This window comes from Periophthalmus magnuspinnatus, chromosome 6 (genome assembly GCF_009829125.3).
Source record: "Periophthalmus magnuspinnatus isolate fPerMag1 chromosome 6, fPerMag1.2.pri, whole genome shotgun sequence".
In the NCBI taxonomy this organism is placed as follows: Eukaryota; Metazoa; Chordata; class Actinopteri; order Gobiiformes; family Gobiidae; genus Periophthalmus; species Periophthalmus magnuspinnatus.
This window is the reverse complement of record NC_047131.1, coordinates 13,790,256-13,844,611: the sequence shown is the minus strand read 5'-3', so window position 1 is coordinate 13,844,611 and position 54,356 is coordinate 13,790,256. Positions and strand designations below refer to the sequence as shown.

At 39.6% G+C, this 54,356-nt stretch overlaps 1 protein-coding gene across 1 annotated transcript; it reads right to left on the bottom strand.

Annotated features, from left to right (window-relative positions):
- Positions 1–11,904: 11,904 nt before the first annotated feature.
- Positions 11,905–39,748, bottom strand: elapor2a (endosome-lysosome associated apoptosis and autophagy regulator family member 2a). The gene is made up of 22 exons (XM_033967766.2): positions 39,493–39,748; positions 31,333–31,453; positions 29,535–29,724; positions 28,628–28,775; positions 27,707–27,796; positions 27,214–27,319; positions 26,979–27,131; positions 25,262–25,350; positions 25,002–25,182; positions 24,339–24,467; positions 23,470–23,560; positions 22,228–22,330; positions 21,536–21,673; positions 19,329–19,607; positions 17,938–18,111; positions 17,524–17,704; positions 15,539–15,635; positions 15,300–15,401; positions 14,712–14,838; positions 14,021–14,199; positions 13,370–13,538; positions 11,905–12,855 (listed from the first exon to the last, which is right to left on the bottom strand). The coding sequence occupies exons 1-22, from the start codon at positions 39,565–39,567 to the stop codon at positions 12,787–12,789; spliced, it is 2,991 nt and encodes a 996-aa protein (XP_033823657.1). The 5' UTR covers positions 39,568–39,748; the 3' UTR covers positions 11,905–12,786.
- Positions 39,749–54,356: the final 14,608 nt, after the last annotated feature.

Sequence of the window (54,356 nt, the reverse complement as noted above, 5' to 3'; positions counted from 1 at the left end):
GAATATTTCTAATGCATGTTTTTGTAAAGTGTGACCATTTTACAGCAACTTCACTTTTTATATCTTATGAACTTCAACAGGGAAAAAAGGGCTTTGTACAGTATCGTGCACACAGCAATATACTGTTTGTGCCAATGCTAATCATTCATTCATTGTAGACAGCGCTAGCATTAGATTAGGGATAAAACGCATTGTTGCTAAAAGAAAATGAGTAAAATAGTTAAACTTTTTTTTTTTACGCCTGAGCAAAAAATGTAAATACTTTGGTTAGCTGGTCTTAGTCTTTGCTTATCTTATCAATAGAATGTTTTATGAACATGATATCACATAAAAACATACATCATACATGATCCGTGTATATCCGTTAGGACAACAGTTTAGTAGCTTGTACAAAAAATGCACCTCTTTTGCAGCAGTTGGCATCAGGTATCAACTATTAATGATGCAAAAAACATGTAATGGTATGGGGATTAAAAACACTGTACCATGCACCAGTTTGGACTAGTTATTTGAAATAGTTACAAGATAAACACTCCAAAAAAAAACTGAAAGTTGACCTTAAATAACTGTAAATTTAAAATGTTAAAACATTCTTGGCCATGTGATAATCGGACCGGTAACATTCCAGGAAAAGCACTAGCAGTGGCACCAGACATTTTTGGTTGGAGGTGCTAAGGGTTTGCTAAAGTCTTCAATGTAGGTGCTCACTTAAAATGTTAACGTAGACCATTTTAACAATGGAGCGTCCCCCCCAGCTACCATGTTTTCTTCACTGGTCTCATTTCGAAGGCTCTGAATATTGGATGTGCTATGAACAAGGGGCAAAAGTGTTTGGGGGGAACTATGGGAGTGCATTGGCCATTCTTGGAGAATCTAGTGCCCCTCAAGCCCCAACAACAACAAAAAAAACATATAAATCTCATATTACATTTATTTAAGGCCCACTTTTACATTTTTAGAGTGTATGTAGTTTTCTAACTTTACAGATAGATGATTCAGCTTGAATTACAATTCTTAATAATACCATGTCACATAATGGCAAACACATCAAAATTAGCCTGATCTCTGAAATCAAAATTGATATTGTGATTTCCAGTCTGAATGACTTAAGAGCTATATTCTATCTATCTAAAGGAGGCAGTAGAGTGCTTTATGAAACACATGGGGCGTCCCTCTGTGCCCGCTGTAACAGTAGTTCTGAATATGGCTATGTGCCTTATGTGTGAATGGGCAGAGGTAGTGGGTTATTGTACAGACCTGTGTCCAGTCATGTCCAGACAGGAGCTGTGCTTAAAGTTTGGGTACCTGACTTTTTTTTCATAGAATATACTCAAAAAAAAATGACTAAATGAGACAACTGTGTGCTGTCGACATCTAACATTTTATTTTATTTTTTTTATCTTCCGTGAACCTAGAAATAAGCGCATAAAGCAGCATTTTGATTGGCTGTACTTTGGAAGTCCACCTCGTACAGTTTTATGTAGAAAAAAGCTGTCATGCATGCACCCAAAAATTAAAGGAGCTGTGCCTGATTCTTTATTTTAAACGGTTTACAGTTGTCCAAAGTTCTTCCTCACTTACCTTAGGAGTTCTGAGCGTCCTATTTATTCACCGTGATGATGTTTTTCACAACTTTCAGGGGCTAGAGTTTTGCCGTTATGATAAAGCTAACAACAACTAGCATGCTAACAGCACATTTCATAATTCTCAACAAGACAGTGCTTCATAATTAGATGCAGACAGCACGCGGCGGACTTATTTTGATGTCAAGAGCTGCTTATACACTATATATGTGTACTGGGGCAAGACGTTTTACTCAAATACATGGAAAAAATCTACTAAAGATATTTTAAACCATGCGTATATTGATGATGTGCCAACACTTTCTCCATTTGTGGTTTTAAAATGAGGTACCCCAGCTTTAAGTATTAAACTATGGTGGTTCTGAAGGGCAAGTCAACATGATATACCACTACATACATATTTGGGTCGACGTCTTGTACATTTGATTTAGGACTTATGGTCTATAGTCTATTGGAATGGTTTTGCGGCAAATTCTACCCATTGGAACAAATTTTGCAAATCTCGCCTGTTTTGCCAGTGCCACTCAGCTATTTATGTTTGGTTCAAATACAGCCTTAGTAATTGTTAGTGAGCTATCATGGTTGCCTGCCCTTCTGCACCACTGTTAGTCATTTTTTTCTTATTTAACTGTTCAAAAAATGTCCTCCCTAAAGGTCCAATACTCTGCATTTTCACAGTTTTAAAGCTATCACTGTAATGCAAAAAGAAATTAAGCACTTTGAATGAGGTTAAAATCAATATCTGTTCGCTTTTAAATTATGTAGGCAATATGAGTGCAGTGAAAAAACATTTTACTGTATTTCCTGGATTGACACTTAATGATGTCACAATGTGGAACAGTGTATTTTTAAACATGTATGAATAAAATGAAGCACTCCAGATTATTTTAAGGGATATATATTGTTGCTTCTTCCTCAAAAACATAAGGTTCTAACTGTGTTCTGAGTAGTTCTGAGATATTAAAGTACATATGACTGGTTTTTATGTCTCTCTAATAATAACTTGGTTTTGTGGGATAGTACCTGCAAATATTTATCATAGTTTTACATCAGTTAAATTTGCGAAAAAGTTGAAAAGAAAAGTACAAACATACAGGAAGTAGCACTGAGTTTTAAAACAGAATAACTCTGTTTCATCAAAATGGAAAATTCCATCCAAAATACAAAGAGGGTTTATGAGCCAGGAACACATTTTTCAAACACTAAACATTGATTTCACAATCATCTGTGCCATTTATTTTTATGAGTCTAATCATAACTATTGTGCAATTTCGACAAGTTTCGGCCATTGTTAATATTATGGTTGCTAGGTAACAGTTAAGGAATTACCTCTATGTATGTCACATCTGTTGCCCACATTTATTTTATGAAATCAATATTTAAAGTGTTAAAAAGTGTTGTTGATGTTTTAACTCACTGCTGCTTCCTGTACTTTGCAACTTTTTGTTTTCTACTTTTCTTCACAAATGGCCACTTGACTGATGCAAAATTATGATAAATATTTACCACAGACATTATCCCAGAAGACCAAATCAGAATTACAAAAACATGGAAACCTGCCATGCACTTTAAACCACTCACATCTCATGGAGTAGCTACAATCAAACGGGTAAATGGGTTTTTGTCTCATGTGAAAAAGTGCTCCAAAACACTCAAAATCTTCATAAAATGTACAGAAGGTATTCAGGAACAAAAATATATGAATAACTCAATTCCAGCAAACATCAGATAGGACCTTGTAACACAAAGGGCACGGCATGCATTCTACTAGCAGAGTATTGTCCCTTTAAGCAACCTTGTGGGGCCCTGGGTGTGTGTTCACATGTGTGCTGAGGAGAGATATCTGGCCCCGTGGCCCACTGCTGCTCAAAGTCAGCTGTGGCCCCCACCAAGGCAGTGCAGGAGGGGCCAAACACATCACCTGCACAATGTTCCCGTAAGGGCCGACTCCGAGCACACACATGCACACACACACACATAGATCTACCATACCAAATGTGTCCTGACTCTCCTGCCATGTTCTCCGCTGTGCTCTATTACCGAAGCAGACACTCATCTAGAGTTTTAATAAATGATTTCTCACTGAGACCAGTTCATTCTGTCTTCTCTTCATTGATAATATATATAGGAATGTTGTTTTGTCATGTTCAAGACCAACAGGGTCACATTAAAGGGCCCATGTTGTGAGCGGATATGAGCCTGTAATTCAGTGGCAAGGTTATTACTTGGGACGTGTGTGTGTTGAAGGTTTGAAGATGTGTTGAAACGATACACTGCTAGCCACTGTGTTCCAAACGGGAAGTGAGCATGGGCGAGCTTTCGGATCCATCGACTCTGGCTCCAGTTCACTTTACATTGGGAAACTGTTGTCCCTCTTTGGATAACTGCTGCAGTGAGCCTCATCATTTTGGTCTTAAAATGTTCATATTGACCCGCTCTACGTGATCTTTGTTTCTCTATTGTGTAATTAAATCCCGATATTAACATTAATAACAGACGAATCAGGCGCCTTCTTTCCCAGAGGTCGTTCCCGCTAGTGTTAGCAACAGGTTTAATTGACAGCGTTGCTAAGCACTTCTTGCAAAATTAATGGTGCAAGCGGGAATGGGTGTTACTTTCAAATAGCCTCTGGATTGGCTCGTGGCCGGACTTCCAAATATGGCCCCAAATTCGCTCCTATAACTGCTAGCCTTGATGAGCTTCATTTGACTGGAGCCAAATGCTATGGGTGAGTCCACTTCTTTATATAGTTTATTGTTGAAACAGGTATAAGGGTGGTCAGGTTCTGTCAGTGCAGAGGCAAGGCAGAAATACAGCTTTTAACAGAGCACCTGATACCACAGTCACTATCTGAAAGACAGTAAGCTTGCGGCTTCAATATCGTTTGAGAGGGATTTGTATAACTGCACAAATCAGCTCACCTTTTCTCATTCCAAGTAAGGCTGTGCTCGAGCCACGCACAACCACAGATGTCCCTCAAGTTTGTCCAGAGTGCAACCGCCTGTGTCCATCTCCACAAGTTTTAGACCATGGCGCAGTTGGAGGAGGTGGGCCAAAGCATAGACAACTTATCAGCCCACTAATGTTACTCCTACCAAAAAGCTCCAGAACAATACAATTTAAATTGAATAAGGACTGTGGACAGAGGCCGAGGTTTTGCAGTCTCACGTCCTGCTGCTCCAAACTGTTGTTTAAGGAGTGTATCACAGCAGGACTCACTGCATTAGAGAGATTTCATGCTACTGGGCTTATTATCTCCTCTACAGAGTTAGCACTTTTCAAAGTAAATCCATAACCCCTACCTTCACCCTGGACATAACCTTAACCATTACCCTACAACAATAACAACAGCAACAACAAATGTGTCAATATAGAACTACAACTATGGGAACAGAACATTTAATCAAGCTCTAGCACAGCCCGGAACAAAAAACTCTGATGTGAGTCTGCCCTAATTCATTTCTTTATAGTCAGGTAACTAAACTCAGGTTAAAGTCCAACTAGAGTAACAAAGCTTCAGACAGAGCAGTGCTTCCAATTAGCTTTCACCACCTCAAGGAATGCTGTTGATCAGTCATGTTACAATGGTTCATGAATACCACAAATATTTTAAGTTATTTTACAGACTGAAGGGTTTAGACTGAAGTTTAACTCTTGTTTTGCTTAATCTTCTTAACATACTGAACACAAGAAGGGAGAAAATGTATTTACAGACAAAAACAAAACTCATCTATCATGAATATAGGAAAGAAGACCTATTTATGAGTATATTTTAGTATACACATGCGAACACATACAATTCATTCTGTTTCTCTGTTGTTTCCTATAATACTGGACTTGTGTAAATGTGTAAATTATTTTGACTTTTAACATTTCGTCCAGTTTGTTCTATAAATGAAGACACATGGAGTTTTTAGGCTGGTCCTCACATGCTTTCTGAAACACACCCATGGAGGTATGTAAGGTACCCACACAGAGACTATACTTTGCATGTGGTCTGAGATTGAAAAGCAGGACCTTCACCACTGTGCTGCTGAGAGACAGGCATGTATATTATTCTTGTTCTACACATACTCAGAACATACTTATTATGATGTCCATACACAGTTGTGCGTGTGGCCTCAGAGGACTTCATGTGTACTCTCTGGAGCCTTGGTTATGTCTGCAGCAGCTGTGAGCTCTTATCATGTACATGTGTTTGCTTTGTTCTTATGTAATACAGGTTGAAGGTCCTATGTTACACAAAATGTACCCTTGTGAGCTTTAAGCCATGTTATAATGCTGTAACCTCATCAAAAACATACCCGGAGATGTGTTTTGTTTCATTCACACATGTTTGAGTAATACTTTATTATTAGTCTGTAACATCTCCAAAGCTCAAAATGCTTTGTTCCACCTTGTGATGTCCTGAAGTAGTAGTTTTGAAGTTAACAGCTAACTTTTGCCTTTTGTTCAGTAGAAAATGGCAATTTGTGGGCTGAAATCATTCAAATGATGGAGGTTTAAAAACACACTGGAGCTCTTCCTGTATTACCACATGACATCACAAGGTGGAACAGAGAAGAACTTAGCCTAAACATGCAGGGTTTATGTGTTAAATGCTGTGAATGAAACAAAACACAACTCTAGGTATGTTTTTGATGAGGAAACATGAAAACGTAGATCAGAAAATAGTGTGATATGGGCTCTTTAAGGCTTTACTCTACCATCCTTCACCACTGGGGCGACCACAGAGCAGAACCAGGATAATGCAGGATCGTGGTCAAAGGGAGTATCTCGCTGGAGGAGAAGTTAATGGGATGGTTGTGTTAGAAGTGATACCACTAATTAAACATATGCAACAATAATATCTCCATGGACGTTAAAAGCATATTTACGGAACATTCTTCACAGAGATGGAAATGGTTTTATACCATACTGTCGAATATTATGGCCAAAGGAACAACATTTCCATGGAAACAAGAAGGATGGGGCTCTCCTCCAGGCCAAATAGGAATCAGGTTTGTGGAGATGCAAGCCTGTGCAATAAACATATCATCACTCATCGTTGTTCTGGTCTGTGTAGAGTTGGATGCTACTTGCTAGTTGTAGTTCTCTATATTGTAGCGTTCTGGTGTAAGGAAAGACACTGAATTTCTTCTGGTTGTTTATTTTCTGAACACAAGGGCGTAGGACGTAACCCACAACAAAACAAGAGCCAAACAACAGCAGTCTCAACTCACTAGAGCCAGTCTGCAAAACAGACCAGTAACTAATAAACGGAAACTTCACATCAACTTGTTGGCATAGCAACCAAGTGTCACATACAAAGGCATTACATTACATTAACAACAACACAGAGACAGATACAAGACAACAAAAGGTGTCAACTCTGAGATGAACACAAAATATGAGATCATTACAATATTCTTAATGAGATCTTCTTCAAGGCCTTTGTCTTTTATTTTCCTCAATGCATGTAATCTTAAGCATGTTTCTGAGTCCACATCTCAAACACTCTCAAACAATCCATCATTTGTTTTGAAATAGCCCAGTTTTTAGATCCATACAGTAATGTGGACCCATAGACTGTGTATATAAATAGACTTCCAGCTCCTTAACTTTACATTGAAAAAATGTCACGTGTCTCTCTCTGTAACTGTTGCTGTCAGCCTGATCTTAAAATGTTCGTAACTTGTGTTTTTATTTCGCTATTTTGTCCGTGAATCAAGATATGAACATTAATAACAGACAAATCAGGTCACCTCTTTGTCCCCCGAGGTCACTCCTACTATTGTTCAAAATGGGGTCCAGCTCCATATTCACTCCTTTAACCGCTAGCCTTGACGAGCTTCATTTGACTGGACCTGAACGCTATGGGAGAACGCTTACACTCTTAGTCCACTTCTTTATACAGTCTATATGTGGACCATACGTAACAGTGTGAGGGGGTAGGGGGGGTTCTATGGAAGATAATTAGTTTGATTAGATTTTGAATTTTAAATATTGCTGAATTTGTCACTTTGAATTTTTTAACTATGAAAAAACATGTTTGAATTGTTTTCATTCAGAATTTCCAGCGATGACATTTTAAGTACTGTATACATGTTTCAAAATTCAAAAAAAAAAAAAAAAAAAACCTTTACAAATATTTTCAAACGCTCAAACTCAACAGTTAAAATTCATAGTATGAAATTTGCAGTGAAAAAAAATTACAAGATGCCAAGGCTTCAAAAATTCAAAATCTGATGACAAAAAGGTTGAATGAAAATGACAAAAAGTATATATTTATATGCTTTTATTTCAGGCTAAAAGTGTCATACTGTGGCTTTAATTTCGAGCAGGACTTTATTGGTAAAAATTCATAATGCAGATAACATGAAACTATTAACCTAAAATGCATGTATAATCATTGAAATAAATTGCATGAACTGCGGTATGTTTTCATTTACTCCTCACAGTAGGATAACAAACTCAAAACTATGTCGTGTCTCTTTCCTCTCTCCTGGGTTACATAAAACCTTTTGGTCCAATATGGCTTCCTCTACCATCTCCAACTAGCAGATTCTTTCTTTGTTAGCGTGCGGCTTACCCATTGATACTCAGCACGGTCTGTTGCTACAGACGACAGGCCCTATCTCAGCCGGAATCTGTTGGAATGTCCGCTTTTTTTTGTCCAAAGAGACGGGGTGGCTGGGCTCATTCCAGTTGGCATCAGAGGATTTGGACTTGAAGACTTGGACAGACTTGGGCAGACTTGGACAGACTTTTTCACCAGGTTTAATTGCAGTGCAAATACAACACTTAACCTTACCTCTGCTCTCATGTAGGCCCAGAGTAGATCTGCTTCACCCTGAGCCACAGCTAAAAAAGGACGGTGGGCTCTGTTTCCACTCAGTTTAAAACTACTACTTTAAATACCTCAGCTACTGATACTACTGCTGTTACTGCTACTGCTATTTCTGGTACTTCTTCAGATACTCTGATGCCTAGTCTAGCCCTGCTTAACCCTAGGACGCTCCAAAGATGTGAACCAAATAAGTAGAAATGACTTGAGTGGTTTTGAATACATATTTGATTGGCTGAGATTATTTGAAAAACAAAAGTAGTTCATTTTGAGGCACTCCATAGTTATCCTTCACTTACCTTATGCATTCTGAGCATCCTAATTATTCCCCACAATGAGTTTATAAGAGCTTTTCAAAACTCTTAGTTTTGCCATCACGGTAAAGATAACAATATCTAGTGGTTGTTAGCATTAAAGTAAGTTCAGTTAAAATCAGGTGCAGCACCTTTAATGAATTATTTCTCTCATTCACCTGCATTGCCTCACCTCAATCCATTTCCGTTTTGCAGTGCAGTGGCCATGTGAAAGGTGCTTGTCTCGGTTAAAGACTGGGATGGACACTTGAAACAAAGTGCTCTGATCGGTTGGATGCCAAAAGCAAGGGAGCGGATTGGATAAAGACACTCTGGAGAGGTGTTATGGGGGCATTTGGAGAGGGATGTGGGAAAGAAGGATGGAGAGGAGGAGGAGGAGGAGCAGGTCAGAAGAATCTTGGTTCATTAAACGCTGAACATGCTGGACTCTGCTCTGTCTGATACAATGGGCTCATATGGCCTTGGCTGTGCTGCGCTAAAAGAACAGAAATTACTGAGGAGAGAGGTTTGAAAATGCAGGTTAGGAAGTACAGAGATATATTCATTTAAACAAAGATTTGATTAGATTATTATTTTAGTGTCTTGCAAATATGTATAAGGATAGAGCCAGGATTGAAACAGGACCGAATCATGACTACATTCTGTCTGAATCCTGATAGGTCTGGAATCGGACCATAGAACATGAGAAACCTCTGTCCTCACGTGGGATGGTCCAATCACAGCCACTAATTTGTACCACATGTTTCTCAAATGCAGAAGACATCTCCTTTAGAACATTCTCATAACAATCAGAAGAAAATATCTAACTTATTTTACCTGAGATAGATTGTTGAATCTGTGGTGTTTTTTACCTCTTTACTTGTAAGCTGCCATGTTTGTTCTTACCCAAACAGAGCATGTGTCTCTCTGATTGGTTAATCCACCTGTTAGTCATGCTGTCTGGAATCGAGGAGACAGGATACATTTCCAGACCAAGTCGTCTTTGTAAAGTTTTGTGTGTGGTTCTGACTGGGTGAGCCAGGACTGAATCAGAACTGAACCAAAGCTTAAAGCAACACTGTAACTTTCTGGAGGTGGAGCGTCACCTGCATGATTCCATAGAAAGAGAAAATTAAACCCATACTTAACATTTTCCATTGAGATAGATACGTTTATGCCATACTGTGGAATATTATTTATTTTATTTATTCATTTATTTGATAGGGACAGCGCATATTAATGAACATCTGTAAACACAGTGTAAATATGCCAGATTATAGCAAAAAATACTAATTTCCATCTGTTGTCCCTAGGCAGGTACAGACAACAAATACAACATAGACATTACAAAAATACAATAAAAGCAGCTAAAGGTGCTCACAGACCTGGTTTTCCTTCAGCCACAGTTTAAGGTGCAGTTTGAATATGGAGATGAGAGATGAACATTCGCTTATTGTCAGAGGAAGACTATTCCAAATATGAGTCCCTTTAACAGAGAGCACGGTTTGTCCAAATTTAGTGCGTCTGTGTGGTACATCACAATCTCCTGAAGATGTGGCCCTGGTTCCCATCCCAGTCACAGTCTTTAATTTGATAAAGTCTTTCATTATAGCTAAAGGAACAACATTTGGCCCTCCTCCAGGCCAAGAATCAGGTTTGTGGAAATGCAAGCCCCCTCACAGTAAGGGCATTTCTAAGTTTTCCAGAGCAATAAAAAGATCTATTAATGGAAAATGCTTTTATTTTTCCCTATTTCAGTCTTTTCTGACTGAATAATCTGAAGCAGGAATTAAATAATATTTTTTTTAATTTAAAAGTATTTTTTTCTTTATTGAAATATGAAAAAGTTTATATAAATCATAGATATGTTATTTGGATTACTTTTGAGATAATATTACTCTTACTTGAGTAAAATTGTCTTCTCCTACAGGTTGGGTTTCACATGTGTTTCCCCCTGTCACAGAGCACCCTCTGCTGGCCATCTAATATACCAACTGTTAGTAAATGTCCTTGAAGGCAAAAAAATTAAAAAAAGTTATCTATTCACATGAACACAAAATAATACATTAGATATACATTCATTATTGGTGGAATGACTAGTTTTTACTTCTACTTTCGAGAAATATGACTTTAACGTTAAGGACCTAATCATATCACATATTCACCATATCTGTCAGCTGTGCCCATTATATTTGCCTTACCACTACAAATCTACTCAGGAATATCTTCAGTCTCTTAAATGGGTTTGTAAAGTCCAAAAAGAGGCAGAGAGATGATGACCAAACGTCTTTTAAACTGAATACAAATGTTAGAAGACTGAGGCACAGCTGCAGTCATTAGGTTCCTCCCTGTGGCGATGCAGTAATGTAGTCAGGTTTTTGTTACAGCCGCACTTCAAATTCAACTATACATTCTGTTTTTCCAGCATAGTCTCTCCATATCAATAGGACTTGGAAAAACGAATTTAAAATAGCTTGAATATAGAATTCATCATTATTTTCCTTGTTAAAGGAACTGTACGGAAAATGATTTTAAACGTCATGAACTTGACATGATCTGTGTTCCCAAATACCAGATAAACATGCACAATTCAAAGCTTTTATTGACAACAATTATAATGATGATTTGTTCTTAATCACAAAAACATTGGACATGATGTCCCATTTATTTATATTTGGTGTTTGATTAAGGTGATTATTCAATTAGAGCAGAATGAACCTCACATGAGTCTCTCATTTGGCAGTTTCAATGCTGAAATGCAGTTGGTTTAAACCTAACAGGACTTTCTCTGATATGAATTACCACATCATCTGCAGCCAATCATGAATCAGTGCTAGTGCAGCATCTGCAGCTCAGTGAGTGAATTCTGGAGGTTTGGGGCTTCCACATGAGGCCTGTCCATAACCTGAGAATGAGAAAAACATGTATGTGTCCTCTATCTGCAGGTTAACGCACTGGCAACCCAGGTTCAGATGTGACTGCATTACCTTTTTAAAACTGATTTTAAAAGGTACTATATACAGCTGTAGTGCATGTTACATACAATTTTTTAAAATTGAAAATGGAAACTTTTTTCAATTGCAATTACAGTAATGAAATGATGAATAAAGGCAGCACAATTTCACTCAAGCAATTATATTTTTTCACTATGTGCTTATCATGCATGAGGCAAAAATATGCCATGACAAAAATATATATTCTTAAATAAATATCTTTTATTTGACATAGACACAGTCAACAGCACAGCCCAAAACATACATGACATCCTTTTCTCAATTTGTATGAACTGGAATTCCATTTTAAATGTCCTATATTACATACATTTGACTCTTTTGAGCTTTATGCCATGTTATAATGTTACCTCCTCAAAAACAGAGATGGGTTTTGTTTCATTCAAACATTTGAGTAATCCTGTATTATTAGTCTGTCTACATCTCCAAAGCTCAAAATGGTCTGTTCCACCTTGTGATCTCATGAAGCAGTAGTTTTCAAGTTAACAGCTCCTTTTACCTTTTGTTCTGTAGAAATTGGCAATTCCAGGACTGAAATCATCCAAATGATTCTAGTGAAGGTCCTGTATTACCACTTAATGACATCATAAGGTGGAACAGAGTGTTTTCAGTTTGAGAGAACACCACAACCTAACAAAACACAACTCTAGATATGTTTGGGATGAGGAAACATTATAACATAACTCAGAAAATAGCGTAATATGGACCATTTAAAACTCAAAAGCGAATAACAAGATTGAAAATGCATTATGAACGATGTTTACTGATAAATCTATGACAAACCCCACCATTTTAACCATGAATCAAATACATACATAAATATCATATCCGTATCGTACCCTGAGCTGATCCAAACTACCCCACCTCTCTCTCCATCGTATCAGTGGGAAGTACAGCCTCGCGTGCCCATGCTAACTCACAGGCCATAGTGCAGTCTATAAGGCCACCATTTAGGATCTAGGCTCTGCTCCTGGTGCATTGTGGGTAGGAGGCTTGTGATTGGGCCCACAGGTCAGCAGGAGGCGGAGCTGAGGAGGTGGGCTCTTCGGTGCAGGTGTGTAGTTCTTAAAGGTCTAGCTCCACACCAGAGCTTTGGAGTGAGAGGAGTTGAGTTGTACATTTTCATAGCTGTCTCCATTTCCCTGGATACAAAAATACAAAACACTGAGTATTCTTGTGTGCATACTTTTTACTTAAAAAAATATATAACATGATATCATATGGACACTTATAGAAGATATATTGTGCTTGTGTTTGCTATATAGGTATATTAGTTAGTTATATATAGTTAGTTAGTTGTCATTGTTATAATTTGGTCACTTTAAATTGCAATATTGATCTAATTGTGGAGCCCAATGGGAACAGATTACCGCCTGCTCCTTTTAACCTGGTTAAAAGTTCTAAAAAGTCGATTTTGCACAATATGTCTCCTTTAAAGGCGATGTAAAAATGTGAACTTGTTCCCAGAAATTATATGCATCATTTTACATTAACGTGAACTTATTTTAGGAATGGGCAATATATCAGTATCAGTGATATTGGAGGGTTTTCTCAGACATCATATTGTTCATCATTGTCTCCTCAACTGCATGCATGTACTGGAGTCAATACTCAGAATATATAATTTCAGTTTTCTACCCAACATAAACACAATACCTTGGATGCCAGGGCTTTGAGTTTCCCAATGAGTGAGGGTTTGGAGTACAGCACCTCATCCTCCATCTCTCCCTCCGTGTCTCCCTCCATCATGGCGCAGCTGTCTGCTCCGGGCAGCTCACACTCCTTATTGGCCGACATCACCAGACGCGAATACTTGTACTCCAGTCTGAAAGGAATATCAACAATCTACATATAATACCGGAAATCAATATGATTTGAGTTTTATTTATGAATAAAAACACAAAAAACACAACATTATAAAATGCTGTCCATGTGCCATTTTTTCACTTGCATTTGTGAAGCAAATCAGCTAATAAAATTTAATAAAAAAGCTCAGTTAAGCAGCATTTTAAATACACTACTTAATTCAGCGGCTCAAAGGTACAAGTCAAATGCCATCTTCTAACACCACTGTACTATCAGAACTTTCTTTAGTCCGATTTAAAACTATCAAACAACTAAATTCCACCGACAGCCACAGTCCAAACAAGCTGTTAGGAGTGGGCTCTGGAAGACTTAAGGGGAGAGTGAGGGACAAAGGGCTGGGTCTGGAGGACTAAAGAGTACCACAAGTTCATAATTTCCAAACTGAAGTTATACAATTGTATACTTTCACCAGGACACAGTATAATAATACTAAACTTTCACCTCTTGTTCTTTTTCCAAAAGTAGCAGGTGAGGGAGACCAGGAGCAGGGCTGTGAGCGCACCCAGTCCTCCCCCGAGCTGCACCCACATCTCCACACTCTCACAGGGGATGGTCCTCTTCTGAGGCAGCCCTACACCACCCACACACACCCGGGGCTCGCTCCACACAGACACTACCTCCTGGACACAACAGGACATTTAGCCACCTGGATACACAATATTTTTACTAAAAACTTGAATAATATATTTAGTGTGACATTAGGCTACTCTTACTTGAGTAAAAGTTTTGGTTACTCTACTACTACTTCAAATATGATTTAATTTTCTTATTTTTGTGTCTATCCTTTGAAAATACCAGATTGTGTGCATTAGTACATTTTATCCTTCAAGTTACATCAAATTATAAATCAGTTACTTACAATTTAGTAGTAATCTCCTCAAATAATTTTTTACCCATACTGAAGTAATTTCTTAGATCACTACCTCATACTTCTACTTTCATACCTCTCCTTTATTTTCACATATTATATGATATCATATTAACTTCATGGTATGGCATTACCCAATGGTTTGTTTCCTCAAGATCTTTTGCTGCCTTTAAAAGGGGATCTCTTCCCTAATACTTTTATTATAGTTGGACAGAAGAGGAAGGGCATCCAGTGTAAAACCCTATGTAAGCATATAGGCGGTACCTGTTGCCCTCCTTTGCAGGCACCCTCTATCTGGTGGTAGTCGTTGGCAGAGCAGACAGGGCAGGCGGAGGAGCTTTGCCATAAGAAGTTGAAGGTGCAGCCGTCACACGTCCCAGCAGGACACAGACTGTACGAGACAACAGTACAGGGAAATCAAAATCATCATTAACTAGAGATAAACTAGTTCTAAGACAACACTGAACCAGATCTTAACTAAGACTATTTCAGGACAAAACTAGGTCTAAACTAGAACAAAAACACTTCTAAACAAGTACTACTCCAACACTCGGCCAAGAATAAAATCAAGGGTAAACCAAGCCTTTTCCAAAACTAAACCAAGTTAAACAGATGCAATGTCAGGACTGAAACCAGGACTGAAACCAGGACTGAAACCAGGACTGAAACCAGGACTGAAACCAGGACTGAAACCAGGACTGAAACCAGGACTGAAACCAGGACTGAAACCAGGACTGAAACCAGGACTGAACAGACTAAATTCAAAACTATTTCAGGACTAAACCAGAACTATTCTCATAGCTACTGCAAGACTAAACCAGGACTAAAGGAGCTAAAAGACTGCAGTAGTACCTGGGCACAGAGATCTCTCCTTTAGCGCTCTTGTTGGGGTTACAGCGGAGTTGAACCACCACCCTCCGGCCGGCTGCACAGGAGGATGTGGCCTCCGAAGACCTGCGCCAAGAATAAATGAATGAAGGCAACAAAAAACTCTACAAGCCACAAGTACAAAAGTAGCATTAGCAGCACTATTGATGACAGAATAAAATCATGGATCCTCGTTTAGGGTAGGGTACTTTATATTGTGTAACCTGTAGTAGAAGTTGACATCAGGCACTTTGTTGGAGGCCTCTGGGAACAGGTCCGGTCGGGCTGTGATGTCCCCCAGTGTCCTCTCCACTGTGGCTCCTGTCCACCCACACACCCAAGCAAGAGAACAAGTGATTTTTATTGTATTAATCTGAAATAACATACTGTCCCTGTACATTCAACCACTGCTGCATCCCAGTTCTGTTCATTTGCCTCCTCAAAGCCTCAACTTACCACCTGCAAATCCCACCCACTGAAAAAAGAGCCAATAGGAAACATTTGACTCTGTCCTCTTTGTACAGTTGAAACCAGAAGTTAACATACACTATGAGGGAAAAAAGCGTATGTGTCTTTTTATACTGTCCAACATGAAATCAGACTAAACTTTAACCCTTTTAGGTCAATTAGGATTACCAAAATTATTTCAATTTGCTAAATGCCATAATAATGACAGAAATATATATTTTTAGACAATTTTTCATTATTTTCTTCAAAGTCAGACATTTACATACATTTCATTGGTATTTAGTTCCGCTGTCTTTAAACTGTATGACTTGGGTCAAACATTTTGGCTTCTACAAGCTTCTTACATTAGTTGGCAGGAATCTTGTCCCATTTCTCCTGAAAAAGCTGGTGTAATTGAGCCAAATTTGTAGGCCAACTTGCTCATACATGCCTTTTCTGGTCATACATTTTCAGTAGGAATGACATCAAGGCTTTATAATGGCCACTCCAAAACACTGACTTTGTTATTCTTAAGCCACTTTGTAACCAGTTAGGCAGTATGCTTCGGGTTATTGTCCATTTGGAAGAACCATTTGCACTCAAGCTTTAACTTTATAGATGATGTCTTGAGATGCTGCTTCAGTATTTCCACATAATGTTCTTTCCTCATGCCATCTATTTAGTGGGATGATGTTCTCTGGCTTGCAAGCCAAAAAGGGGGACCTTTTTCCTCATTATGGCCAAACAGTTCAATTTTAGTTTCATCAGACCACAGGACATGGCTCCAGAAACTAAGGTCTTTGTCTCCGTGTGCATTTGTAATCTGTCTTTTTTATGTTTCTTTTGGAGTAATGTTTTTTTCCTGGCAGAGTGGCCTTTCAGTCCATGCTGATACAGTACTTGTTTCACTGTCGATAATGACACACTCTCACCAGCTTCAGCCAGCATCTTCACAAGGTTTTTTGCTTTTGTTCTTGGGTTGACATGCACATTTTGGCCCAACACACATTAATCTCTGGGACACAGAACCTGTCTTCTTCATGAAAGGTATGATAGTTGGACATTCCCATGGTATATATTATACTTGCGTATAATTGTTTGAACCGATGAACATGGCACCTTTCCATGATCTTACACAAAGAACCAGTGTGTTTCAGGTGTGCCTTCAAATACATCCACAGGTGTGTCTCTAATGAACTCAAATGTTGTCAACAAACCTATAAGAAGCTTCCAAAGACATGACATCATCATCTGGGTTTTCCCAAGTTGTTTAAAAGCATAGTAATCTTACTGTATGTAAACATCTGACTTTGAAGAAAGTAATGAAAAATTGTCTAAGAAAAAATAATATATTTTTCTCATTATTCTGGCATTTAGCAAATAGAAATAATTTTGGTAATCCTAAAACAGGAAAAGTTTAGCCTGATTTCATGTACAGTGAGAAAAAAAAGCACATGTGTCTTTTTATATAGTATATGTAAACTTCTGGTTTCAACTGTACCTGCAAGTCTCACTCACTACAGGGAGGGGGAGCCAGAATCAAACAGTTGAGACAAATGAACAGAAATGAGACGCTCCCAAGAAGTCTGCATTTCCTCCTGTTCCTACTTTTTGTCACCTGTCCATCATTGTCACTCAGTGTCAGCTACAACTGCCTCTCAACCAATCACCTGCATTCGCTTCCCTTCCTTTTATCTGGTTGAAAAATATAACACTCTTGATGTCCTGTGCTGTAATGTCTGTGGAGAAAATGATTACTTACCGATGAAGGCATCAGCCAGTGTGATGGACTGAGAAGAGAGGGAGGTGTGGAAGCCCCGCCCACTGGCCGGGATGATGGTTGATTGACAGATGAAGGCTTTAACAGAAGTGCTCCCCTCAGGTTTGCCTCCCTGAGACTCGTACAGAGACAGGTCAGTCACGTTGTCTTTGCATTCGGCCAGCTGGGGAGATTCAAGAGAGATTGTTTCATTGATATTGTTAAAATTATTATGTATCAAAAGTGTAACAATATATCAGACCATAAGGAATGTATGGAATGGTTCCTGGATCTAAAAGCATTGTAAAAAAGAGTGGAAACTGCTCAAATCTGAACTTTTTGCAGTGCATGCAGAAAAATTTAAAAGGAAAAAAAACATTTTTTGTTCCTTGATTGCTCCATGCTCGTGCCTCCCACCTGTCCTCCGCACAGGCTGATGTTGAACAGGTGGTAGTACTTGGTTCCTTTGGAGGTGAAGCTGGGGCCGTTCATGAGGACCCCCACTGGCCCCAGGTCCTTCAGCTCGTAGGTCCTGCTCAAGTTTCCCTGAGTGTGGGTGAAGAGGCAGTCACTAAAGCAATGGCTGTGGTCCTAAGGAGAGCACACAAGGCAGAGTCAATGTAACAGGACATTGTAAGGTGCATTATTTTATACACTTTGACATGTTCATTCCTCAGTACTAGGGGTGGGTGATATTAGCAAAAACGTATATCTAGATTTTTGTGCATAGGATTGAGTTAAAATGTGCCTGTAAATGGTGGTTAAGATTCAAGTCAAACACAAAGTCAGAAATAGACCATGGATGGAAGATTACACTAGATGTTTGTTTTGTAGACGATACACTAATTTTGCATATCTATAAAACATCACTTTGCAGTGTTATCCATTTTATGATATGATTTTTCCCACCTCTACTGATTACAACTTGTAAGTACCAGACCAATTTATTGGACCAGAACTGAAGAAGCGGCTTGGTCTTCACTCAAGGAACTTTTTATCCAGTTGACATAAGTCGTAAAAGAAAAATTCATTTCAACTATGGACAAAAGTACTTCAGAGCATTTCTAATTTTATTACACTGCATAGAAAAGCCTTGGTTAGCAACAGTGGTTTGTTTGAAGGAATAATAATAAAATAATACAACCACAATCGGCAATGATGGGCCCGCACCTACGGTGCACTCTGCCCTGCAAGGCCATTACAACTTTTGATACCCCACTCCTCTAGATAATTCACCAAATTTGATCTGATTCTGACAAATGCAAAAGGAGGAGTTTGTAAAGTCTCATCTGTTAAAAACAATTTGTGAGATTTTTTTATTTTCCATTGGAACAACTACGGCAAAACCAAAATGGTCAAAATGGCATGGGTGTCATTTACATTTAATTTTTTGACCTGGGTGTCAAAACTAAATTTTCTTCACAATTTCAGAAATTTCTGAAAAATAAAATAAAAAATCTCCCCATATGAAAGCCAGTTCCATTCTGTAGGGGGCTCTAACATGCCAAATTTAATTCTCTCGCATTGAGTAGGTTCAGGGCATGGAGTTTAACAACCTTCAAATTTGAGGAAAATGTGTCTTTGATAAAATTTCCAATTCATAAAATTTGCTTCCATTTGCACATACATTTTGGGCAAATTACCATGAGACATGTACAAAAAGTTCAAGTTTGAAATTTTAATATCAAGACGATGCTTGTCTCAAGCATACATAACAGAAATCTGCATTTGGCTACAGTTAATGTCAGCCCTGATTAAAAAGTCAATTTAGTACAGTTCTCCCACATACTGGTCTGTTCTTACCATACCTTGTCGCTCTTGCTCCCCGGTCCACAGGGCTTGCAGGCGTCTGGCCCGGGGGTGGCGTGGGGGAGCAGGTAGGTGCTTTGAGGACACTCTGTGCATTGGCTGGTTTCCGGGTGGATGTAGTGGCCGGGAGGACAGGGCACACAGGCTGAGCTGGAGGTAGAGGGCAGAGGACTCAAGGAGCTCAGGGCACAGGCGCGGCACCGTGACGACACTCCGTCTATGGCGTTGCTCACAGTAATGGAGTAGATCCTGGCTACGTCGTTCACAAAGAGACGAGACTGTGGGAGAGTACAACAGGCCTGGGTTAGTCTAGGGCTGAACCAATATAGGCTAAAGCAAGACTAAAGCAGGTTTAACCCAGGACTTACCAACTATTTTTTTTTTAAATTTTAAATAGTTTGCGGTGATCCAAAGTTATTCCTCACTTATCTTCTGCATTCCAAGCATCCCAATTATTCACACCAATGAGTTTATGAGCACATTTCACAACTTTGAGAGACCAGAGTTGAGTTTTGCCAGGACAGTAAAGCTAGCATGCTAACGCCAACTTATTACCAGATAAAATAAATAAATTAATTAATTAATTAAAAAAAACATGCTTTCTAATTAGATGAAGACAGCATGCAGTGAGTTATTTTGACAAATTTTGTTCAAATACAAAAAAATCATGGACAGGCCCTTTAAATAGGGATAAACCACATCCATTCATCCATCTAAACCAGGGGTCGGCAACCTCTAATACCCAAAGAGCAATTTGGACTCAGTTTCCACAGAAAAGTTAACACTGGGAGCCACAAATACATTTTGACATCTAAAATGTCTAATACCTTTAGACTTTGTATAAACAACTATAGTATTTTGAAAAACATCTGCATAAATATTTATTTTACCAGGTTAATGGGACTTCTGGTCCTGAGCGTCTGCAAATCGTGGCTGTATCTTCACAGGAGTGTAAGCTGTCGTCTGTGAGGTGTGAGCAGTGTTTGTTTTTAATATCGTTCCACGAATGACGCTTATTTTGAGCGACAAAAAATGAAAGATAACTATTTTAATATTTCAAGATCACAATAATCTTCAAATTTAGAACTATTTTTTTTTTTTGTAAAGACCTAACACAAATAAAATTCACTTCAATTAAACTTTTCTAATTTATTTTCCCAAGGCACACGGAGCCACAGTAAATGGATGAAAGTGCCACATGCGGCTCCTGAGTTGCAGATCCCTGATCTACACTAGGATAGCTCTAGGAGATTTGTTAAACCAGGAAAAATCAAGGACTAAACTTGGTCAGTCTACTTTAAATCAAAGGGTAAACTATGTCAGGACTAAATCAGGTCTAAATAAGGACTAAATCTTGTGCGAAGAAGTTTAAAACAGGTTTTAAGATAAACCTAAAACTAGGCCCACAACATTTTTTTTTTAATCCTTCCTGCTGGATACTAAGCAGACTAAACTGGGTTTCAACATGATGGACTGCTGTATTTCAAAAATGTTTTGTATGGTAAGCCCTTTTGTTACTTAATATCTTTTTTTCAGATCAAAACTGTTTGTCAACTAGGATTACACTGCTCACTTATTCTGTGTTTTATTGTGAGTGTTTTTGTGCAAATGCTAGAAATAATTCATTAAACATTAAAACATTTTGCACACAGAAGAACACTGAACTCTCAAAAGCAATGTAGGGATGTTACATGTCAAAATGAAAATGCAGAAGTAAACATTTCAGTGAAGTAAGTACTGTTAGTATAGTATTACTCAAGTTCTCGCAAAATGTATGGTCTGATAAAGAAGTAGGAGTACAAGTAAAATCGGCCCAAACCAAAGCTAAGCAAACAGTAGTCTCCAGTATCTGCTCAACACACATGACCCACGACCTGAATGTGTTTGCTTATCAATACGTGGGTTTAAGACCAGCATCTTATCAGTCCCATTCAAACACAGTGTAGTTCTAGGAGTGGTAGTGGGTCCGGCCCCGGGCTTCAAACCGAGCCCAATGGAGCTCTGACGCACATGTCATCAGTTTAGCCTTTACCGGCTAGGTGCTGTGCCCTCATTGAGCATGTACAGTAATGCTCTTCTCCCACACCAGTAGAGCTCTTGTGTATTGTCCATATCTGGTCAAACAGAGCCAAAGTGGGCAAGAGCAGAGCTATAGTGGGCTGTGTTCACGAGGGATGGGGTTGAATACAGGAGGGGCGGGGCTTACCTCAGAGGGCTGGTTGGTCCTCTGAAAGGCCCAGGTGTAGGACACTGATGCATTCTGGTTCATCACGTGGGAGTAGGTCCGTCTGTTCTGGGTTTTGGACCAGGACTCCACCACCGTCGTACTTTTACGATTTATGTCCTAAAAACAGGTAGAAACAGAAAAAAATGGAATAATATCATAAGAATAGAATAAATGTGCTTTAGAATTTGATTTGTTTATTCTTTCTTTAACCAGGACAGTCCCACTGAGATTTGGAATCTTTTTCAGTGAAGTCCTGGCCCCAGAGGGGAGGAGCCTGTTGTATACGCTTTTAGTGGTAGGGCAAACCAGCGCATTCGGAGGAAACCTACGCAGGCATGGGGAGAACATGCAAACTCCACACAGAAAAGCCCCACACCACCCAGGAGTCGAACCCAGGACCTTCTTGCAGTGAGAACTGCTGGGCTACTGTTACATTTCATGTTTCTTGATGAAATTTCAATGTACACAATGCCCTTTACTGATTTAGTTTTCCTTTACAAATATGAGCAAAGTAGGAAGTTTGAACTCTTTGGAATTTTGGGGATCATCGCTGACATTGATATTATGGAGATTTGAAAATGCACATAACCTGTAAATCGGTCTCTATGATCCGTGTTTTAATCCTTACTACACAACATGTTATTGTTGATGTCCTTCAGACTTCTCCTCACCATCATGAAGTAGAGCTCACAGTCGGCGGTGCACTGCGTCTCAAACTCAAATGTGATGCGGCCGTACTCTGAGGACGACTGCCCCGACATGGACGTAGGAAGTCTGCAGCACAATCAATGGAACAATTATTAATTACTACAGATCTTTACATAAAAATGATGTTGCTATTGACCCTTGTCGGTACATATACCCCATTAAGAAGTCTAGAGATTTATAAATAAGCAAAATAATAAAAACGACTTGCTAAATCTGCAAGAGCCTCTTGCTGAATTAGCCCAAATTATCATAAGCAATACTTTTTACTGCATATTTAAAGACTCGGTACCAGATTTTTTGCCATATATTTGAAAAAAAGGTTTCATGCCCCAGTACAGATATATTGTAAAAACAGCTCTTGAGCTCTAGTTTTACCGTGAAGCTTTACCAACCTCTAAAAGTTGTAAAAAGAGCTTATAAATGCATTGCAGTGAATAATAGTGTTTAACTGTTTAAAATGAACTAGTTCCGTTTGTGTTTTAAGACAGTAAAAATCAGGTCGAGCACCTTTAATTGTGATACAGATCTAAAAGTATTGCTCCAAGCCTTATTACAAAAGGTACAATGAATCTGTCAAGGCTATGACATCCATCTGACTCACTGTGTTTACCACTGGTCTATGGCCCTCCACATGGAATATGCTGCCTCCGAATAAAAAAATAAATAAAAAAAATTTGGAGAGCCCCGTGTATCAAGCCTTTTCGTTAATATCGAAATTGAGCATTGTCAAAAGAAAAAGCTTTAAACAGCCCATATTATGTTATTTTCTGATCTATGTAATAATGTCGTTTCCTCCTTAAAAACATATCCAGAGTTGTGTTTTGTTTCATTCACACCTGTTCAACTCACAAACCCTGCATATTTAGGCTGAGAATAGGAATACTATTTCTATAATGAGAGGACACAGAGAAGGGATGTGATGAGGATCTGTCAGGCACACTGGTGCGCCCAAGAAAAGGCTTTAGTCGCACCAGGCAAAATTTTAGGCAGATGTGCACCCAATTTGGTCACTCTAAAGCTCTGAAAGCATTTTGAGCTTTGGAGATGTAAACAGACTAATGATAATAATAATGCAAGATTACTCAAGCATGTGTGAATGAAACAGCTCACAAGAGTCAATTTTGCATGATGTAGGACCATTAAGTCGTTCAGTTTATAAACACAGCAGCCCCATGACCCAGCAGCACACAGGGCGCTGAACTCACTTGAAGCCTGGAATGCGGATGTTGAGGAGCAAATAGTCATTGTCCGAAGCTCCAGCCCCACTTTGGACATACTCCCCGGCCGTCTCCCAGCCTGACACATGACACACACATTAGTGTTTCATAGTTCCTAGTTTCCAAACCTTAAAGCCCCACCATGTAACATTTTTGCCAAAAAATAGAAGCATGTTTTTTGGGGTTTTTTGCACTGAAAAACATAGAAAAACATGCATCTTTACTGTGAGTAGGCTTGTCCCCGTGAACCTGACTCCTCCTGCTTATTTCCATGGAAATGTTGATCTTTTGTCTATAATATTTCCCTTCAACAGGAATGTTACCAAATATGGTTTTAACTTTATATTTCAATGGAATCATGCAGGTAATGTGCCATCTTCAAAAAGTTACATAATGTCGCTTTAACCTAAACCTTGACCTGTTTTAACACATATCTGAACTTTAAATCATGTTGTTGATCTAATAATACGATAAACAAGGATCAGGAGGACCTGATTTTTGTCACGGGAGGAAGGTCACGATGATGCAAGTGGTAGTAGTTTTCAGTGTTTCAGCACATTTACTCCTACTAAAGCAGGGGTCATTCATTGTGTGTGTGGGGGTGTGTGTGTGTGTGTGTGTGTAGGTGGGGGTGTGTGTGGGGGTGTGTAGGTGTGTGTAGGGGTGTGTAGGTGTGTCTATATATATAATATACACACACACACATACACATCGAACATTATCATCATCTATATTTTCTTCAGTGATATATTTAAATGTGTTATTGTGACAGGCCTAAATAGCCATGCACACACATATACTGTCAGCTCAAAGCTCAGAGGTAAACCACATGAGTCATACATGACCTCCTCACGCACCGTTCATCAGGTCGCACTTAGAGTTGCCCACGTTGAAACAGGTGGACTTCATGTTTGGAGGCAGGACATTCCACCATTTAAACTCGTACCCCGGGGTGGGCTCTGTGCCTGCGGGACACTTTGCACACGCTGGGGAAAAAAAATAAAAAGTTAATTCTGCTAGACATTTTTTCTAGTCAGGTCCCGGTCCTGGTGTAGCCCTAGTTTAAAACTGGTTTGGCCAGCACTGGTTAACTCCTCCTTTAACACAGATTTAACTCTGGTTTAGCCTTGGATTGGTCCTGATTTAGGCATGATTTTAGAGCTGGTTTAGATCTCTTTTAAACCAGTATATAGCCCTGGTTTAGGGCCTTTTTCATATATTTTTTTTTTTACATTTTCTGTCAAGTGGACTGTCCAGTTGATTTAATTTCATCTTTTGCCATAAACCCTGCATATTTAGGCCGAGTTCTTCTCTCAATCAGAAAGCACTCCACAGTGGAGTTCACGTTCACTAAAGTCATTTTGATCATTTCAGCCTTGGAATTCTCTGCTGACCTAAGGTAAACCTACTTGGATAACCAAGTATCCAAGTAGGTTTTTGATGAGTCAAAGTTGCTTAATATAGGCTCTTGAAGCCAAATAGAAGTAGAACAGTAACACAAATGTCTGCCAGTAGCTTACGCTTCATCCCATCCGAGTAGGTCCCCGAGGGGCAGGGGGAGCAGGTGGCTGTGTCGTTGTTATAGAAACCGGGGTTACATGGTGGGCAAGGCTCACGCTCTCCACCAGGGGGCAGACTCACCGCTCCAGGAACATCATCCAGGCAGATCTTTGGCTCCATCCACTTATACACCACCTGGGTCTGAAGAGGAGGCACAAAGGGAAGTTTTGTCAGTTAAAACAGAGGAAGTATTACAACTAAAATGGCAGACAGGCTGTACCTTTCCTTCGTGATCGCAGGCTGTGTGGAGCTGAAAGTAGTCCTTTTTGGAACAAGGAAGTCTGGTTTTGCACTTGGATGATCCCTCAGCTATAAATAAATAAACAATGACATATTTTAAAATGAACTGTTTATAAAAAAAAAAAAAAAATATATATATATATATATATATATATATATATATATATATATTATTATTATTATTATTATTATTATTATTATTATTATTATTATTATTATTTCTGATCATCTGTGTCCCCTACATATCAACAAATATAGATTTTACTGATAAACAAATGTTATGTTGATTTAATCTTAATTACAAAAAGATGGGACATGACGGTGAAGTTGTTTATGTTGTAATTTGGATTTCAATATTGAAACTGGCAACCCAAGTGAGAAATTCACGTGAGGCTCCTTCTGCCTTCTGATTGGATCTGAGCTTTCAAGGCATGGCCTGTCCGTATACTGAGAATGAGAATATACTCAGGAAAACTTGTGTGTCCTCTACCTGCAGGTTAAGGCACTGGCCAGGCAGGTTGCAATAGTAATACTTTTTACTGACCTTATAACTGAGAACATAGTATAGTGTTTTGTTTTGTTTTATATTTTTTTGGGTTAATCGTTACTTGGGACTACCTTTTCCATGCTGTTTTCAAATTTTTTACCTGGTTTAATCTTAATTTCGGTTTGGGTTGGGTTTAGATTTGGTGGTATTCTGAAAGCCATTTTTTTCAGGCAAACAAACATTCTACTTTCTTTTACAATGGAACATAATAACATCCATGGTGACATCAATGTGGCCATACTAACAGAAACAAGACCACCACCACTTCTGCCCAAAAAGGAGTGGGAAGAAGAAAATGTATTTAATCCTGTCCCCACCTTCTAAACGAACATAATTAGCTTCCTTTTGTGACATTTTACATCAAACCATATAGATTATTTACATGGGAGGACAATATGTAACATTTCTCTCTTGGTAAGCTAACTAGCATCATATTGCAATAATAAAAAACAACAATGGTAAGGAAATGAAACATACCAGCAATGGTAATGGATAGCAAAAAGAAGTAATGGTAACAAGCTTAAACCAGCACTGCAGAAGAAGCACTGTTATAATATTAAGACCTGCCTCTACATATAATGTGACCAGACTATATTTTTATATAACTAGTTAACTTGAATTTATTGATATTTTGGCATTGCTCGAAATGTGTATCCAGACTGTTCCAGAGTTTTACACCACATATAGACACACAAAAACTAGTTTGAACATTGGGCGATTTGAAATTTCCATACCCTCTTAAATCATTTTGAAAAAACATTGTAAATTACTCCATAGTAAATTGTTGAATGTAAAATATTATACATATTTTTTTAAAGCAAGGTCAGGAATTGTTAGGAGTTTATTATTTCTGTAATATAATCAACGGATTAACTGTGCATTGGTAGGTGTGTCCCACACTTCGATACAATATGTGAAGTGAACAGTATAATGTACAAAGTGCATTTTTATCATGGTAATGTTTCACATACGCGGTGGTTTTGATCTTTATGCCGGTGGTGACCACATTGTTTATGTGAGAGTATCGTACAGTTGCTCTCTGAGAGCAGGCACCTCCCGATTAAGGAATCAAGTGAGTTTTTTATCTCTTTGATTTCCTCCGCCATTGTCACTCGTGTCACTGGCATGACATATCAGTAGACAGAGGTACCTGCATAGTGGGTGGTGGTGTTACAGGGGGTGCAGGAGCTGGCCCCGTGCCCAGAGAAGGTGTCCCGTGGGCAGGCTTCACAGGCAGAAGACCCTGGGACTCGGCTGAAGGTCCCAGGTTTACAGGGGAAGCACTCTGAGGTATAGGCCACTCCTAAAGGAAGACACCACATTGCGTACTTTAGTATAACGTTATCTATGTGTATGCTGTGTTGTATATGCAGTATAAACCAGACCTTCAATTTGGATGTTCTTCAGAAACACTGGTTTGACCACCTTGCTGCCCATCACCACTCCACCCGTCCTCCAGTACAAGATATTGGTGCCAGATTTCAGGTTCACCTAAAAGTTTAGGACATATAAATGTAGTAAGACTTGTAGTTCTGCAAAATAGCCTGGCGTGTGTCCTGCAGCACCAAGCCTGGCAGTGGCACAGTGGCATAAAAGAGATTCCTGGATTGAAGGATCCGAGTATCTCTATTATGCCTGTGGGGCCAATCAAAGACTCGACGGCCTCTGGGCTGTGGATCTGTCAGCAGCAGAGGAACAGGCGGCTTCAGGAAGTGAGCTCCATAAATAGGCTGGAAAAATCAGGATTTCTCTCCAAGTATAATATTTCCTCCCATTCTCTTCTCTTCCAAATCAAAAGGGGCAAATAGTGGGAAGTGACACTTCTGCTCTATTGTGTGAGACACACAGATTTTACCATGTGAGACGCCCAGGCCTTACCGTGTGAGACGCCCATTCTCCGTGGCTGGTGAGCTTGAGCCATTTGGTGTCGGCCGTTTGGTCCATTTCCTGACACTGGTCGTTCTGGATCTACAACACAGTCATACATTCAGCACACATAACAACCAACATCACAATAAATACTAGCACGATAATTTCCAACCACAGATTTTTGTCAGATGCCGTTTCTTTTGCGATGGGCCACCCACATTACACTGACTAGTGTGGACAACGGGATGAACTGCACTTTTTAGAAGGTGTAAATGCATTACCCACTTAAAACCCTAGAGAGTTCATATAATCTATTCAATTTCTACAATGCTTTAGTGTTGTCATGATAATTCAATTTCTATTTTGAGTTCAATAATAAGAAAAAGGCTTGATACCCAACACCTATATTGATAACGCAATGATAATAAAAACACAGGTCGTTTTCAACACAAAATAATCAGACTTTCTTTATATCACCATGTGGTCTTATCATAGACTGTATATATAACATAGCATAACCTGCTAGCTCCCCAAATAGGAAGTGCGCTTCCTATTTCCATTGAATCCAGTTCACTTTCTATTGATAAATCATTGCCCGCTGTTGTCAGGCTAGTCATTTTGGTCTTGAAATGTATTAACCCACACTACATCGTCCTGATGTTTTTACTTCTCCGTTTTGTAATAAGAAACATCTGGCTACAATCAAGTCTGCGTGATGTCATTTAGTAATTGAAATTGCAGTGGTCACTGGAGGGGGCACACACAAGCTGCAAATTGCACAAAAATTGACAAAAAATTACTAAGAACAGTAGATAAAGCTCTTAAAAAACCATATACACAATTTTACTAGCGAAAATATGCTGATATAGTTTTTAATTCCTCTTTAAAAGATGCCACTATATCAGTAAAGGTGATGGTAAGAGAACTCACAAAGAACTGGAAGAGCAGGTTGCGGTCAGGATACTGGTACTCAAAGCTGACTGAGCCCTGTTTCTTTAGGTGAACGGCGTAGATCAGAGACACTGTGCACTCATCTCTGCTAGACTCCAGGTACGTCCCCTGTGGCAGCCATACGGAACTGCAGGGATAAATGACATGGTGTACTGTATTTTGCGAACTGTAAGTCACACTTTTTTTTATAGTTTGGCCAAGGGTGCGACTTATACTCAGACACGACTTTTATGTAAAATTATTAAAATATATAATTTCACATCTTTATTACTATCACACTGACAACCGGGCGAGGGCATGGCTTGTGTACCAGTACGACAGCCACGCAGAAACGGTGCTTCCGGAGTTGACAAAGTTCAGAAGTGAAACCACAAATGAAGAATTCAATGAATTTAGTGATATGGAGTGAAATCGAGACTAAACTTGTTTTTTAAGCTTGTTTTTTATGCTTTAGTCATCTGATTAATATCTTACGTTAACATACCAGATACTTATTCAGTTTGTTGTATATGCTTCATGTAGTTGAATAAACAGAAATGTGTTACGTTAGCGTGTTGTATTTTATCATCATTATTATTATTATTATAACTTGCCTTTAAAAGATAAAATGTCTGTTCTTGGTCTCAGATTTTGTAAAATAAATTTCCTAAAAAAATGCCACTTATAGTCCAGTGCTTATATATGTATATATACTTATGTTTTTTCCTTCATTATGCATTTTTTCATTAGTGCGACTTAAACTGCTGAAACATTATTTTTGTGGAAACAGTATAAGAATTATGGTTAACTATCACAGAGCTGATTAGCCCCAGCAAGCTTCACAGGTCTCATATTAAGATTGTTGAGCACTTTGGTCATGTTAAACGGACCATCAACATGTTTGTACCTGTTGCAGCTGAGGTTGTCGGCCACGTGTGTGCTGCTGTCCCCAGAGGAGGCCACACTGCTGAAGCCTGCGGGCAGACTGTCCCACTGGTCGAACCTCACCCCACTGCCCAGTGAGAAGCTTCCGGCCGCACAGGGCGTACACTCCTGAGCCGACATCTCCAGAAATTGCCCCGCCTGGCATGAGAATGCTGTGTATACACACACACACACACTTATAACAATGCATTCTGCCCATAATGGAGTATGGTTAGCAAACATATGGAAAATCAGATACTAGTATCGAAATTACATGCTCATTTGAACAAGTATCAACATTAAAGTCACAGGACAATGAACCTTTCCAGAACAGCTTTACAATAATCTTGAGCTGTATCAGAACAAGTATAAGACCACACAGACTATTATATGGCCATGGGCCACTGTGGAACCTACCTGGACGGCAGATTTAAGCCCCTGTGGTAATATACAAGAAAGTACTGCAATTTAATGTGAAAAATCAAGAGTACGTTTTATTATTATCATGGTTTTGGAATCGGTATTGAGTACCGAGTCTATTCCTCAGTATCGAAATCGAAAAATGTTAGTATTGTGACAACACGATATTGCAGACTAACCAACTCTACTTACTTCATTCTCCATTTTATTTTTCTTAAATTAGTGATATGAGTAGTATTTGATAGTGTTTCATAGTCATTTTGGTGCAAATGAAAAAAAATGTTGCTGCACACTAGCAAGATCGACAGCTATCCAACTTACAGTGCATCCGGAAAGTATTCACAGCGCTTCATTTTTTCCACTTTTGTCATGTTACAGACTCATTCCAAATTGTATTAAATTCATCTCTTACCTCAAAATTCTACACACAATACCCAGTAACTAAGAAATCAAATTTACATAGGTATTCACAGCCTTTGAGTAAGTAAACCTAGTTTACCCCAACAGTACATAAGCCACTCAAAATCCCCTCTGTAAATTTAAACCTGGCTCCATCTATGTGCCAGATACAGTCAATTTTTACACCTTTTTTTTTTTTTTTTAGAAAAATATGAACAAACTTGTATTATATTTATTTCTTACCTTTATATACATTAACTACAGAACAAGTTTCAAATTTATAAGTCTACATTTAAGATTTATTCCTATTCCCCTGCAGTGTCTCACCTTAAATGATTGATTGTTTCAATCTCAGGCCAAAAGCCAGGTAATCAAATTCTTTTTTTCCATCCATCCATTTTAAATAAAACATGTGCAATTACCGTAATTGTAGTTCATAAAGACTGCAGTGTCTAACACTGCAGTCTTTATGAATATTTATCACATTCATTTTATATTTATCCCAATTTTAACCCCAATGACCCATGGTGAGGAGAAAGTTGTGACCCCAGTGTCCAAATGGCTCTGTAAATAAGTGCACTAGAATCTGCTAAAGAGTCCAGAACTACAGAGCGAGTGAGGGGTTAGGGATTATATGGTGGACATTTGGATTCAGCCAAACTCAGGAAGATCATGTTAACTCCAAATGGAAAGGTCCAATCCTGAAATCCAAACCAAGACCTTCTACCTGTGAAGCAAAAATGTCAACCACCGTGCCAATGTGCATACAGCATCTGTCGAGGACTGTTAAAGGGGACATATTTTGTCAAATTTACTTTAATATTTAATGAGTAATCCTGTATTTTCCAGATATTGAGGCTTGAGTGCTCAGAAAATGTCAGTACTGGAGGAAGACCCAGCACCTTTAAGAGTTGAGCTTACAACCCATCATGTAATATTAGCAGTGTTGTGCTTAGACTTACTGCACTCAGTGCCTTTGACAGGGTTGGGCAGTCCGGAGCAGGAGCCTGGACTCTGGGGGATGGCCACTCTCCAGCGCACCCCCGTACTGTCACATTCGGTGTACTCGTAGTAGTAGTCCCCCTGGAGACACAACAACACGTTGTCATTGTGATGAAGACAAGCACACAGCCAATCAGAAACAGAGATGGGTCAATACACAGACTGTTTAACACGATTCACCATTAGAATTACAATAGCGGGACTACCGGTCGTAATTCAAACATGGTGAATGCATAAAAACATTGCTACCTGTCCATAAGTTGTGTTAGGCCCATATGATCAAACCCTGAGGGGAAAAGAGAAGATAAAGGCAATACTGGTGGCCTTGATGATGACAAGAGGAAAAAACAAAAAAAAATCTATTTGTACCACTGAGTTAAACACAGACAAAAGCGAGGAACAAGCTAAGCAAAGATCAGAGCTGGCGGGGCGGAGGCTGGTGTGTTAATAAAGGACTCCCCAAAAGAGCACACGAGACAAGAAAATGTCAGATTTGTCTTGCAGTCTTGCAGGTGATAAGATTTCTGTCGGGAAACCATGGAAAACCTTAAAGACATGAGAAAAGAAAAGAAATAAGAAAGGCTAACGACAGGGTAGACAAAGTAGAAAGACGTATCGGGAGCGCAAAATAACGTGTCCAGTGCATCGAGGGGGCGACATGTGAGTTAATAGAACAACAACTTTTGCCCTCAGCATGGACAGAGCCCCCAGACCGGTGGGTCCTCATCCCCCAAAGATGTCCCCCCACGATTGATTATTGTGAAGCTCTCAAACTACAAGAGCAAAGAAGAAATAATCAAGAAGGCATGGGAGCAGAGGGGTTTCCTGTATGAGGAGCAGCAGGTTTATGTGGACCATGATTATGCACCTGAAGTAATGACGAAAAGAAAGGAATACACTAAAGCAAAGAGGGTGTTGAAAGAGAAAAAAAAACAAAACTATTTCAAACACCTTTTCTGGCAAAACTGTTATCTATGAAGAAGAGACACGCATGTACAGTACAGCAACAGAAAGACATGGTTGTGAGAAGATTCCAAGTGTGCATTGTCAAGCCTGCGGAGGATCCGATAGAGAGGATTTTGCGTCAGATGTGGTGCTCCACACAGGAAGCAGACGGGCCGGATCAGGTGTCATCTCTGAGATACAAGCAGAAACTGAAAGGGGTCAACTACAAGAAAAGCAGGGAGAAGGACCAGGGAGGGAGCTACTAGAACAAGAGTCTAGAATAACCAATAAGGTGACTGATGTAAAATGATGTTGCTACTGGTATCTCAGGGTACAATCTATGCACATGAACAAGTGAGAGTTTTTTTGTTTAGCATTAGTCAGGGGTGCTTTTGTTGTTGTCTTCCCAACATAACAAAGGGGAAAAAAACTTGGCGGACTGAACAGGGCCAAAAGTGGCCAGGAGGGCCCCCCACCTGCTGGGGCTAAGGGTTATCCCTTAGAGCTGGGAGTTTAATCTAAAAAAAAGGTTAAGTCTTGCCCTCATGTTTGGAAGTCCTGACAACGTGTTTGCCAAATTTTTTTGTTTTAAGTATTGGCCTGGAAGTTCTTTATTTGCAGCACAGGGGGTGGAACAATTAAAATCGTACAAAATGGCGTTAATGAAAAGTCAACTTATAGTTTCTTATAATGTAAATGGTCTCCTCAATCCGATAAAGAGGAGTAAAGTATTGAGCAAGATGAAGAAAGAGTTCCTACAGGAGACACACATGACTGATCAAGAGCATGAAAAATTTAAGAGAAACAGATATAACCAGGAATTTTCATGCTGCTACAATGCAGGGCATAGAAGAGGGGTGTGTGTATATTGATATCCAACAGAGTTGGAATTGAAAGTTTCTAATTATGACCACATAATATCCAATATAAAAACAGATGTATCTAGATGGAATTTAGTCCCTTTTCTAAGTTTGGCATCAAGAGATAAAGATAAAGATGAATATTCTGCCTCAGTTACTATACATATTTCAGAATCTTCCACTTGAGGTTACAGATAGACTTTAAAGAGTGGGACAAAATGACATCTAAATACATATAGCAAGGAGCAAGGTCACATATTAAATATAGAACCACCAACAGAAGCTTTAATGTGTGATGTGCAACTACAGGCAAACTGGAAACAAAAGGTTAACTCTTGGCTGTGAGTGTCTCTATCGATCATAAAAAAGCATAATCTAATAGAACAGTGCAGATTTTTTAGATGACTTGCATATGACACTGAATTTGAGCCAAACTAATTGGATGGCACATTTAGAATATGGAAAAATGGATTGGGAGATAATTAAAAGAGGAGATGTGATGAGCTTTCAGAAGTTAAAAGATTTGTACAGGATTTTCACAGATACCTGCAGCTAAGACATTATCTAGGGCAAGAAGTAAAAAATGTGAATTTCAATATAGTGCAGACAGATATTCAGAAAATTGTCCTAGATGCTTCTAAATCAGAGTTAAGTAGTAAAGTTATTTCAAAATTGTACACAGCATTAGAGGATCTAAAAGTGGACACCACAGAATATGTTAAGGAAAAATGGGCGAGGGAAGCAAACATTAAAATTTTAGGAGAGGATTGGGAACAAGTAAGTGAAGATCAGAGGAAAACCACCAGCTCTTTGTTTTGGAGGGAGTATGGATGGAAGAATATAATGTGATTTTTCCAAACTCCGGCACAGACACAGTATGCAGACACAAAATGTTGGAGGTCTTGTGGTGCCAGTAAAGCAGATCACTTCCACATCTTTCGGGTTTGCCCCTCAATAATCCAGTATTGGATTAACATAAAAAATGTCATAGATGAAGTATTGAATATTAAAATTCCCTAAAGTTTTGAAATTTTGAAATGAATCATTAAAAAAATTTAAAAATGACAAGAATTATGCTATTGGCTAGTAAAAAGGCAATCACCAGAAGATGGGGAACAGATCTGGTGCCTAGGGTGGAAGAATGGGTAGATGTTACGCTTAATATCTATAATATGGAGAAAGTGACTGTATCTGTTAGGTTGGAAGTGGACAAATTTAGTAAGATTTGGAAAAAGTGGCTACATTACATTGGACAATGTAGATCAGACTTTGTATAGGACTGATTGTGGATGCTCAAGCAGTCTAGAATTTTTTTTCCATTTATTTATTTTTTTCCCTTGCCTTGTACAAGTGCACCTTGGTGAGAGATCAAATGACAGGATTTTTACCCCCTGGTTCGATCCTACAGTGTTTTTTGTTTTGTTCCTCTGTTTGGGTTTCTTTTTAAAAATCTATGTTATAAAACCTTGTATAAATACAACTGCTGCATTGAAGATGGGCATCTCTGGAAACAATGGCATTATAAATGTTGCGGTCACGGTGTTCTGTGGAGGTGTACCCTTTGTAAATAAAATACAAAAAAAAAATAAATAAATAAATTACAATAGTGGAAAAAACACAAAAGAAATAACTGGTAGTCCTGGTTTAGTCCTAGATCAGTCCTGATTAAGACCTGGTTTAGTCTTTGCTTAGTCCTGGCTGACGTGATTTGACTTGATAAATCTGGTTTAGTCCCAGTTTTCATATGATAGTGTCCTGCTTCATCTTTAGTCCTGACACCGGGTTCAGTCCTAGTTTAGTCCTAGTTTAGTCCTAGTTTAGTCCTAGTTTATTTGTATGTGGTATTCCAAAATAAAATAGACCATATTTTCACTCTAATACTGAATCTACTACAGGTGACACAGGACACTTCAGTCTACAATGGCTTGCTCAGGCCATTCACTAGTGTTATCTCCTGAGCCGCTCCTGAATATGGCACATTCCATCTCCATGGTACTATTCCATGGGGCAGGGGGAGGTGCACTAACCAGGAAGAGCTCCAACCCAGTCACACTTAATCACATTAAAATCTAAATCTAATCTAAAAAAAAAAAACAAGTATTAGGAAACATGGCAGAATATAGAAGTTCGGCCCTGGTTCGGCCCTGGTTCGGCCCTGGTTCGGCCCTGGTTCGGCCCTGGTTCGGCCCCGGTTCGGCCCCTGGTTCGGCCCCTGGTTCGGCCCCTGGTTCGGCCCTGGTTCGGCCCTGGTTCGGCCCTGGTTCGGCCCTGGTCACGGTTTGCTGATATACTTTAACATGTGTTGATTTAAATTTGGGAAAAATAATATTGAAATTTTAAACTGTAGAATCTTGATTTTTACAAAGAACAGAATTTGACTAAATTAAGTCACAAGTCATTTAACTTTGTTGTTTTCTTTTCCTTCCAATGTGGATACTGCATTAGGTCAATCTTTTAATCTTTTTCAAGTTTTGACAATGGTAAAAAATAGAAATGAAAACAAAATTTTGGGTCCAGATGATTGACAGCTGACATGACAGCAGATGGACTGGAGTTGACAGCTCTCAGTTGTGTGGCGCCTGGGGTCATGTGACAATTCTGATAACGACAAGCTCCAACTACACGGAGCCACCAACTGTTTCACCACAAGAGTTGTGATTCGCTATAATTACTATGTATAATATATAATATATAATATTTAATTATTATTCAAAATGATCCTCTGATAACATAGTAGCAGCATCTATAGTGCAGTATTAAGATCAAAATTCATCAATTATAAGAAGTAAGGCTGAACGATTTGGGTAAAATATCCAAGTGATATTTTTTTGGCAAGCATTACGATTAAATTTGTGGTTTTTGTTTTTTATGTAGAATAAGACAGGAAATTTTGTTGGTTGTGAAGGAAATAATAAACTGCAGCCTTTGTTCGATCAAAGTTAAACCAAGTCTAACCCACGACAGGGGTTTTTCAGCGTTAAACTAACACTAAGTTAGGTAAGTTAAATAAACATAGTTAATTTCTTGTTTGTATGCTGTACATTTGGTATATTAAAATAAATCAGTCCATCAATACTGAAATCTTGCTAGCAGGAAGTCGACACATGACTGGCTGTAAACCAGGAAGAAGATTGGTTATGCCTGAATGAAGAGGTTTATTTGCATCTCACTCATGTGTAAGTAAGACTAGTTCATTCAACACAAATTTTAGTCCACTAACCAAACATGTGAAGAAGCATTGGCTTTACTCCAAGCTCCTCGTCCTCCTCCCCAGAACCACCTTGCAGAAACTCAACACAAATCCTTGCATCTAGCTCATTTAAAGTCAACATCAACTTAAGAGCTTTTAAACATGTTATAACTGTTCTATTATCATTAGTATATTTAAAGTTATTTTTTCATTGATTCATGCATGTTTGAGTAATCCAGTATTATCCAGAAACTTTGTGTTGATCGTTCAGAAAATTTAAGTTTTCTGTTGACTCCAGGAAATACTGTATTTTCAGCACTATAAGGCGCATCGGAATATAAGGCGCAGCTTCAATGAATGGCCTATTTTTTTTTAAATTTCATATATAAGGCGCACAGAATATAAACTACTGTAGTAGCTGGGGTTGTGTTATGCATCCACGAGATGGAGCTGCGCTAAAAGGAATGTCAACAAATCAGAGTCAGTAAGTCAGTCAAACTTATTAATAGAATAAAAAAAAAACGTTCTGAAAACTTTGTTCACTCACAAAGCAAGTTAATGCATTCACAATATAGTAACTCTTGAAATAGTGCAACGCAATAACAATAACTCAACGTTGTTCAAATGTTAATGTCCATATTCACAATATCTCCCAGCCTTGTTTAGTTGTAAACATGTGAAAGAAACACGTAAAGCTCACTTTTTCAGTTCATTCCTCATTCACGAATCCGTCAAATTCTTCTTCTTCAGTGTGAGTTGAACAGTTGGTCGAGCTCATTCAAAGTGCCCGATTCTGTCTCGTCAAAATCGCCATTATCCGTGTCGCTGTTGTTGTCTGGCAGTTCAGTGACAATTCCTGCCTTTGTGAAAGCTCGGACCACAGGCAGATTGTGGCGTATGTCGCCCGGCGCTGCTTCCCCGTCTCCCCGTTATCCCTATAGTGTCGGATCCTATCGTCGGCGATAGAGCGCGGTTGCGGACTTTCCAGCAGCGTAACTCCGCAACCAGTCGTGCTGTCATGTAAATTCAAACGGCGTCTCAAAGCGGAGACATGGGGCTATCTAAATATTTTACCGTCATTACGGTAATCTGCCTCTGTTGTCCCTCGAAGGTGACAAATGAGTTTTTGATCATCGTATTTTTTATCTGAACACATACCAAAACACCTTTTTATAACAAAGACAGTGGCATTATTTAAAAAAAAAAAAAAAAAAAAAAAAAAGAATAAACTATTTCTGATTTTGAAACAATAATACACTTAATTTATAAATAATCTCTCAGTCTAGAAGCCTTCAATCAGCATATTTCTACCTTTATTTGGTTAAAAATGTGTTTTAAAAATCTAAATTCAGTACAGAAATAATTGTTTTACAACTAAAATTAAATTACATAAATGAAAATGAAGTCAGTGGTCTCATTTCAATTACCAAGTTGTCTTAGATCCAATTTGAGGTTTTGAACAAAATATTACATTTACATTACATATGAAAGTTTATTGATAAGTACTAGAAAAAGCATAATGTCTTTAAGTCACCCCAATTTGACAGAAAGCTGAATTACATGTACAAATGAGGTCAAACCAATCCTAAACCCCTCTCCCTTTAAATATGCCATAGCTGTGTGAAATGTGCGCTTGGTGCCAGTCCTGCCCTTATCTGGGCCTGAGAGGCTAAGGAGGTGTTACACTGAGCCTGACCAGAGGAAGGAAAGACCAAAGCAGACAGGAACCCGATAACACCCTCCACAGTCAAGTTCAACACTCCTCAGGGCACTGCTCACAATGCAGCCTGCAAACTCTTCACTGAAATCTAGGTTTTTGTTTATGGTATTTGTTGCATCAATTCAGTCCAGCTGCAGTCCTATTTTAAACCTGGATCACCAGTGATTTAGTCCCAATTTAGTCCTGTTTAGTCTTGATTTAATCCTACGGTTTAGTCCATGTAGGCCTTGGTCAAGTCCAGGTTGAGTCCTGATTAAATCCTGATTTAGTTTTAGCCATGTTTAAGTACAGTTACCAATTCAGTTCTAGTCAATTTTTGGTTACATTTTTGCTCGGTTTTAATCCGGATGTAATAATAGTAATAATGGCTTACACTTGTGCAACACTATAGTCATTATTCATTCATTTCCACACTTGGTTAGCTACTATTGTAGCCACAGCTGCCCTGGGGCAGACTGACGGAAGCGACACACACCACTTTCATACTAGGGAATGTGGGTGAAGTGTCTTGCCGTTACGACAGAACTTGGTCCGAGCAGGACTCGATCCTCCAACCTTCGGGTTGGGGGACCAACACCCTAACCACTGAGCCACTGTCGCCCATGTAGTCCAGATATAGTCCAGATATAGTCCAGATATAGTCCAGATATAGTCCAGATATAGTCCAGATATAGTCCAGATATAGTCCAGATATAGTCCTGTTTTAAACCTGGTTCAACACTGATTTAGTCCCAGTTTAGTCCTTGGTTGAGTCCTGGTTTATTTTTAGCCCAATTCAAGTCCAGTTCTAGAGTGTGTTCCCACTTGCACATAGACCACAATAAGACTGGGACTAAACTTGGAACTAAATTCGGACTAGACCAGGACTAAACCAAAACTAGATTTGGACCAAACCAAGCCTACATCAGAACTGAACTGGGCTCAAACCTGGACCAAACCATCAAGTGTATAGTCCAGATTTAACCCTGCCTTAGACCTGGTTCAGCACTGCTTTACTCCTGATTTAGTCTTGGTTAAATCGATTTTCTTATAGGGTTTAGTCCTTGTAAGCCTTGGTTAAGTCCTGGTTTGGTTTTTAGTTTCTTGGTTAAATCCAGCTCTAGCACAGATTTAGTCCAGATTTGAGTCTTACACCTTAGATAAGGTTCAACACTGGTTTAATCTTGATTTTGTTCTGGTTTAGAACTATTTTGGCCCTTCCCTTGAGGCTAAATATTTGCTTTTGGTAACTGATAAGCTACAATACAACTCAATTCTTCTTTGTCAGTACCTGAAAACATCCGTATATCAGAAAACTCGACCATTACAACCCTGACGCACTGCCATTTTCGTATATTACGCACAAATGGTAAATGCGTAAACGTTCATTTGGCTAATTCCGCGTTGATCCAGTGTAGCATCTTACCTCGGTGCATTGGCGCTGCCCGCTGGCCCCGAGGTTCAGGAGGTAGCAGAGGATGAGGAGGGCGAGGGACCGCATTTTGAACCATGGACAGCCAAACGATTACGCACGGTCTTTAGAGACTGTAGATTGTGTACTGTGAACGGAGACAGAAGCCGGGCGGTGAAGCACAAAAGACGGCTGTCCACACGGTGTCTCCTCGGCAGATTGTGATTCTCCGAGCCACCTGCGATTATCCTTAGGAGCGCTCCTTGCTCCTCCACGCGCAGGCGCAGTCAAGTTGTTTTCGCATAGGAAATCTGGTTCCCTGTGCGCGTTTCAGTGTAAAATGTAATAGACGCAAAATCATTATGTTTTTTTCAAGATTTAAAGTGTACAAAAAACATAATCATACTCTTATGTATCATCATTATATTGTATTATTTTTTAACTACCCTGTTTACATATTTAATACAAAATTTCTATTATTAGATTTTATATTTTTTAAAAGTCTGTGGTATAATTTACGCAGTCGTTTGAAGAGCAGTGGGAACTTGACGCTGCTCGTAAATCTCCGACTCTGACGCCGCTGTGACGTCGCACAAAAACGTTAAATGTGGGCGATTCAACAAAATAACCCTTTTATTGTCTCCTCTTTTAATCAGCAATTTTTACAATTCCTGAGGAAAGTGTGCTGCTGAGGTCTAATAACATTTCATTGTTGAACAGATTACTGCGCAATATTGATATGGTGTTTTATCATTATTTATTTCTTTAGCACAATATATTATAATTATTTAGATTTCATTATCATGATTCTGTGGAGTTTATTTTGAGCACCTTCCATCATATACCACCAGAGGGCCCCAAAGCTTTTCAACTGCCCTGTTGTCAACACATCCTGCCAAGACTGTTATTTCGCTGTGACCAACTGTGTAAAAGCCAGATTTTACTTTTTGCTTTTACTAAGGATCAGACCTGGATGACTGAGGGATTACACAGACAATATAGATGTATGTTTGAGTACCAAGTACTTTAAAGCAGCACCTGCCCCGGGCAGTCTGACAGACCCATGACAGCAATTCTGTGCATAAATGACCCTCAGTATTGAATTTAAACTGGGTGAGGTATTGAGTGTCTTGCCCATGGACATTATGGCACTGTGCAGTGCTGTATATAATGGTGCTGCAGTTGTCCCTTGACTATTATCATTAAGGAAGAAGGGCCCTTCTACACTTTTGTTGTCTAAATGCAGCTGACATATCCTCAATCTCATCAAACACTTATTGTGAGTAAATATACAACAGTAAAACTGTACTGTATGGAATGTCTTGTCTCAGAGCTTTCCAAACTTATAAATTTAAAGTTTTCAATGTTGTATTCAGTTGTATGTTTAAAGCTTTAAATGCAATAAAGTCACTCATATATCCTCCACTTATTCAGTTACAGATGTTGTTATTGCTTAAAAACTTGGAAAACATACATTCCTAAGATGTGGGCATGCCTCTCCACTGATCTAGCCTGTAAATTGACCTGTTGGCATCATCTACCCTGCTTGCTCTCTATGGAGCTAGGTAAGTTTAATGCCATACTGTGAAACATTCCAGGCAGAGCAGCAACATCACTATGGTGACAAACAGATGGTGGACAACCCAACATAAACACTTTTAACTTATCTTTTTACCTGCCCCGTATCACCATACACTTTCACCTTTTCATTCCTCACTGAAAATTCAAATTAAATCTACACGATTAAATCATGTTTTAATGTTACCTCCTCCTCCATTCTTAAGTACTAGTCTTTCTCTGCTCCCTCTATTTATCATCCCTCCTTTCTCTTTCTCCAACAATACCACCTGTAACCTGACCTCCACATCCACCCATCTGCCTCTCCTCTATACCCACAAGCCCCCACCACCAACCCCCTCCACCAGCCCCGTCACTGCTCCGTGGTCAGCCCAGCACGGCACCAGGCTCCCTGGCAGGTGGAGCGTGGACTGTCCCTGGATCAGATGGTAACTGGAGATGCTCAGAACAGCACTGGTACTGTCTCCCAAATGCACAACAAGACCAGGACTAGCTCCAGTAAGGGGACACCAGAGCACAGGGCATGCAAGGGAAAAGTCACTCAGCCTGGGTACAGAGCAGCAAGTGTCCTGGGAACAACTCTGGATACCTGGTTTTAGTTGTATTATCTGTGAATGTCTTTTTTAAGTATTTTTGGATGAAAAGGATAGCGATACTGGCTTAAAAGGATTGGAGTGCATTTTACCAAAGATCTTCTTTTGATGGACATAATCATTTGAATTTCCAAGTTAATTTTTCTTCTGGCATTTTTTCAGTTCTATAGCTGTAGCTGATCTTTTATTGAGTCTAACTTTTGGAGGAGGCAGCACTCTTGGATGGATATAGGACCAGTCCAAAATGAGGACAAAGCAAACAATTAATTAATTTACTGGAGTTAAAAGCATTGACCAATTACAGAAAATGTTACAACTCTATTTTGTAGAAATATTTTTGAATGGGAAGGATGCACCAATCTGATATTGGTATCGGATATCGATGCAGATATTGAAAAATTTGCAGGATCGGATATTGGTTTCCAAATATCGGTTCAGCCCATATCGTGGCTTGACCTATAAATCGACAAAGTAAGACTATTTACTGGTCGTAGTTGGCCCAGAAAGTCTCAGAATGTTTGAACTTTTATTCATACAAAGTTGAGAGACAAATAACAGCATTTGGATCAGTTTTGTCTTATTTTATTTTTGTTTATAGGATAATAAACACTGTTTTCTGTGTCTATGTTGGTATCAGTTCATATTGGCTATAAAACTGTAGTATCAAAATTGGTAACAGAACTGAAGCTAAAATTTTGAATGATTCCAAACCCACTTCATATCACGAGGCGTTCACTGACATGTCAGGCTTGACTGTCTAACTGACCTCCTTTTGCTTTTTGATATTTTTTGCTTTTGGCCCATTGGAAGTAAATGTTTTTGGAATGTGAGGGATTCCAAACCAACTTCACATCATTGAGAAATTGGAATTACTTATCAACACCTGATGTAGCCAGTCTAACCCAGTGACCCCCCTCTCTGCCAGCATGCATGGCCTACGCTGTGCATCTCTGGACAGCTGTTTTGATGACCCATTGGAGCTCAATGCTGAACCACCCCAAGACCCGGATAATTCTATCTCAAGTGTGACCTCTGACCTCCCAGCGGAACTGAAAGACCCCATCGTATCCCAACCCAAACCTGCCTTAGGCCCTGGAGAGATATTCCAGAATCAAGAACCAAGAACCATCAGCTATGTGTCCGATCATAATGGGAATGGGGGGATCCAACATGGTTGTGCTTTGGAGCAGGAGGAGGGGGAGGAGAAGGTGTGTTTTGAATCGTCAGTGTCTCTGAGCGTGTCTGTGCACTCAGAGGATGAGGAGTCTGACTACTATCCCGAAGTGGAACTAAGCTACCCAACGATCCCCAGGCCATCGATTATAACATATACAGAGGTAAGGGAGCATGATTTATGTATGAATGTGTGGTGTATTCTCTGAGTTTTTTGAGTTTTTTCATTTTGCTCAATGTTCAATGACATCACGAAGTCCAAAAAGCACATTTTAAACCCAAAATTCTACTACTAATTAATTTTAAATAAAACACATAGGTTTTGTGGTTGTTAGTTACCACACTGAGCAAGCTTTCAAATGTTTAATATTCATTTGTTTTGAAAAGTCTATGAGGAAAATGTGGTTGAAATTTACTTCCAGAACAAAGTAGTGCTCGGTCACATGTGAAAAAAATTGAGTTCAGGCCCTTTAAATTTATTTTGTTCTTATGGTAACAGGATACTGGTTGCCTGGCAAATCCAGAATGATATCTCTGTGTATTTTTATAGATATCAGTCTGGTCCCTACGTCCTCTGTTACGTCTCAAGCCCGGTCAAACGTGATCGTGCAATCGAGCTGTTTTTTTCAGTGATCCATGTGAAATAAAGGAGTCACCTATCATTTACAAATAAAATCAAATTTACCTCACCTCAGATTAACTGATTTATATCAGAATGCCGAATCGCTCATTGATTCTGCAGAAATCCACCATGTTTTTCAACCCCCTGTGATGTATATTTTTTTCCTTCAATATATCTGATAGATAGACCATGTGCATCACTGATTGGCTAATCAACCTGTCAATCACTCCCATATGAAAACAGGGAGATTCACTAGTGACCAGACTCACATCTTCATAAAATATGGAAGAAGTGTGTATTCTAGATCCCAGGTAAGGACACTGCCTGTACCAATAAATACAGTTACAATTTAGTTTTTAGTCTTGTCTTAAGAACTTGTTTTGGGAAAAATAGGCCTAATGAAAATAACTGAAGCTAAAAAAAATTTTTTTAATCCTAAAATATTGCAACTGCTATTGCCTATGTAGGCCTACTTTCAATAGCAGGCTTATTTTATCACAGCATAGGCCTACTTTTTACCTCAAGTAAAAGTAACATTATGTTGAAGTAACACTACTTATATTTGTGTAAAATTTGCCACTTTATCTTAAACAACAAAAGCAAAAGTGCACTATACACTAGGTCATATCTGTAGAGAGGCGAGTTCGCTCACAGGTGTCGGACCCCCGATCAGGAAAGTTACACAGAGTATCTTTAATGTTACAAAGATTTATATTAACATTAAAGATACTCTATGTAACTTTCTGAATAGGGTATTGACTGAACAGACATTGTGAATAGACCTATTTAACCAAGCAGTGCATTGTTTTACTCTATTAATGTATTTTATTGATTAAATGTATTGCTTGTAAATATGGACTTATTTTCAGAAGGCCTATAAAGTACTCCCCTCACGTTGCAAAACATATCATGACCATTAGAGGGCGCTGTTGCATAAATATTTCACACTGTTATCATTGGGACCATCAGATGTCAGTGAATGAGCTCCTGTTGTATACTCGCAGTTGTGGAGTAGTTGAGTTTCCCTGACGCAGCGTGCACCTGAAGCGCTCCAGTTGCGTTCAGGGGCAGATAGGGTCAGTGAACCCGGGAGGCCTGGGCTTCCTCCTCCGGACGGATCACAGTCCAGAGGAGAGTGTAGTGTGTAGTGTTTCAGTTTGAGATTGTACCACATTGGCTACTGTGACTTTACACTGTATTTACAAAGAAAATCTGAGCATCTTTATCGTGAGCAGGCTTGCATCCCCACAAACCTGACTTATTTGGACGGGAGTATGGCCTTCTCTTGCATGAAAATAATGTTGTGTGGCTATAATCTTCCACAGTATGGCATAAAACATATCTAACTCCATGGAGAATGTTTCAAAGTATGTTTTTAACTTTCTATTTCAATGGGATTATGCAGGTGATGTGCCATCTCCAGATAGATACACACAGTTGCTTTAAATAAACCTTAAATAGCCCTATATCATTGTAAAATGTGAATTAACCTATTTACTTGGATAATCATAAAATTATTAAATGGAATAGAGTGACAATATATTCATGATCAACATATATTTATTTATGTAGTAATCAAACATGAAATATTCAGTGTTGAAACAAAATTCTTCCTTGCTTTTAGTTATTTATCTTTGGTCAAAACTTAAACAAAAAAAATCATGGCAAACTTTAGTTTTGCCATGATGGTAAATCAACAATCAACAAGTTTTACACGGCCATCATTGAGTCCATCCTCACCTCCTCCATCACTGTGTGGTTCGCTGGGGCCACTGCCAGGGACAGACAGAGACTGCAGCGCATTGTGCGCTCTGCTGAGAAGGTGATTGGCTGCAGCCTTCCATCTATACAGGACCTGTACGTCTCCAGGACTCGGGGGCGAGCAGGCCGTATAGCAGCTGACACCTCTCACCCTGGACATGGACTATTTGAGCCACTTCCCTCTGGCAGGAGGCTACGGTCCATTGGGACCAGAACCTCTCGCCATAAGAACAGTTTCTTCCCCTCTGCTGTTTGTCTCATGAACACTCTAAAATATCTGCACTAAACTGGACACTTTATAACACCGGTCACTTTAATAAGCCACTTTGCACTGTTGTTCTGATGCTGCTATTGTACATATTTTTTCCCTTTAAGTATTTCATTTGATTTTTTTAAGCATATCTTTTTAACTTTGTGCATGCTCTTATTTGTATTTGTATTTATTCAGTGTGTTTATGTTGCACTTTTTCACCGTATCAAGTTCCTAGTTTGTGAACTGTGTTCACAGACTATGGCAATAAAAGTCTTCTGATTCTGATTCTGATTCTGAACAACTAGCATGCTAAAAAAAAATGCTTTCTAATCAGATGCAGACAGTCCACAGCAGGCTTATTTTGATCTCAAGAGGTCTGTACTGGAATGACACAAATTTAGCTTTTTTACCTTTAAATAGTTAATCCCTATGGCAACGGTCTTAATTGTTCATCATTCTGACACCCATGGATATATATACATATTGTATTGCTGATAACTGCTGAGTAACTAAAGAAGACAAAGCATGCAGTATTGTCATGGTAGTTGACATATTGTTGAAGAAGAGAAGCCTGTGTAAGTGTCCTCTGGCTGATCAATACTGTACAGCTCATCATGAGACATAGTACTGCAGAGGAATGACAATCACACACAACAGAGGAGGGAGGGGAGGGAGGTGTGAGCAACCAACAATCTTCATAACTTTAAATGTGTAGCCTACAAAAGGTTCAATACCTTTTTTTTTTCTTTTCCTGTAGTTAAGTAAAATCATAGACTGTATAAAGAAGTGAATTAAGAGTGAGTGTGAGTGTGGCGTCACCCATAGCGTTCAGCTCCAGCCAAATGAAGATTATTGACGCAAGCAGTTATAGGGGCGAATTTGGTTTAAGGTGATGCACCTTCCTGCCTGCACTGCTGGTTTAGCAAGGAGCAACAACTTTGAAAACTTTGCTAAACTAGTTGCCAATACCAGCAGGAGCGACCTCGGGGAAAGAAGGCGTTCATATCTTGATTTACAAACAAAATAGCAGATCATAGTCATAACTTTGGACCACTGCAAAAGTTTTACAATGAACTAGTTCTGTTTTTCACATTTTTAAGACAATTCAGCTGTAGCCCCTTTAATCTACATGAAGTTGTCTCCTTTGTTCTGGCCCCTGCTCTTTTACATTGTGCACCCTGTTTGAATCTAACATTAGTACTTGCTGTATTCATGCCCTTCGTACTAGCTAGAGTGTTGTGTGACAGAATCTGTATTAGTTTCAAGAAGTTGTGAAGTGGACAACCCCAGCTTCCATTCAGAAAGCTGGGGAACCAGGGGATGGGGGGTGATATTGTACAATAGTGCACTATGTAAACTTCTGGTGCTTGTCTCCCTGTTATTGCTTTGCAAAAAAGGTTATGCAGCATGGCATTAAACTTTTTTTCTGCATGTTTCTCAATTTACTGTATTCTAAAGAGGCATGTGTAATTGAATTAATGCAAAATACACAAGTTTAAAGCCATACTCTGGAACATACCAGGCAAAGCCAAAATGTCTCTCTGGAGATAAGCAGGTAATGAACCTTTAAATGTACGTGCAAAGTCTGTGCTTCAACTCAACAGTGCTGGGCAGATGGAGTTTTTGCGGCCTCCGCTGGTGGCTTGTTTGCACAAAAATATCAACCAAAGATGTGGAATGTGTAACTCACCTTTCAGGTCAAATTGTATTTGGCCTGTGGAGCTGGGGCACCTCCGGAGCATAATAGATTTTGTATTGTGTTAATTTTTTCTCCTTAATTTTTTTCTCACTGACCATCATACCTCTGTCCTTCATGATGTTCTTCAAGCACAGAAACAGTTCATTCCTTATGGTGTAACATATGTCCCTGTGACTGTCCCAGCTCACTCCAGTCTGCCTGGTCTGTTCCCAGTCTAACAGTGAGGAGTGGGTTACATAAGCACATCATGACCCACGCCCCTTAGCAGCTTTTCCTGTGAACTCACCTCTGATTGGACAAGACATGCCCACCCCTCTGTAACTCACAGCAATAAAGACTATTGTACGTGAGTTTATCTATAGAAGTGTTTTGTATGCATGTGGGGATAGTGTAGGTAGAATTATCAATAGTGTGATCAAGTTTGTCATAGGTAGGAGTAGGCAAAAACAAGTATTTGAAAGTAAGAGTAAAAACAAATTTGACAAACTACAACATGGCTGTAGGTGTCATATCTGGACAAAGCATCTGATTTTGAATTTAAAGTGAACGTAATCAGACAGATTGACCTTTTTTTTTACTTAAGTCAAGGGTGAATTGAGGCTACAGCTGACAGATAACATGTTTAACCATTTCTGGCATGAAAAAATATAAAAATGTCATGCTAGTCAGGCGACCAAACTAGCATAACTGATGCAAATGTGCTAACTGTATGCAACAGTATGGAAGATTTTGACTTGATATGAAGTAAATATGTTCAAAAATTGCTTTTACTGATAACAATTTTAATGCTGATATATTCTAAACATTGGACATGATGTCCCATTTATTAGGGCCCGAGCACGAATATGCGAGGAGGGCAAGGCACTGCTTGTATTGCATTTGTACAATTTTGAGGGAAATAGCAAAAATCAAGCTGTAAACAATAATGTAGACAGCTAAATGGTATCAGAAATTAGAGTTCAGTGAGGTCTGAATTTGAGCGAAGACTGTGAGAAAAAATATTGAAAGACAGTTCAGTAGTGCCACTTGAAAAATGTATTTAAACACTTCAAACTTGGCTAAAACACAGAAGATTATTAATTAACTTGTTATGCGTGGTCATGGTGATTTTTCAACAAAGTTTCAATTTAAAAAAAAATAAAAATCTGTCTTTCATAAACATTGTTGGATTTGACCCAATGAAGCACGTGTGCACATGTCTGAGCTGGACGTAATGACATGCAAATTAGGGCTCTATCTTTTAAGATGGCTCTATAGTGCCCCCTTAGATCTAAACTACAGGGTTAGCAGCTTTTACACAGAATAAAAACCCAGGGAGACTCAGGGAGGGCATCTGACATACAGGGACATTTCAGAACAGGTTTGTACAGAGCTAAACTACAGCATTAGCAGTTTTTATGCAGACTAAGTCAGGAAATTGTGTTGTGTGTGAAAGGAAATTATGGTACGTAAAAATTGCAGCGTTTGTGATTTGCTAATTGCATTCAAATTGTGATTTTGATTCTATTGCAATACATTTTACAGCCCTATAGTTTACAAAAAGTCCACAGGACTCTCTTAAATTCCTTAACTTTTTATTTTTGTGAAAAACTAAACATTGAGTAAATATGACCATGAAATAAAATCCTTCAATTGTCCAGGTATAATCCATAGTAAAAGAAGAAAAGCAAGGGTTGTGAGGGCCCTTTATCACTGCTTGCAGTTTTAAATTTATGTTGTAATTTGGCATTTTGATTCTCAAGATGATTATCCAATCAGAAAGCAGAGTGAGCCTTTCTCATTTGTGTTGCCAATTTCAATGCACCTGCACTAATAATTAATCAGTGCTAGTGCAGCCTCTGCAGCTCACTGAGTGAATTTTGAAATGTGTGTTACTTTATATTTATCAGTTTGCTTTTAAATGTGAAATTTGAACATAATCATATCATTAAAACAAATCTATTTGCAGCTTGTTTGAAAAATCACTATTCTCAAATACTCAAAAACTCAAATATAACCTCTGAGAGGTCAACCACCTGGTCATGTGAATTCCTTCTAACACACAGCTAATCTTTGAACTGGGTCATATTTGGAAACACTCATGTAAGAATAGCCTCAGTCAAACTCTCAAGAATGTGTGAAGAAACAAACAAAGAGACTTTTATTAAGAGGTCCAGCTGACCAATCAGAACCAACCTGCACTTCACTGTTATCATGTGTAACCCAGTGCTTTCAATAACAACTGTGTACAATAGAACAGAACACCTTATCAAAGAGTTTATCTGAATGTACAGGACTGAGAATGGAATGCCCTGTGGTAAATAGACTTATGGAGAGACAAAGGCGAGGTGCAGGTCTGGTCAAAGATTGTACAAGTCTGTTATTAAGCAAATAGAGGGTTAGGCTGAACAATAACACAGAGCCAGTCCCAGGAAATTCAGAGGGCAAAGTATACAACAGTATAACAAGTATATAGCAGTATATAACAAAGCATATAACTGTATATAACCAAGTAAATAACAGTATTTAACAAAGTAAATAACAGTATGTAACAGTACATAAAAAGTATATAACAGTATATACCAAAGCATACAACTGTATATAACGAAGTAAATAACAGTATATAACAGTAAATAACAAATATATAGTATATCCATCCATCCATCCATCCACTTTCTTCCGCTTATCCGGGGCCGGGTCGCAAGGGCAGCAGTCTAAGCAAGAACTCCCAGACTTCCCTCACCCCAGACACGTCCTCCAGCTCCTCCGGTGGGACCCCAAGGCGTTCCCAGGCCAGCCGAGAGACATAGTCCCTCCAGTGTCTCTTGGGTCTTCCCCGGGGCCTCCTCTCGGTGGGACATGCCCGGAACACCTCCCTAGGGAGGCGTCCAGGAGGCATCCTGAGTCCAACATGCAATGGGAACAGGTCCGACTTACTGCCGGCAATGTGAACACAGCTCCTGCTCCGGTGGTACAGGGACCGGACAGCCCTTAGCAAACAGCCCCGGATCCCATACTCCCGGAGCACCCCCCAAAGGACACCACAAGGGACACCGTCGAATGCCTTCTCCAGATCCACAAAAGACATATGGACTGGTTGGTCCAGTGTTCCGCGACCGGGACGAAAACCACACTGCTCCTCCTGAATCCGAGGTTCAACTATCGGTCGGATTCTCCTCTCCAGTACCCTGGAATAGACCTTACCGGGAAGGCTGAGGAGTGTGATTCCCCTGTAATTGGAACACACCCTCCGGTCCCCCTTCTTATACAGAAGGACCACCACCGCGGTCTGCCAGTCCAGTGGTACTGTCCCCGCCAACACGCGATGTTGCAGAGATGTGTCAGCCAAGACAGTCCCACAACATCCAGAGACTTGAGGTACTCGGGACAGATCTCATCCACCCCTGGAGCCTTGCCACCAAGGAGCTTGCCAGCCACCTTGGTGACTTCAGCCAGGGTGATGGTCGAGTCTGCCTCCGGGTCCCCAGTCTCTGCTTCCTCCTGTCCAAGACACGCGGCCGGAGATCAGATGACACGACAACAAAGTCGATCATCGACCTCCGACCTAGGGTGTCCTGGTGCCACCTGCATTGATGGGCACCCTTGAGCTCGAACATGGTGTTTGTTATGGACAATATAATATATGGTATATAACAAAGGATATAACTTTATAAAACAAAGTAAATAAAAGTAAATAGCAAAGTATATAACAGTATATAACAAACTATGTAACAGTATATAACAAAGTATACAACAGTATATAACAAAGTATACAACAGTATATAACAAAGTAAAGAACAATATATAACAACACATATAACTTTATATAACCAAGCAAATAACAGTATATCCATCCATTTTCCATTTTCTTCCTCAAAGTATTCCTTCCACCGTCTGACACCATCCCCAGTCGAGGTCAGCAGCTCTCTGCCTGCACTGTTAACAGTGTTGGTGAAGCATTGCTACCCCCTCCTGAGGCATCAGACGGTTTCCCAGAATCTCTTTGAGGCTGTCCGATAGTCCTCCTCCATGGCCTCCCCGAACTCCTCCCAACCCAGAGTTTTTGCCTCTTCAACTGCACAAGCTACAGCACACTTGGCCCGCCAGTACTCATCAACTGCCTCAGGAGTTCTACAAGCCAATAAGTCTCAATAGGACTCCTTCAGCCTGACAGCATCCCTTACTTCAGGTGTCCACCATTGGGTTTGGGGATTGCTGACACGACAAGCACTGCAGATCTTACGACCACAGCTACAATCAGCCGCACTGACAATAGAGGTTGAGAACATGGCCCACTCGGAATTCATGACCCCAGCTTCCCCTGGGATGTGATAGAAGCTCTCCCGTAAGGATGAGTTGAAAGCCCCCCTGACTGAGGGCTCCGCCATACGTTTCCATCAGACCCTCATGATACACCAGGTCTGTCCAGCTTCCTGCCCCGCCAACAGATTCAACTCACCGCCAGGTGGTGACCGGTTGATAGCTCTGCCCCTCTCTTCAACTGAGTGTCCAAGACATGAGGCTGGAGGTAACAAAGTCGATCATCGATCTCCGACCTAAGGTGTCCTGGTGCCATGTGCACTGATGGACACCCCCGTGCTCAAACATGGTGTTTGTTATGGACAAACTGTGGCTAACACAGAAGTCCAATAACAAAACACCACTCGGGTTCAGATCAGGGAGGCCATTCTTCCCGATCACACCCCTCCAGGTGTCACTGTCGTTGCCCACATGGGTGTTGAAGTCCCTCCCAGGGACTCTAAGAAGGCCGAGGACTCTACACTGCTGTTTGACCCGTAGGCCAACACAACAGTGAGAGACCTCTTCCTGACCCGAAGGTGCAGGGATGCAACCCTCCCATTCATCAGGGTGAACTCCAACACATGGAGGCTGAGGTGTGGAGGCTGAGTAAGCACGCCCAGACCAGCTCGCCACCTCTCCCTGTGGGCAATGCCAGAGAAATGAAGATTCCAGCCTAGGGATGCCCTCGGAGCCATATCTTTTTTTCAACAGGCTCTGCAGATTGATGGCTCATCTTGTTGGCCTTGTTTTCAAATCCATATTCCACACATCAGACTTCACCTACTTGAGTGGAGGATATAAATGTGCACTGTCACTGGGATCCAGATCCACTGCCTCCCCACTAGCCATGACGGTGACTGATGGTGATGAAGTACTCCAATTCAGAATAGGCACAGAAGCTAACAAGTTTCATTGTTATGATAGAGGGCCCCCATGTGGGCAAACACCAGAACTACGTCTAAACGTTGTATTGAAACCGGAAACATGAGGAAGTCTGGTGCGGTAAAGGCGATTATAATCATGTGCAATGATCATGAGCATTAAAAAATGCCACGGACGATTAACTGCTGACCTATTTAATCACAATTAATGATATTAATCATTTATCATGATTAATGATTATATTATCGTGATCGCGATTAATGATTATATTATCGTATATTGTCCCATCCCTAGTCCAGCCCCTCTCAAGGAGTTAGGTTCCAGAGCCCAAGCTGTATGTGGAGGTGAGGCCGACTATATCTATTTGGTAATGAGCAACCTCCCACACAAGTCCAGGCTCCCTCCCTTCCAGCGATGTGACATTCCATGTCCCCAGAGCCAGTCTCCATGTCCGGAGATCCGGTCGTTGAGGCCCCCGCTTTCAACTGCTGCTCAGATCTCCCTGTCCAGTATATAACAGTACAGCGGTACATAACAAAGTATATATAAGTATATAACAAAGTAAATAACAGTATATAACAAAGTATATACCGGTAACAGACTATAACAAAGTATAAAACAGTATTTAACAAAGTATTTAAAAGTATATTTTAGGACGTATTGAGCTCTGTGGGGTTTCAATAAATTTGTACATGTTAGTAGCAGTCTTACACTTCAGAATGAGAAAGTCAACTTAATGTGACATAAACTGACAGATAAAAAGCACTTTAGAGTAAATTGATTTGAAATGATTTGACATATAAAAACATGATGATCAAAAATGACAATAAAGACAGTATCACCTTCCCACCCACTCTCATTTTGCGCTTAATCAGATGCACTTAATTATTTACACTGATTTATTTTTGTACATTTGGAAACACAACAAATTAACTTAAAGGTACAGTATGTAACTTTATGTAGGTAACACATCACCTGCATGATTCCTTGGAAAGGTTAGAAAGTTAAAACCATACTTTGGAACATTCACAGAAGAAGATTATAGGCTAGGGAGTCAGGTTTGTGGAGATGCAAGCCCACGCACAGTAAGGATACAGTAAGTACAGTTTTAGTGCAATAAACACAAAGAAGAAAAAAACACTTTTATTTTAGTCTATTTGTTGGTTAAAAAGTTACATATTGTGGGTTTAATTTTTTGCATTTTGTGTAATAAAAAAATCTTTTTTGCATACTGCGTGTATATGACAATAGAGGACCATTTAACAAGTATATTTTGCATGATAAAACAGTCAGTTTGTCATTCATAAATGTTCTTCTCTTGCTTTCTCCCTTTGCCCTAAAGATCCTCATTCTTTTCAAACTGTTCCACGTACACTGTTATTGGATTAATATGCCTGTTATTCTGTGACGACCTTACAATTGACTAACCACCCCTCCACCCTGTCTCCTCTTGTTTCCCCTCTCTCTCTCTCTCTCTCTCTCTCTCTCTTGCTCTCTCTCTCACTTTCTTGCCCCCATCTCTTCTCTCTCCCAATTTCTTCCGCCTCCATCACTCTCTCCTCGCTTCTCCCCTCTCTCCGTATGTCTCTCCTCTCTTCTCCCCCCCTCTCTCCTGCACCCCCTCTTTTTCCCTCTCTTTCTCCTTTCACACCTCTCACTGCTCTTTCACTCCCTCCATTTTTCTCTCGACTCTTACCCCTGTTTCCCTCTCCTTCTTCCGCCGCCTCTCTCCTCTCTCCCCCTCTTTTTTGCCTCTATTGCTCTTTTGTCTCCCCTCTCACTCATCTCTTCCCCTCTCTCTCCCTCTCTCTCCGCTTTCCTATTCTCTTTCTCTCCTCTCCCCCTCCTCTCTCTTGCTCTCTTTCCCGTCTCCCTTCCCCTCTCCTGTTATCTCTCTCCTCTGTCCTCTTTTGTCAGGAGGATCCAGACTTTCAAGATCAAGACCTCCAGGAAACGTGGTGGGACGAGTCAGACTATAGGGAGACAGAGGATGGAGAGTTATCAGGTGCGGAAACATGGGCCACTTCCTCTTTTCAT

Excerpts from the sequence above, each read along its gene's own strand:
- elapor2a (XM_033967766.2), bottom strand. The coding sequence starts at position 39,567 with ATGCGGTCCCTCGCCCTCCTCATCCTCTGCTACCTCCTGAACCTCGGG. Across the intron at positions 28,776-29,534 it reads GACAACCTCAGCTGCAACAG|TTCCGTATGGCTGCCACAGG; the intron begins GTACAAACATGT and ends TTATCCCTGCAG. Across the intron at positions 14,839-15,299 it reads GGAGAGATCTCTGTGCCCAG|TCTGTGTCCTGCTGGGACGT; the intron begins GTACTACTGCAG and ends TGTCTCGTACAG.